The 72089-nt window shown below is 39.5% G+C and overlaps 3 protein-coding genes across 4 annotated transcripts; 2 read left to right on the forward strand and 1 right to left on the reverse strand.

Moving 5' to 3' along the window:
* The first annotated feature begins 643 nt into the window (after positions 1 to 643).
* Positions 644 to 50422, forward strand: LOC148789769 (uncharacterized). The gene is made up of 5 exons (XM_088892632.1): positions 644 to 798; positions 1398 to 2927; positions 49496 to 49594; positions 50122 to 50187; positions 50280 to 50422. Exons 2-5 carry the CDS (start codon positions 1553 to 1555, stop codon positions 50396 to 50398), a joined length of 1659 nt encoding a protein of 552 aa, XP_088748758.1. The 5' UTR covers positions 644 to 798; positions 1398 to 1552; the 3' UTR covers positions 50399 to 50422.
* Positions 50423 to 60357: 9935 nt separating this feature from the next.
* LOC104605440 (protein HEADING DATE REPRESSOR 1-like) lies at positions 60358 to 62509 on the forward strand. 2 transcript variants are annotated; one of them, XM_088892925.1, is made up of 4 exons: positions 60591 to 60729; positions 60980 to 61087; positions 61663 to 61985; positions 62074 to 62509. In XM_088892925.1, exons 2-4 carry the CDS (start codon positions 61066 to 61068, stop codon positions 62272 to 62274), a joined length of 546 nt encoding a protein of 181 aa, XP_088749051.1. In that variant the 5' UTR covers positions 60591 to 60729; positions 60980 to 61065; the 3' UTR covers positions 62275 to 62509. The 2 variants fall into 2 exon arrangements, with proteins under 2 accessions (XP_010268525.2, XP_088749051.1); XM_010270223.3 differs by lacking the exon at positions 60980 to 61087 and having other exon boundaries at positions 60358 to 60729.
* Positions 62510 to 62554: 45 nt separating this feature from the next.
* LOC104605439 (uncharacterized) lies at positions 62555 to 69036 on the reverse strand. The gene is made up of 6 exons (XM_010270222.3): positions 68617 to 69036; positions 67974 to 68255; positions 67700 to 67873; positions 67511 to 67617; positions 64813 to 65144; positions 62555 to 63496 (listed from the first exon to the last, which is right to left on the reverse strand). The coding sequence occupies exons 1-6, from the start codon at positions 68767 to 68769 to the stop codon at positions 62862 to 62864; spliced, it is 1683 nt and encodes a 560-aa protein (XP_010268524.1). The 5' UTR covers positions 68770 to 69036; the 3' UTR covers positions 62555 to 62861.
* Positions 69037 to 72089: the final 3053 nt, after the last annotated feature.

Raw genomic sequence — 72089 nt, forward strand, 5'->3', positions numbered from 1 at the left:
CCACCCGGCCCATGAACAGGTCTAGTGATAACTAATACAACTCAACTTCTAGATTTAAGGTTTTGCATTCTACATATTTGCATTTGTACTCCTTCCAAACTCAACCTAAAAGAAATTTATATATATTTTCAATTAATTTTATTTTTAAATTCATTATAAAACCCAATAAAAAATAACTATACAAAATTATACAAATTCTTTCAAACCAAATCAATTTACGCAAATCCGATCAAACCCTTCCTGAGCCCGAATCCAATCAGAATCGTATTGGATTAGGCCTGAATTTACCAACTTGAGCTTGACCTCGGGTTGGTCCACGCCTGAATCCGCTAATGGAGAAGATTAAGGGTTTTGACGATTCAAAGAACGATGCTGATTCTGATCCAGCGGTGTCGAAGCGTGGGACAGGTTCGTCTCGAGACTCTCGACGTTGAAAGACACGTCAGAACCAGGTTCCTTATACCTTAAGTCAGACGAATAGAGGGGTACAGTGGGAAAATGTGTAGCTATTTAATTTCTAAAGCAACGAAACTACCCTACAAAATGACACGGGTTTTAATTCCTATTGAGAAGTTTCCTCGCCAAAAAGTTCTTTTACTCTGACGTGGCAAATCGTCGTGGGCCAAACCGAAGCCTTTAAAAGCCTCATGCCTTGTGCTGAAGCGCCAAAACCCCTTTTCGTTCTCATTTTCTCTCTCTCTCAAGTTGAAGCCAATACGCTGAAGCGATTTCTGCTTTTTCGTGAAAGTTTCTTGATTTCGGTTTCTGTTTTGGAACTGTGTTTATCTTCTACGTAAGGTCATTGACGATTTTCTGGTGTCTGATTCTCTTCCATTTCCCGTTTATATGTTCTTTTTTCTGTCCTTGAGATAACTATAGTCTTGCCTTTTCTTCTTTTTTCTGTTAATGGATGGACTAGGTTCCCTTCTAACAACATCTTCACTTCTTGATTGCTGGTTACTTCTTTTTTTATGTTTGTATTGTGTTCTTTGTATTCTCTATAGGTAAGATTCTTTGAGGACTCGGGCGCAGCTACTTTTTCTTTTTCAATGATCAAGACCTATTTTTTGAATCTTTTTGCTTTTCAAAAACCTACTTACAAGAACTTTGTTAGGGGGAGAAATGCTTCAGTGGCCATCTTGTGTGTTATAACCAACATTTCCTAGATATTTGATCAATACTAACATACAGATATCTAGTGATGGCACAAATCCCAAAGCCTGAATTCTGTTAACTACCGGATTTTGATTAATGTTCCCCTTTCCCCTACTTCAGTACGCGACATAATCCATTTGGAAGTTTTACTCTTATGGTTTATAGTATTCTTATTTTAGTAACAATTTCTGAAGGTTGAACCAAGGGATTGACTAGTAGTTGGATCTTTACACCATGGTCAGGAGGAAATACTGCATATCAGGACTGTCACAGAAATAGCTTGAAGCTGACAAATGCATATAAGACTTGAGTTCTTTAATACCCACCCTACAGTTCAAGCCATTTTTGTATTTGTGTAGAGAGTTTGATTTCCAGACACTCATAAGTTGATTACTCTATGGATATCAATGATCCTAATCGGGAGAGAAACTCATCACCAGCTTCTTCTCCAGCCCATCATGTTGAAGGTTCCAGATTCCGTACACTGGAAACTGAAGCTGCAGAGAATTTGGGACCTTCTCAAATTCATCTCAGGATGACACCTGATAAGAGAAGTGCAGGCATCAGCCATGTGCCCATACTGTGCAGAAATCTCCAAGATAATCCAGATACTGCAAGAGACATGACAGGAGCATTTCTGTCACATGATCAAACCATTGCGGTAAACAGTGATAGTACTGTGTCTGGTACCACTCAATTCAATAGCTTTGAGAGCTCACTAGTTGACAGACTTCCTTTACACACCAGAGGTAACATTACTGGAGAATTACAATCTAGCAGTCAGGTCAGCCCAGCTGATGGTACTCAACTTAGCCTTTGTTCACCCCTCTTCAATGAATTTCATGGGCAACAGATTCATGGAAATTTTGTACACCATGGAATTAGTACATCAGATCATCGTGATTCAATGATTGGCAACAATATCATGACCAATGTAGTTCAGCCTGATATCCCTCATTCTTCAGAAAAGCTTGATGGCAGTTTTTTGAAACTTGGGTTAGGTGTTGATGCAACGGATGCTTTTCAATCTAGTTCTAATGTCCAAGGCGGAGGAATTAGTAATCATGATGGTGTGGATACTGGCACCCATACAAATATCTCCTCTGTACCACAAGCTAGTGAGGACCTTCCTAAGCTTAGCCACAACATGGGTGGTTGGACCTGGTCCAACAATGACAGCAATGTAATCAATTCCAGCAACAGTTCAAGTCCATTCAATATGTTGCAAACACCACAAGGTTACATGCAATATTTTCTTGGGATGCCAAATGACAATATCTTAGGTGTTGGACATAACAGTAATGCAAGATATGCAAACATTGATCCTTACAGTGGGTTCTATGGTTATTCTGGCATTGCTACAAGATCCTGTAGTAGCATACAAGTTGATGTTTCAAGAAATGAACAAGCCTGTCCATCTAGGGTGCTGCCTAGACCACCTAGTGTTATTTCAAGACCTTATGAATCTCCAATGCAACACGCCCACAGTTCTCTGAATAATTTCAATAAAGCCCCGGCTGAATCTTCCATGGTTTCTTCTGCTGTCATTGCTTCAAGACCTGCCAGTAGCACCCCGGCTGGGTTTATGGATAATAAACAAGGATGGCCATTCAGAGTAGTGCCAAGACCTACTACTTCAATCCAAAGACCCAGTGGATCAGATCCTATTCAACTGCACCAAGGTTATCATAACATTAACTTCCCTTTAGAGTCTTCCATGGTTACTCCTGCTGTTGGGACTGTAAAACACAAAGCCATCCATGATCAGTCAGGTGCGTGGTTGACAATCTAGCCTCATTTGTGTTTGACCATGTATTGCTATTAGTGAACATGGAATCCCCTGCTTCATATTATGTTTATTTTCACTCATCTATCTTATAATGATTAGGGCCTAACTTGGTATAATGGTAAAATATCGGGCTGAGAAACGTGAGAACGCAGGCTCAAGTTTGAGAGTGGCCACTTCGTGCCCCAAAAAAAAAAGAAAAAGAAAAAGAAGAAAAGCCTAAGGTTTGGACTGTATCCAGTCTACCCCTCCCAAGACCACAGATAGCTGGGACCAACATTGATTGATGGCCTTTTTCTTAATCTTCTAATGATTATTTTATCATCTTAAAATAATAGCTTCAGCAGTTCAAAATTCAAATTAAGGAATCCTGTTCCAGATTAGTGCTTGAAACTCAATTCGTAGGAGATTGTAGATACTGGCTACCGAGTTTGACATTTTTTTCTTCTTCACCACCTTTTTTATCTGTAAGCAGGTTTTTTCATTAGATATTAAAATGGCAAATTACAAAGGTGGGGCTAAAGATCTAGCCCCCATGAAAGATTGTTTTAATCCCGATTACAATTCTGCCCAGAACAACTGTTCCCTAGACACCACTTGCTTGGCCAGCGTGTCAGCCATCCCGTTTTATCTTTACTTGTTCTAAATGGCTTTTAGTACCAGGATGAAGTTATAAATGTACTTGTAGAAAGCCATTACCCAATGCTGGTCCTAGTAATCTGGGGTATTGGGAGGGATGGCCTATTAATCAATGTTCAGAAAACCGACTGGGCATAGAACTGGAGAAGGGAGAGGTTCACGGGTCAGAGGTTCAACTGGGGTCGAACCATGATGATGTGGCATATACATATATATATATACTACGGGTCATATAAATACTACATATAGTATATTTTATAACTTGTAATATATTAAATATGGTAGTTAGATGGCAGGTTCCTTAATTTGTAAAGCAAATGACTAGGGTCAAGTCTCTTAATTTACATTTTCTTTAAAATACATGTATAATAAAGTAATATGTATAATAAAGAGTCATTAATTAACACAAGTAAAGAGGTGGACTAATGGTAATTAAGCAATACATATAAATTAGAAGTCATGGGTTCAAATCTTACTAAACACATTTTAAAATTTCAATTGTTAAAGACCCCGGCGTTTTCACAAAACTGTGGTCGGCTCACCGGTTTTCTAGTTAAACTGTCTGGTCAGCTGTTTTTCACTAGTTTTGATAAAGTGCTGTTATTGGTGTATGACTGAACCGATTGTGAGCATCAGAAAACCAGCTCACTTACCACTTAGGTAGGAAATGGAGTCGCCACCCATCAAGCAAATGAAAGGGAGGTGATGGGACCTCCGGGATTTATATCAGAAAGCATTTTGGTTCATTAGTGACTCCAATAGCCTGAGGCACCTGCTAACCAGTCTGGGTAAGACTTGGATGGGAGAGTGAAGGGATTAGGCATCCTTCTCCCGGGTCCAATAGGTGGGGCCCACATGAGATACCAAACAAGCATAATCACAAATTCACAATTAACCGAGCAACATAAAAAAAAACCAATTTCAATCTTCCCTATCTACTTTTTTATTTTAATTTTGTTTTTTATTTTCATCACTTATTTTTATTTAATTTTATATATTTTTATTTTCTCTCCCCTTCATCAATTTTATTTCTTTTATATTTTTTTGTTGTTTTCTTATGCAACTTTATTATTATATTTTTTTATTTTCTAAATAATAAAAAAATCTTTTATTTTGAATTATTTATATTTTTCCTTTTTTTTTAGTTTTCCTCCTTTACTTATGTACATATTATTTTATTATTTTTTTGTTTTATTCATTTCTTTTTTTCTTTTTTTAATAGCTTATTCCCCTCTCCTTTACTTATGTACATATTATTTTGGAATCCGGTTAATCTGGAGCCTCAAAATGGAATCTTTGTGTGATCGAGGGTAAATGAAGGTGTTTTGGGATGGAATTTCATAGGTGGGTGTTTTGGTGTGTCTGGAGTCTAATGGCGTGGTTTGATCGGTTCAGATGTGTCAAAATCAAGGTAATCTGGGTTCTGAGTGTGTGAGCTAGCGAGAGGGGTTGAAATGGAATCCTTGTTGGATGAAGGGGTAAACGGGGGAATCTTGAATTGAAATTTTACGGGTAGGTGTTTTGGGAGATCTTGAGTATGATGGTTGCGCTGGATCTAGTGGTTGAGGTGTAAGTAGGGGTCGATTGGGGCCATCGGATAGGTATAGGGCAGGTTTAATGGTGGATTTGAGGGCTCTCAGAGTGAAATTTGAGTTTTTTGGGTTTTTGGGTGTTTCGGAGAGGTTGGAAGGGTCTGATCGGGTGTTTAGGGTGAATTGGAGGCTCAGATGGCGGATCGAGCAAAAATCGGGTGTTGACCCCGACCAAGATCCCGGTTATGGTTCAACTGGTCCAACCGGATGGTCCAGACCAGTTTTATAAACACTGCTATTTACAATTGTTCAATTCAGCCATTTTGTCACTTACTGAACACTTCTCTGTTTTTCAGTGTGCTTGGGGATTTTAGCATCATCTTATCAAACTAATTTAGATTCCATATAATAGCATAAACATGTTGGAGTAGATAGTCATGAGGGCTTGTTACTGGATGTTTGGTCTTATTGCAATGCACTGTCATTATCTATGACACTGTTCACCGACTATTAATTATCAGCAAACTAATATGCTAATAAACTGTGGTAGGAACAGTTGACAGATCATCATCATATTATTCTGTCTGAGCATTGTCAGCTGACCAAATCATAGTCTTTCTTTTCATTCTAATTATGTCTCAGAGAGAACAAAATTATCAGATATTCTTAAGAGGATACAGTAATGGTTTTATGCCCAATCTGAACATCAGACAAGCTGATAATCTGATAAAAAAAGTGAACCTCAGACAAACCTTCTCTTTTATCCTGTACTGAAGTTTCAATTGTGAAACAAAAGCATGAATTTGATAGAGTTAATATTGGGTCTATTGGCATCTGCTTATGAGGTTTGCTATGGCATAGCTGTTACTGATAAGATTGAGAAGACATAAATGCAAAACTAGTGATATTGGGGAATCCTTTAGTTTCTAAAGCTTTCAAGTAATCTCAATATTTGATGCTATTAAATATGGGAGTAGACATGCAGAAATAGCTTTTTTTTTTAAGGTAAAGGATTGTATTAAAAAGAACTCATGTATAATGAGGGTCTGTACAATGGGAATATACAGAAAGCTCAACAAAGGGAGGGTGTTAAAAAAGTTACCTTTTGTATTAAAAAGGTAATACAAAAGAAGGTCCAAGGTCCAACTCTCAAAAAAGGTACCTTTTGTATTAAAAAAGGGATTGTGTATTACCTTTTTTAATACAAAGGGATTGTATTAAAAAAGTTACCTTTTGTCAAAAAGAAGGTCCAACTCTCAAAAAAGAGATTAGTTGGATGTCCTTAAATAGATCATGTTAACCCAGCCAACAACAAAGTAAACCTATAAGATTATTTTTAACATCCTCAATGCTTGAAACTTTATGGTCAAAGATTTGACAATTTCTTTCCCTCCAAATTAACCGAATGATAGCAGCTGGGAGGGTGTTCCACAAAAGTTTGCCCTCCTGTTCAGATCCCTAGCTGCCCAGCCTTGCAATAGTTGGATAACAGATTCCAGTTCCACAAAAGGAATACCAAAGCAGGATAGTGTCCACAGTTGCTGAGAAAATCTGCAATGGAGGAAGAGTTGGTTTATGGATTCTGGAGCATCATTTCAAAGGGAGCAAGAGAGCTTGGCAGGGGAATTTGTCTTCTCAATAACCTCTCTAAAGTTAGGCATCTTCCATGAGCTGCAGTCCAACCCAGAAAAGCCATCTTTGAGGGGATGTGGGGAACCCAAATTTTATCTAAAGGGAAATCAGGAAACAATATCCTTGCTGTAGGGTGAGACAGCCGAAGAAAAAATTGACTGAGAACTCACCAGAAGAATCAAAGGACCAGATTCTTTCATCTTCCAAGAGGGGGTTAGGATTGAAGTTTTGAAGGTGGTTCAGCAAATCATTCATAGGGCCCACTTCCCAGCCATTTATATTCTTTCTAAAGGATGGGGCCCAAATAAACTTCTCATTAACCTGATCATAGAAATCTTCCACCACAGCATCTTTATCAATGGAAATATCAAAACGGGAAGGGAATCTTTTTCTCAAAGTGGGGTCTCCACACCAAACATGCTTCCAGAACTGGATCTGGTTTCCTCTGCCTGACCTGCAGCCTGCTTCCTTTCAAATAATCAGGGAGAATTTTGTGGATGTTGCTCTAGACTGTACACCCCAGAGGAGAAAGGCCAGGGCCAGCCAGAATCTGACCCAAGGGATGAGAGCCCATATTTTCCAGCTTTAACCCTTCTTCATAGACTTTCTCTTTCCTTATCCACTACCATTTACCAAGGAGAGATCTGTTGACTTGCCTAAGGTTTCTGATACTTAGACCACCTAATTTCCTAGGCTGGCAAGCAATGTTCCAGTTTACAGTTTACTGTTTACCAAGTGGAACTTGAAACTACTTCTCCACCCATCCCATAAGAAGGATATCATCTTCTTCTCCAGATGCTTGGTCACCCCAGCAGGTATTTAACAAGGAAAGGTAGTAAATAAAGAGGGAGGATAGAACACTTTTTAACATAGTAGGCTTTTCCCCTTTAGTTAAATATTTAGATTTCCATGTGGCAAGATTCCTGTTGAACCTCTCAAGGACTGTGTCCCAAATTCTTCTGGAATTGCTTTTTGCACCAAAGGGCAGGCCAAGATAGTGGTTGGTAACTTCCCAACTTTGCAGCCCAAGTTACCCACCAAATGTCCTGCTACATTACCTTCTCCAGATAGCATTATTTCACTTCTTGATAAATTCATTTTCAGACCTGAAGCAGCTTCAAACCACCTTAGAACATAATCCAAATAAGTTAGCTGCTCAAATGAGGCATCACAGAAAAAGGTGGTGTCGTCAGCAAATTGGACTAAAGGGATTTGCTCCAAATAAGTTACCTGAAGCATCCTGTATCATTATGCTAAGTGGATAAAGATGGCTATAAGCTTGCTCTTTGTGCAGTAGAAACAAAAGGAGCAGTAATGGGATCTTGAGTTGGACGAATCCCAGATTCATAGTAGTGAAACTAAAAATAAGCATAAAGAAAACTTAGGTATCAGAATTAGGCAACAAGGGAAAGTAGACTACAATCATTTTCATTTGTGAAATCAAGACCAGTGAATGCACCATTTAGAATAAGTGATGTGAAGAAGGCCGAAAAGAAAATGGGTCTAGTAGACTGGTAATTGAGTAAAGATGTTCTACTTCATTCTATATAAAAACATGCGACTTCTGATAGAGTTGAATGGAGAAAAGGATTTATTCTGTCACCCCATTTGGGTGATGTAAAGCAGGCAGAATGATGGTACTGTTTAGATCTCTAGGCTCAGAATGACCTTCTGAACATGGTTCTGGTACAATATGTCATCCAATTAAAACTTACAACCAATCAATCTACTACATGTAGTGCACTCAAAGCTTAAAACCATAGAATTGTACTTGCTTTATTCCTCACCTTAAGACATAGACAAAGGAAGACTATGGCTAATCAATACCCATTGGAAAGCATTGTATAACAAACACAGACACACATACATGTGTCTGTCATGTTTATGCTCTGTTTGATTGTTTTGAAGTTATGCAAGCCTTTATTTCTTCCTTTTTGCATCTTCTAGGAATGTATTTTGAGTTAATTGTTTTCTTTAACCCCAAAATTTACTCCAGGTGGAGGGGGGTCACCTTAAGATTTTATTATCAATATCAGAAAATCAACGATTACAGGGGAGGACATAGCTCGCCTTGCCCCAAGCCCAAGAACAATGCAAGAAGCTCTCAAAAAAGAAACAAAAGCCCAAGCCCAAAATCTATTTACAACGAATTCTAGAAAGCAATAAAGCATCATCAAAAAGTAAAAGCTGAATGTTCTGTGGCAGTGAACACTTGAAGGTTTTCTGAACTGTCACACGCCAGGTTAGCTAAACCATTTGCCACTGTATTCCCCTCTCTTAGAATATGAGTGTAGGGCACCTGAATGCCCTTGGATAGTTCTGTTATGTCATCTAATCATGGAAGTGTGGTCTATGGGGGAGATGACTCACCAGTTAGGACCTGGACCATCGTCAGGGAATCACTTTTCTACCACACATCTCAAGATTCCTAATGCCTTGGCATAGTATATAGCATCCCGGATCACTCTTCATTCTGCTACTATGTTCGTTGTACAGTCATAAAATGAAGAAAAAACAAGGACAAACTTACCATGGTCAGAGCAGAAGACACCTCCACCACCTGAGATACCTGGATTACCTCTGGAGGCTCCATCTACATTCACCTTTCACCAACCTGGACTTGGGAATTTCCAGAGCACCAGCCTAGTCCTTGGACAGCGAGGTTGCATAGGACGAACCCCTAAATCTGCCAGGGTCAAGTGGTCTACAAAACTGGGGTCCTGATTCGGCATTGACCAACAAGTTTCATGCACCCATTTCAGGACTTTAGCAATTATCAAACCTGCCGTTTTAGTGTGCTTGTCATACCTACACTTGCATCTCTCTTTCCATAACTCCCACATAATAAAGAGAGGGATCGATGCAAGTATTTCTTTCATTTGAGAATGACTGCCACTGCCCAATTCTAACCAGTACAGAAGTCTGTCTTTCTCCGACTGCGTGTGAATAAGGGGAACACTACACAAAGAGCTAAATTTTGTCCACACCTTAACTGCCATCTTACCAAAAACAAGCAAATGATTCGTAGTTCCAATTTTCTTGTTAGCACAATAAACACAAGCTGAAACTACTGGGATGCAAAGTCCTCTTATACTCTCATCAGTAGGAATATCCCCTTTCAAAAGCTTCCAAGCAAAGAACGAAATTTTTGGAGGAATTCTTTTATTCCAAACTAAAGAGTGCCAGAATAAAGGAGCCCCTCATGTAGAGATAGCTCTCCAAGCTGAGCGGCAAGAGAAGGAACCATTTGAAGTAAGCTGCCAAATTCTAGCATCCATACCATCTTTAATTACTCTTGGCAATAAACCCGATTGAAATATGAGGAAGTAGAGAAGAGAAGGAAACAAGAGAGAAGAGAAGAAGAAAGAAAGGAAGAAGAGAAGGTTTGGAGCAATGGAACAGTGCTGGCGGCACCGGCTTCTATTATATTATATAGGGCAGCAGAAATAAGAAGGGAAAAGACTCTTGTGCCCCTGCTGTAAGTGAGTACAATAACAGAAAATAAAAAAAAAGGCTTTAACTAGCCAAACCGACCCTAACACAAATAACTAAACTATTTCAACACTCCCCCTCAAGTCGGAGCATAGATGTCAATCGTGCCCAACTTGTCACACAAATCATTGTGCCGCACATGATGAAGACCTTTGGTGAAGATATCTGCAAGTTGTTCTTCTGAGTTGACATATGGAGTACACACTTCTCCATTTACAAGTTTATCTCTAATAAAATGCTTGTCCACTTCAATGTGTTTTGTCCTATCATGTAGGACTGGATTAGCAACAATATTGATGGCAGCTTTATTGTCACAGTAGAGTGACATAGGGTTGCTCGCTACAAAACCCAGTTCACCTAATAGATTTTTTATCCACATGATTTCAGCAACCCCATGAGACATCGCTCTATATTCTGCTTCAGCACTAGATCTAGCCACCACACTTTGTTTTTTACTTCTCCATGTGACCAGGTTTCCTCCTACAAAGGCACAATACCCATTGGTAGACTTTCGGTCATCAACTGCTCCTGCCCAATCAGCATCAATATATACTTCCACCTGTAGAGAACACTGATGTGGGCCCCACAGCAGTGGTCCCCACTGTGTTCGTAGGACAGCATGTGTAGTTATTTGTTTCAGTTATGGTAGTGTCAGTTTGGGTCAGTTTGTTAATTCAATTGTTATTTATTTCAGTTTTTATTTACTTTATTTATCATGTAAGTACTAAGGGCAGATCTGTCCTTTCCATTATGTACTGAACATAACCTATAAATAATAAGAGAGTGGCGGCGGCAGATCTGTCAGAATCTGTCCCTCCTTTCAACCTCTTGTGTTCTCTTGTTTCTCTTCTATTCCTTCTCCTTTCTCTCACTTTTCTTCTGTTTTGTAAACCTAAAACCTATTAGGATTCAAGACTGATTACAGTCTTGATCTTCTACTTGGTATCAGAGCCTATCTAGGGCTTCTCATGTGTGTCTAGTCCAGCCGACCACATGAGGACTAGCTAGGGCTGGAAGCTTATGAAGAAGTATTCGGCGGCTGAATCTTGGAGATTACCAGGAGAGGTTCTCAGTAGTTGAGGACTTGCCGCGGCTTGCAGAGAGTTGGTAATCAGGAAGAAACAGCGAAGGTTAGGGTTCAGGTAACCCTGGAAGGCAGTAAACCGAAATCCATAAGTAAGTCTTTTTTATTTAGTCTCAGAGACTGCAATCAGTCGAGATAGGTTGGACCTATCTAGAAGGAGAGGCCGAACTATTTTAAGTTTGTTTCTAGGGTTTGACTGTTGGGCTGAACCCCCCCCCTTCTCAGAGGTGATCAGTTTTAGGGTTTCATATTGACCCTACGACAAGTCCCACTTGTGCGGACTGCTTGGAGAGTGCAGCTGAGCACTTATTTCAGACCTATAGTTGAAACCCTAATTCTGCTCTCGCAGCAGTGGGCCCCACAGTAGTGATTTCAGAAAATAGCATCTCAGATTGACATGCTGCCTGGTATTGTGCATGCCGATTGATTTCAGATCAGATTTGAGTTGATTTCTTGCATATACTGTGATAGGCGATTGATTTCAGATCAGATTTGGGTTGGTTTTAGATCAGATTTCAGACCAGATCAGATTTTAGATCAGATTTGTGTTGGTTTCAAATCAGATTTCAGACCCGCTTGATTTTACTCTGTTTTCTGGTATAGTGGCTCTAACAGTTTGTAGCCACTGATTCTTGATCAAAGATGGAGTTTAAGGGTCAGGGAGAAAGTAGTTTTGGAAACAACAGTTATGGTAGTGTATCTGAAACCGGGTTTCAGATTACAACTATGAGATTTGATGGGTCAAATTACTTGGAGTGGGCTCAATCAGCTATGATGGCTATTGGAGGAAGGGGAAAACTGGGTTACCTCTTGGGAGATGTGAAAGAACCTTCCAAGGAGGACCCAACATACACCAAGCGGGTTCAAGAGAACTATTTGGTTATGGCATGGCTGTGTAATTCTATGCAGCCACATATCAGCCGAAATTACTTGTGGGCAAAGACAACCAAAGAGATATGGGATGTTGTGAAAGAAACCTATTCCCAACCCCTTAGTGTTGCCAGAGCCTATGAATTGAAGTGTGAGGTGAACAACCTTAAACAAGGAGAGAAGCCAGTTTCTGTGTACTTCTCTACCTTGAAATCCTTGTGGCATGAGATTGACCATTTAGAGACCCTTGAGTGGGAGAGTCCCAAAGATGCACTGACTCACAGAAAGCAAGTCGAGACGAATAGGGTATTTGAGTTTCTGGCTGGTTTGAATTCAGAATATGACATTGTGCGACGACAGATATTGACAAGAGATAGTGTGACCCTTTCTCAAGCATACTCCCTGGTGCATAGTGAAGAGACCAGGAGGAAAGTCATGATGCAGCCTCAGCCCCCTTTCCCAGCCCTGACAACTATTAAACCTAAGCTAGGGGGTGATCTAGAAAGGGACCGGAAGAAGGAAGATAAATGGGATCTGGTATGTGAACATTGCAAGAAACCCAAGCACACAAAAGATACTTGTTGGAAGCTACGTTCTCACTTGGTCCCAACAAAACTAAGAAATAAGAAGGGTAATGCTCATGTGGCTGTGAACACTGATTCAACATCCTCATCAGGCACATCCCTAGAGACTTTAGCCACTGTTCGGGCTGCCCTCATACAGTTGGAAAAGGAAGTTGGGAGTTCAGCTCAGCCATCTCAGTCACCATCAGCTCCTACCACATCTGCATTTGCACATTCAGGTACTCGAGCCTCAGCTTACCATGCTTCAGCTCCAGGTAATACTGACCACTACTGGGTAATAGATTCAGGTGCATCCGACCATATGACTAGCTTGCCATCATTGTTCACTTCTTATCACTTGTCCTCTGGCCGAGATAGAGTATCCATTGCTGATGGCTCTCTTGTTCCCATTTCGGGCAAGGGGGACCTCAAGCTATCGGATACTATCTCTTTATCTTCTGTCTTGCATGTTTCTAAGCTTGATACTAACTTGCTTTCAGTTAGTAGTATTACCAAACACATGAACTGTTCAGTAACCTTTTTCCTTGACCGATGTGTTTTTCAGGACTTGGAGACGAGGAAGGTGATTAGGACTGGCCATGAGACGAACGAGATCTATCTGCTTGGAGAGAGTTCTCGTCGGGAGGAGTCAGTGGATAAGAAGTCTTTTGTTTCCCAGTCTGTGAGTCCGGTTATGCTTTGGCATAATCGATTAGGTCATTTGTCTTTTAAGTCTTTGAAGAGTCAGTTTCCTGTTTTATTTGAGTCTGTTGAGTTATCAAAGTTGAGGTGTGAGAGTTGTGAGTTTGCCAAACATTGTAGAACCTCTTATTCTTTAAGTAATAAAAGGAGTAATTCCTCTTTTGATATTGTGCATACTGATGTTTGGGGGCCATATCATATCTCTTTTATGGGTGGGTACAGATATTTTCTACTGTTTGTTGATGACCATACCTGCTTTTCTTGGGTCTATCTTATGCATTATTGGGATGAGGTTCCTGCTCTAACCCAAAACTTCCATCAGATGATTCTCACTCAGTTTGGGGCTAAAATCCAAGTCCTTAGATCTGATAATGCAAAGGAATACTTTGCTCAGCCATTGACCTCCTACCTTCTTATTCATGGAGTTATTCACCAGAGCACTTTCCCTTATACACCACAGCAGAACGGTGTTGCCGAAAGGAAGAATAGGCATATCTTGGAGGTGGCTAGAAGCATTATGTTTACCTCCAATGTACCTATTCGCTTCTAGGGTGATGCTATCCTCACGGCAGTTTATCTCATTAATCGAGTTCTTTCCTGGGTTCTTGATATGAAAACCCCTTTTTCCCTTCTATACCCAGACGAGGAGTTGTTCATTGTTCCCCTTAAAACCTTTGGTTGTACCTATTTTGTTCAGTTTCTCGGGCCTCATCATTCCAAGTTTGAACCTAAGGCCTCCAAATGCATTTTCCTCGGTTATGCACAAACTCAAAAGGGTTATTGTTGCTATGATCCGGTTTTAGGGAAAATGTTTGTCTCCATGGATGTCACCTTCTTTGAGGAGACACCCTATTATCCTAGGGTTTCTCCTCAGGGGGAGAGTAGTGAGAGTGGGGCTATTTTGAGTTTCTTTCCTCAAGGGGAGAGCGGTGAGAGTGGAAGTGGGGTTGTTCCTTTACCTATTCCACTGGGTAATGAAGGCTGTAGTGGTGAGGGTGGTCAGAGGGAGCAGGAGTTGAGAGTCTATCACAGGCGATGTAGGCAGGTTGATCCTAGTCATCGGCAGTCCTGGCCAGCTCCAGTTCCTTCTGCGGCTCCAGATCCAGAGCCTACTGAGACACCTCCCACTGTTGCCACTTCCCCTTTTGTGGATGACCTTGATCTCCCTATTGCCATTCGCAAAGGGAAACGACATTGCACCACTTCTACAGCTCACAACATCTCACAGTTCTTATTCTATGATCGTCTATCTCCATCTTACCGGTCCTATCTCACTTCCATTGCCGATGTCCCTATTCCAAGAACAGTGCAAGAAGCCTTATCAGTTCTAGAATGGAAAGATGCAATGCAAGTTGAAATGGATGCCCTGTTGAAGAATAATACTTGGGCACTGGTTGACCCACCAAAAGGAAAGAAACCGGTGGGATGCAGATGGGTGTTCACTGTGAAGCATAATGCTGATGGCTCTATTGAAAGGTACAAAGCCCGGCTGGTCGCAAAGGGGTTCACTCAGACTTATGGTATAGACTACTTGGAGACCTTTGCCCCAGTAGCCAAGATGACCACCATCCGAGTTCTGTTATCCCTTGCAGCAAATCATTCTTGGCCCTTGTTCCAGATGGATGTTAAAAATGCCTTTATGAATGGAGACTTACAGGAAGAGGTCTACATGTAGTTGCCTCCTGGATTCTATGATACAGAGACAGGTAAGAAGGTTTGCCGACTGAACAAGGCATTGTATGGTTTGAAGCAGTCACCTAGAGCCTGGTTTTATAGGTTCAGATTAGCCCTTGGAAAGTTTGGTTATGTACAGTCCCAGTCAGATCATACACTATTCATCAAGAGGGTGGAGTCCTCTCTGACACTACTTGCAGTATATGTTGATGATATTGTGGTGACAGGAAATGACAGCCATGAGATTGAGTCCCTCAAATAGCTCCATCAAGAGTTTGAGGTGAAAGATCTTGGTGCACTACGGTACTTTTTGGGTATTGAGGTTGCTATATCCAAGCAGGGGATTTTTATCTCTCAGAGAAAATATGTTCTAGATCTGTTGGCGGAAACTGGAAAATTGGGTGTTAAGCCTGCTGATACACCCATTGGACAAAATCACAAGATTAGTGCAGAGGGCGGGGAGCCTCTTGAAGACAAAATTATGTTCCAATGGTTGGTTGGAAAGCTCCTATATCTCTGCCTCACTCGGCCAGATATCAGTTATGCAGTTAGTGTTGTTAGCCAGTACATGCACTCCCCTAGAACTTCTCATCTTCTTGCGGCAGAGAGAATATTAACATACTTGAAGAGATGCCCGGGTAGAGGTATACTGCTCAATAACAATAATCACATGAAGGTGGAGGTCTATACAGATGCCGATTGGGCTGGGAGTGTTGATGATAGAAGGTCTACCTCTGGATATTGTGCCCTTGTGGGAGGTAACCTTGTCTCTTGGAGGAAGTAAGAAGCAGAGTGTTGTTTCCCACTCCAGTGCTGAAGCGGAATACAGGTCAATGGCTAACGGAGTGGCTGAAATCTTATGGCTGAGGTCACTACTTGAAGAGTTGGGTATTGACTATGAAAAGCCCTTAATGCTGTATTGTGATAATCAGGCGGCTATTAATATAGCCCACAACCCAGTGCAGCATGACAGAACTAAACATATCGAAGTTGATCGACATTTTGTGCGAGAAAGGGTCACATCACAAGAAGTGTGTCTTCCGTATATCACATCTAATATGCAGCTCGCAGATATTCTCACCAAGGTTGTACCAAGGAAGAAGTTAGAGACAAACCTATCCAAGTTGGGAATGATAGATATCAACTCCCGACTTGAGGGGGAGTGTAGAGAACACTGATGTGGGCCCCACAGCAGTGGTCCCCACTGTGTTCGTAGGACAACATGTGTAGTTATTTGTTTCAGTTATAGTAGTGTCAATTTGTTAATTCAGTTGTTATTTACTTTATTTATCATGTAAGTACTAAGGGCAGATCTGTCCTTTCCATGATGTACTGAACATAACCTATAAATAATAAGAGAGTGGCAGCGGCAGATCTGTCAGAATCTGTCCCTCCTTTCAACCCCTTGTGTTCTTCTGTTTCTCTTCTATTCCTTCTCCTTTCTCTCACTTTTCTTCTGTTTTGTAAACCTAAAATCTATTAGGATTCAAGACTGATTACAGTCTTGATCTTCTACTTAAGTGTCCATGTTTCTGGAACAACAAACCAGCTCCAGGAAACTTCTTGAGGTATCTAAGGATCCTCTCTGTAGGTTCAAAGTGAGTTGTCCTAGGATTATGCATGAACTGACTAAGGACACCCACTGCATAAGCAATATCAGGCTTGGTCATAGACAAATACAAGTCTCCCTATGAGTCTCTGGAACTTATTCACATCTTTCAAAAACTCTCCCTGATTATCTCTCAACTGATGATTAGATTCAATTGGTGAATCAATTGGTTTTACCCCCAACTTGCCTGTATCTTCTAGTAGATCTAGTACATATTTCTGTTGGGAAATAAAGATGCCCTTGTGAGAGCGGGCAACTTCAATTCCAAGGAAATAATGTAAGGGGCCTAGATCTTTCACCTCAAATTGAGTAGCTAAGAATTTTTTTAGTCTTCGTATTTCAGCCTCCCAATCTCCTGTGATCACTATGTCATACACATGCACAATTAGAGCTGCAATTTTCCCTTCACCTTTTTTCACAAATAGAGTGTGATCTGACTGGCATTGTTTGAACCCCATCTGTTGAACTGCTAAGTGGAACTTACTAAACCAAGCCCAAGGTGATTGTTTCAACCCATATAAAGATTTTTTTAACATGCACACTTTTTGATCACTGCCTTTGGCACAAAAACCTGGATGTTGGGTCATGTACGCTTCCTCTTCCAAGTTACCATTCAAGAAAGCATTTTTTATGTCCAATTGGTGAAGTTCCCAATCAAGATTTGCTGCCACTGAAAGAAGAATCCTGATAGAGTTCATCTTGGCTACTGGAGCAAAAGTCTCTGCATAGTCCACCCCATATACCTATGTAAAACCTCTTGCTATCAGTCTAGCCTTGTACCTTTCAACAGTTCCATCAACCTTGTGTTTCATTATGAACACCCACTTGCAACCTATTGGTTCCTTCCCTTCAGGAAGATCCACTAACTCCCAAGTGCCATTTTTGTGTAATGCATCAATTTCTTCCTGCATTGCATCTCTCCACAAAAGAGAGGAATGCACGGAATGAAGGTGAAATGTGATCATAGGACACAAAATTAGAGATAGGATGGTTAGTGGTACAAGATCTAACACCCTTCCTCTTAGCAATAGGAACATCAAGATCATTGATGACAGGGGAATCAACATTGAGAGGAACAAGCATATCAATAGGAGCAAGTGTACCTGGTTGATGAGAAGGATCTGCCTCTGGCCAATTCGATGATGTTGGTTGCATAGTGTCAGGTTCCATGGCTCTTGAACTCTATTGGCTTTTATGGTGACGATGAAAGACACAAAATGGAGGAGGATCGGGTAAAGGAGGTAGTTGATTTTGAGCCGCCTGTTTCTCCTCAACCCTACTCTCCCCTTGAGGAGAAACCGAGAAGAAAGGTTGATTCTCAAAGAAGGATACATCAATGGAGACATAGTATTTGTGAGAGGTAGGATCATAGCAACGATACCCCTTTTGAGATAAAGGGTAACCAAGGAAAACACAAGGAATAACCCGAGGATCAAGCTTACCTCAAGTAGGGGACAAGTTATGGACAAAGCAACGACACCCAAAAACACACATCGAAATGGTGGACAACAGAGCTGTAGGAAACAAAAGCTGATGTGGGGCCTTATACTCTAGTAACCGAGATGGCATACAGTTGATGATGTATGTAGTACACAAAACTGCATCCATCCAAAAATGTTTTGGCACATTCATATGAATTAATAAACCACGAGCTACTTCGAGAAGGTGATGGTTCTTTTGTTCAACAATACCGTTTTGTTGGGGTGTCCTAGCACAAGAGCTTCGTTGAAGTGACCCACTCGAAGCAAAAAATTTTGTGAGATCACTATGGAAGTATTCCTTCGCATTGTCCGACTGGAAGATATGGATTTCAGTTTGGAACTGAGTGAACACCATGCGTTGAAAGTCTTTCACAATTTTTGGCACTTCATCTCTAGATCACATAGGGTAAACCCAAGTGTATCTAGAGTAATCATCAATCAAGGTAATGAAGTACTTATATCCAACCTCAGTAGGTAGAGTAACAGGGCCCCAAACATCAGAATAAACAATATGAAATGGAAATTCAGATATTTTATTTCTCAAAGGAAAAGAACTTCTACAATGTTTACTCAATTGACATGTCTGACACTGTAACTGACTCACTGACAAGGACTCAAACAACTTTGGGAACATAACTTTTAATGACTCAAAAGAAAGATGACCAAGACGATTGTGCCATAAATAGGCTTGACTCTCACTAGACAAACTCATGGACTCTGTAGCCACAAGACTAGCTTTATTCTCCAACATGTAGAGATCATCCACCATGCTTCCTCTACCAATCGTCTTCCCTGAGGCCAAATCCTGAAACACACATGAAGACGGAAAGAAAGTGATTGAACAGTTCAAGGAGTGAGTTAAACTACTAATGGACAACAAATTTATAGGTAATTTCGGAACATGCAATACATTAGAAAGGGTAAGGTCGAGTGGGAGAGGTATGGTACCTTGGCCAACTATGGTAGAGAAAGAACCATCAGCTAGTCTCACTTTATCTTTCCTAGAGAGAAGGTTATATGTCTGAAATAAATTTGACTTACCGATCATGTGGTTTGAGGATCCGAAGTCAATAACCTAAGGAGAATCAGTGGTATGAGATGACACATGGAAGGCAGTGGCAGCATTACCCGATGTAGACGCAAAAGAGGTAGAGGGTGTAGGACCAGAATCCATCTGGTGGAGAGTCCTACCATACAATTCCAAATGGCCACGAAAGGAGTTGATAATTTCTCCCTTAGGGTCAGAACTATGATGCCTCTCCTGAGTTACCAATGGACTAGTCTTTGGAGATGCCATATTAGCTAAGTTATACTTTTTCTGATTCTGTTGACTTGGTTTCTTGCCCTGATCAGGTGTTGACTTCTTACCCAAATCCTGTGCCCATTTAGGTTTTCCATGGAGATCCCAACACGTATCTCTGGTGTGTCTTGTCTTCTGGCAGTGAGTTTACCAAAGTCTACTCTTATCATCTGTTCTCTTCTGAGAGTCACCTTTCTTAAAAGCACTTCCGACATTTGTATATGAATTTCCCCAGACAGCTAGGGCAACTGACTCTCCCTCTACACAATTCATCACACTTCTACTCTGTTCTGATTGCACTAAAGTATACACCTCCTGAACTGATGGCAAGTCTTTACTACCTGAGGTCTACACCCTGATGGACTCATATGAAGGATTCAGCCCTAGGAGGAAGGCAAAGACCCGTTGCTGAGATACAAGTGACTTATACGCCTTTGCATCTTCATCACACTTCCAATTCACATTCTGGTAGTGATCAAGTTCTTTCCATATCGATGTCAAATCAGAATAGTACATCGAGAGACTCCTCTCTCCCTGTTTGCAAGTAGAGGATTCAGCTTGCAGTTGGTATATCTTGGCGTAGTGTCTCTGCTCCAAATAGGTGGACTTTGCTTGTTCCCATATCTCACAAGCAGTTTCAATCCACATAAAAGTCTTCATTTCCTATGGCAGCATGGAAACCAGGAGCCATGGCATCACCATACTATTCTCTTGGTTCCACGTATCATATTCAGCACTTCCGTTCTTCGGTTCCTTCACTCTCCCATTGATGTATCCTATTTTGCCCCTAGTAGTGATGTAAAGTTTTATTCCCCTAGACCACTCAAGGTAGTTCAGACCATCAAAGGGAATAACAACCATGTGGAAATTCATATCCATTCCCCCACTCACTCCATTGTGGCTCCCTGAAATCTCTGAAGTAGCAGAATTCTCAGACGACATGGTAAACACAAAGTTTTTTTTTTATCTAAACTCTCAACTTAGGATCCCTCCTTATATCGACAAAAGCTCCACACACAACAATTCAGTTCTAGACTTAATCTGAGCACAAAAAACAGCACCAATTTCCAAAGAAGAACTATGACGAGACTGATTTTCAGATCTGCATGAAGAACAGTCCCAGCCTACTGGTTTTCTAGTAAGTTCCACCACAACATTAATCAATAAGAGAGATCCTAACACACATGAAATCAGACTAACAAGCAGAGAAAACAGGTCATCGTTGACCTACAGTCACCTTTTCACAGGTATAGGATCACACGATCCAACAAATAAAAGAGGTATAACCCTCACAAAAGTCTGCCGACATTCATTGGTTTGGATTCATTTGTTCTCCACTTGGTACATGACCAAGGAAATAAATAAAAGAAGAAAGAAAACTTTAGGGTTGTACCAGTTGCAGATCCGATTTGATCAGCCTAGATTCAATCCTCTGTTCCGCCCAGATTCAGCAACTTGAAGAGAAAACTTGGTCGCCCAGATTCAACAGCCTTGCTTTAATACCATCTTGGCAATAAATCTGATTGAAATATGAGGAAGTAGAGAAGAGAAGGGAAGAAGAGAGAAGAGAAGAAAGAAAGGAAGAAGAGAAGGTTTGGAGCAATGGAACAGTGCTGGCGGCGCCAGCTTCTATTATATTATATAGGGCAGCAGAAATAAGAAGGGAAAAGACTCCTGTGTCCCTGCTGTAAGTGAGTACAATAACAGAAAATAAAAAAAAAGGCTTTGACTAACCAAACAGACCCTAACACAAATAACTAAATTATTTCAACAATAACAATTGGGAGATAAGCCAAATGAGACATAATGTGTGGAGGAAGAATATGGTCAATTCAGTCCCAATGCCAAGTGCATGAGTGACCAAAATGAACAGAATATGGTCAATTCAGTCTCAATGCCAACCCTTGAACAATTGCAGGCAATTTGCTCTTGAGATCAGTTTGCTTAGTACTTCATCCACCAAAGTGAACAGAAAAGGAGAGAGAGGGTCACCTTGTCTAATCCCCTAAAACCCTCAAAGAAATCATACATTGTCCCATTAATAATAATTGAGTAGTGAGTAGACTGCATGCAACCCTTCATCCATTTAGACTACAACTCTCCAAATCCACACCTCCTCATAATATCAATTAAGAAGTTCCAATCCACCAAGTCATAGGCTTTAAGGCTTTTTCCAAATCCAATTTGACAGCCACTCCCCTTCTCTTTAATCTTTTTTGAGCCTCCACACATTCATTAGCAATAAGAATTTGGTCAATGATTTGCCTATCCTGCACAAAGGCCTCTTGAGATTGTGAAATCAATGGGGGGATCACTTTCTTAATCCTCAAAGACAACACATAACCTTATAAATGTTCGTGACTAGACTGATAGGTTAATACATGCAAAGAATTGAGGAAGGATACTATGGATAGCTTTTCAAGGAGTTGCCATGGTAGCTTGATGAGACGCACTGGCATCCTAGCCATTCTCCACAATCCCATGAATACTATCACCTCATGCCAAAGTCTACCTCTCTCTAGTGGCCACCTCTATAACCACTTACCCAACAAGGCCAAATTCTTAATTTCTTTGCCTCTCTTCCCCCAACTCCTAGAGGAAGTCTCTCGTTAGCTTCTCTAATTTCTTTGCCTCTCTAGTTGGGATCCTAAAGTTAAAGAGGAAGTAAACTAGTAGGTTTGCTAGTGTGGTCCTAATCAAGGTAACTCTATCTCCCAATTCTTGTTTACTTCCTAATAGGTGTACTCTTTGTAAAGCTGATGGGTAAAATGGTTACCACCTTATGGTTTATTGTAAGGTCACTAAAACTATATTGGAGTGAGCTCTTTCCCTCTTTGGGTGTTCTTGGAATCCTCCCGAGAGTGTCCAAAGTCTGTTCTCTCCTACGTTTTTCAAATGGCCTAAGAAGAGAGGGAAGATTATGTGGAGGAGCATTAGGGCTATGTTGGTCCCTATGAGAAGAAAGAAACTCTCGAATTTTCTCAAACAAGGAAAGAACCCTAGAAAACCTATTAGACATAATACTTTTAAGGGCGGTCCATTGGCTAAAATCTTTGGAGCTGTTCTCAGACTTTTCTGTGGCCGACTTATTAAGAAATTGGAAAGAGATAGCTACCTCTGCTTTGTGTAAGAGGACTCTTAGCCCCTCCTGGTCCCCTCCTCCCTCTGGATTTATAAAACTCAATTTCAATGGCAGTAGTCTGAGGAATCTAGGGCCTTCTAGGATTGGGGGAGTATTCAGGATTGAGGAAGGGATTGTTATTGCTTTGTTCTCTGGCCCCATTGGGGAAGGAGACTCTCTTAGGGCTGAGATCCTTGCAGCTCTGGAAGGAATTCAAGGAGTAAGGGAACTAAATATCAGACGATTGGTCTTGGAAGGTGACTTGAAGGTGGTGATTAGCTGGCTGAAGGATGGTGACAGTGACTTGTGGAGCTATAACAATGAAAAGAAAAAATTCAGTTGGTTGGGTAGGGACATTGAGATACAATATAGCTGGGTGAAGAGGACTGCTAATTCATTTGCAGATGAGCTAACCAAGTAGGGGTGAATAGGGAGGCTATCTTTTGGGCTAATTTGTAACTTTTTGTCATTGTTTTCTATTGATGGGGAGTTAAGACATTTTACCTCCCCTATTGTATCTAAAGCTTCATAAATCTTCACATCATTAATCAAGTTTTTGTTATTGATAAAAAAAAATCCTATTCCAAGTTTCTCTTCCATTTTCAAATTTCTCCAACACTGGTGTCCAACAATAATGTTGGATTGAAGTCTTTGTATGTATGAGTATTCGGCTGATAAGAGTTCTTATTAGCCTATACTTAAGTTTAAGTTGTCTTGTACTGGGCCTTTGTTAATGGGCCTAATCCTGTTTAATGTTTTAAGTTGTTTGGGTGTCCCATCACTAATCAGGGGCATTCTAGTAACTTCCTGTATCATTGTACTACACCATAATATAAATAATAGTACTGTCGACTGAGCAAAAGAGTCTCTTCTTCTTCTTCTTCTCTTTTTTGCTACTTCGGCTACAGTAATTTAGCTTTCATGGTATCAGAGCATTAGCTTCTTCCTGGTTTCAGCCGGCACACACTCTCTTCTCTTGCTGTCTTTTCATCTTCTCTCTTCCTTTTCTGGGTTGCTGTAGTGAAGACCTAGGGGTGTAAGAGAGTAAAGCAAGTTCAAACCTAGGGTTTCTCTTGGTTGTAGGACTCAAGGGAAGTAAAACCCAGAAGTAGATGTCGTACTAGGTTATTTCCAGCAAATAGTAGCTATTTGGCTACTAAGAGAGGTCTGTGTAGGACAGACCTAGTTGAGGACTGATTTCAGCAGTCCTAGCACTAGCCGAAAGGGGCTTAGCTACTTCTACAGTTGCAGCTTCGGTGCTCCAGCAAGACTCGCACAGACTTAGCTTCTTCTACAGAGCCCACTGTTCACTTGCTACTGTTGCAGCCTCGAACTGTTCACTCGCTACTGTACCCGAACTGTTGCAGTTTTTTGGTTCAGCCCAAGTGAAGTCTATCTAGTGTTCTACCAGCACTGTGAACACTTCTACCAGCATAGCAATGTGGCAAACAGCTCCAAGTTCAGGGTGGTTATCAGTCCGAAACCCCTCACCACTGCTGTGAGATTACCTAGGGAGCTGCCAGCTCCAGATTGTTTAGCACTGTGAACCCTAGTTGAGGACTGATGTCAGCAGTCCTAGTATTGGCCGCAAGGAAGGGCACTCTCTTTACAGTTGCAGTACTCAAAGTTCAAGTGGAGTCTGCATAGCACAATAGTTGAGAACCCTTAGCTTCAGGTCGGTTACCAGCCCAGAACTCCTTGCTTGCTGTTGTAACTGAATTGTTTCAGAACTGTGACAGTCTCGGCAAGTCTGAAACTGTGTCGAGTGCTGTCAGAACCTGCTGTGATCATTTCAGCTAATCAGATCTGCTCCAGAACTGGTTCAGAACCTTCAGAACTGCTTCGGCTAGTCTTAATCAGTGTCACCTACACAGTGGCTGTAGTCAAGATGTCTTCAATACCCAGAGATGTTTCTTCTAGAGATAACAGGCCTGCGGCAAGTGGGAATTTTGTTGCCAGCAACAATGATGACAACTCACAAAATACACCAACAGTGTCTTCTTCTCCTATGGGACAGGTTGCTGATTCCTCTGGAACTGGTACATTGGGCTTCACTGCTAGTGAGGTTGAGGTCCTTAGCAGGGCATTAGCCCGTCTAAGAAATAATTCTTTTGCTTCTACATCTCTTGCTAGATCAGGTACAGCCTCTGCCTTCAGTGCCACTGGCTCTATTGACTCTACTTCTTGGGTTATTGATTCCGGTGCTACTGACCATATGACACATATGTCTTCCCTATTCTCTTCATTGAAAGAATGGTAGGATCCATCTAATGGACGCCATAAAGGTTGCGGAATGGGTGGGGCGAATTTCAAAAATTTCCTACCTTCTCCCAACTGGGAATCATATTCCCTGAATTTAGAATACAATATTCAAGGATCTACTTGAACCCTAATCAAACCAGATCTGTACCAAAAGATAAATGGGAGGATTATACCTGATCCGGAGAAGCAGTATCTCCCAAAGTTGGTGTTCACGCCCAAAGAATGCTCCAAGATCTGTCCCTGCTGAAGATGACACAGCTGTGGATGGAACAGAACCAGCAGGGTGCGTCCTACACACTGGATCCTTCACAAGAATCCCCTGGGTGTACTAAACACTGAATTCTTTCAGTCTTTCTTGCAAGACTGATGTCAAGAACTGGTTTCTTGACTTTCTTTTCTGCAAAGATCAAATCTTGCAACAATGCAGATGGCGGCGGCAGGAGGAGATTTCCAGAAACGAAAAAGCTGAATTGTTTTCTTTTCTGGAGAGAATGAGATCTAATCTCAATTCGCAGGAACCTTTCTTGCTTACCAGAACCTCTTGGATCGAAATCTGATTTCCCTGTATTGGTTCATTCGAAAAATCTCCTCTCTTTTCTTCTTGATTAAGAAATCTCCTAATTAGGAGTTATCCCAATCCAAATCAGTATTTGGATAGGGGATAATCTTAATCCCTTTCCCAGATAGAGTCAGCTTACTCCTGATCTTATCAGGAGGTTACCAGATTCAAATCTGATTTGAATTTGGTCTCTAAGAGTGGATAAGGCTAAGAGCCCAATCCTTTTTGCTAACTTCAATCTCAAATTCGCCCCATTGATGGGTGATCATATCAGCCCACTTCGAAATGGGCTTTTGGCCCATTAAGTATTCAGTGTTTAATTAGTTTCCAATCTGCTGCCCAGTTGGGCTTCTTTGTATGGCGTGGGACCCAAGCATTGATTTACACACCAGCCACATGGGTTCGGCCCAGCATTTAATACAAGGCCCAGCCGAATTCACTGAAAATCTCAATGAACCCCTTGAGTCCATCGTATGAACCCTATGGGCCCAACACTTACATTAAGTGGTCCCTGGGCCAAGCCATCTTATAAAAACCCAGGGACTGTGGGCAGGTGCAAGATTAGCCCATCAGGTATTATCCTAAATGGTCTTACACTTAACCTCTCAGCCCTTAATGATCAAGCACTGCCCGACAAGAGAGGACCTCTCCCTCGGCTGCAAGGAACAGTGCCGCACTCTCCTCTCACATGGATCCCGGGAATTAAAACCATTTGCAAACATTTTGAAACCGTACATATATATGTAAATATATTAATTTTGCAAAAACAAAATTCCAACGATTGAAATCAACTGCCGGCAGTTTGGTTTCCATCAGAGAGAGTGCATTCCCGATCATTACCCTTTGTCCGACAAAGTGGCTGATTCTGTCACTATGACCACCCACTCAGATGAATTCTCAAACTGCCCCAACATACCCAGGTTTTGATCCCCACTAAGGATCTCACTGATTGGCATATCAAAGGCAGCCTGATCCAGCACCTAGTGAAGTGTCATAATCGAGTCTAGGGGTCAGGTGTAACTTTCCAGTTTTGCCCATCTATCTCCAAGGTCCAGGGCAAGACTGGAAATCTGGTCCGGTTCAAGGATTCAAGTAATCCCATGCTGTATGTGCCTCGGGTCTTACCCTGATGGCTGAGACAGGCCATCCCAACACTTGGTGGCACACCAGTATCAGCCTTGGCAGGATAAATCTCCCCAGACTTATCCAACGGCTGTGAACATTTAAAACTAACATGAGTCTCTACAAATGTCCAGTTTTAGGGTTTTATACAGAATTAAACCAAACAACATGAATCAAACATGCACTTTATTTATTTCCACTAAATAACAAAAGTACATCAAAATGATTGAAGCTAAGGGCATACAAAACTGTCTAACAGCTCCCACTTGCACTTAGGTCCAATCTGGTACAAGCCGGAGTCCCATACTTTCCACGTGTTTCTCAAACACCTTCTGTGTCAGTGGCTTAGTCAATGGGTCTGCCACATTATCCGCTGATTCTACCTTTTGAATTAGGACGTCCCCTCTACCAACGATCTCCCGCAGTACATGGTACTTCCTCTCGATGTGCTTTGACTTCGAGTGGGCCCGAGGCTCTTTAGCCTGGGCGATCGCTCCATTGTTGTCACACAACAACGGGATGGGTGATGTGCTGGATGGAATCGCTCCCAATTCGTGTATGAATTTCTTCATCCACACGGCTTCCTTGGCAGCTTCACTTGCGGCAATGTACTCGGCCTCGGTTGTGGAGTCTGCAGTGGACCCCTGTTTGCTGCTTTTCCAGCAAACAGCACACGATCCTATCGTGAAAACATACCCAGATGTAGACTTTCTATCATCTGGATCCGACTGGAAATCGGCATCGGTATACCCTAGAACTTGCAGTGAACTACCATCGAATACCAGACAAAACTCTTTCGTCCTTCGAAGGTATTTGAGTATGTTTTTCACAGCAGTCCAATGCTCCTGTCCTGGGTTTGCCTGGAATCTGCTTACCACACTTACCGCCTGAGCTATGTCCGGGCGAGTGCACAACATGGCATACATGATGCTCCCCACAGCTGAGGCATAGGGAACGTCTCTCATGCTCTCAATCTCCTCAGAAGTCTTGGGAGACATCTTCTTGGAGAGAGTGACTCCGTGCCTGAAAGGAACGTTTCCTTTCTTGGAGTTTTCCATGCTGTATCTTTTGACAATTTTGTCAATGTAAGCAGCCTGGGATAATCCAATTATCCCCTTCGATCTATCTCTATAGAGTCGAAGACCCAGTATGTATGAAGCTTCTCCAAGATCTTTCATGGAGAACTGCTGTGATAGCCATACCTTGACCGAAGTCAACATTCCTACATCATTCCCAATGAGTAGGATATCGTCCACATACAAGACTAAAAAGGTGATCTTATCCCCACTGGATTTCCTGTAAACACAGGGCTCATCCGGATTCTGCTCAAAGTCAAACGTTTTGACTGCAGAATCAAAACGGATGTTCCAACTCCTAGAAGCCTGCTTAAGTCCATATATGGATCTATTAAGTTTACATACCATGTGTTCCTGACCAGCAGCAATGAAGCCTTGCGGCTGCTGCATGTAGATATCTTCACTAAGATCTCCATTCAGGAACGCTGTTTTGACATCCATTTGCCAAATCTCGTAATCATGGTACGCTGCTACAGCTAGCAGGATCCTAATGGATTTAAGCATGGCCACCGGTGAAAAGGTTTCCTCATAGTCGATGCCTTCTTTCTGAGTATACCCTTTCGCCACCAAACGAGCTTTAAAGGTCTCAATCCTGCCATCGGGGCCCTTCTTCTTCTTGTAGATCCATTTGCAACCAATTGCTTTTACCCCGGAGGGCGGATCCACTAGAGTCCAGACTCCATTGGTCTCCATTGAGTCCATCTCGGCTCTCATGGCCTCCACCCACTTCTGGGAGTCTATGTCTAACATAGCTTCCGCGTAAGACACGGGATCCTCTTCACTAGTCAAGGCTTCCACCAGGTAACTATCCTGGTCATAACCATATCGGACTGTTGGTCTGGATACCCGGGTGGACCTTCTAGGTTGGTCATTACCTGGAACTTGTGGGTCATCTCCCACTGCTCCTGAGCTCTCCTCATCAAGAACTATTTCCTGACGATGGGTGTCCAGGATGTAATCGGATTCTAAGAATCGGGCGTTTCGACTGCAGAACACTTTCTGCTCACTTGGGTCATAGAATAGATAACCCACCGAATCCTTTGGGTAGCCTATAAACAGGCAACGGCTGGTTTTAGATTCCAACTTGTCCGCACTTGTTCTTTTAACGTGTGCAGGACAACCCCAAATCTTCAAGTGTCTCACACTTGGCTTCCTTCCGGTCCAAAGCTCATATGGAGTTTTCGGAACTGATTTGGTTGGAACCCTATTCAGCACGTAGATAGCAGTCTCTAATGCGTATCCCCAAAAGGATGTGGGTAATTCTGAGCGTACGAGAAGTGACCGGACCATGTCCAACAAGGTCCTATTTCTCCTCTCTGAAACACCGTTGAGTTGAGGTGTAGCAGGAGGAGCTAGTTGTGACACTATCCCATTGGCCTTTAAGTACTCCCTGAATTCGTCAGAGAGATACTCGCCACCTCGATCTGATCGAAGGGCCTTAATTTCTCTCCCTAACTGTTTCTCGACTTCCTGTCTGAACTCTTTGAACTTTTCAAATGATTCAGACTTATGTCTCATTAGGTACACGTAACCATATCGTGAAAAATCATCTGTAAAGGTGATGAAGTACACGTGTTGATTCCGTGTCCTAACACTCAGGGGACCACATACATCAGTATGTATTAGGTCAAGTGTGCCTGCACATCTTTCAGGCTTACCGTCAAATGGCCGCTTAGTCATCTTACCTTGGAGGCAAGGTTCACAAGTGGGAAGATTTTCTACGGTTAGAAAATCCAAAGGACCATCCTTTACCAGTCTTGTGATTCGGTCGACACCGATGTGGCCAAGTCGGTAATGCCAGAGGCACGTGAGATTTACTGTATCACGAGTCCTTTTCTTGGGATTTTCGACCGACGTAGTTTCGGTTAAGTTAGTTTCCAAAGAAGGATGCAGAACATAGAGACCGTTCTCTAGCTCCCCGCATGCGATGAATTTATTATTCCGTTTAACAGTAATCATATTACTAAAGTAAACAGTATATCCATCAGCACACAATTTTGAAACAGAAATTAAATTCCTTCTCAAGTTCTGTACATAAAGACAATCTTTAAGTACAAGGACTCCTTCTTTAAAAACCAATTCTACGGTTCCTATTGCCGCAGCTGCAACACTTGCAGTTGTTCCCAAGAACAGTGTCACTTCACCTTCACTCAGCCTTCTGCTAACTTTGAACCCCTGCAGTGAGTTACACGCATGAGTTGAAGCCCCGGAGTCAACACACCAGGACACAGAAGTAACTAACATATTAGTTTCTATGACACAAGTTTCGATATTACCTTTCTTAGATTCCAGGTAGGTAGGACAGTTCCTCTTCCAGTGGCCGGTCTGCTTGCAGAAGTGACAGACATCAGATGCCTTGTTCTTCTTCTGCTTCTTGGGTTTGGTAGTCTTCTTCTGGGGCTTCTTTGCCTTTCTCTTTCTCTTGCCCGATTTGTTAGCTTCAGCAAGCATAACCACAGGCTCATCCTTCTTGAGTAAATCCTCGGCCCTCTGCAACATATTGCTGAGTTCCTGGACGCTGACATTCAGCTTATTCATATTGTAGTTCATAGTGAACGCATTGAAGGAAGAGGGCAAAGAATTTAGGATGGCATCCACTTGCGTGCCAAGATCTAGCCCGGATCCAAGAGCTTCAAGTTCGTTGATGTATCCCATCATCCGAAGACAATGGTCATGAACTTTCTGCCCTTTGGTCATCTGCGCGGTCATGAACAATTTCAGGACCTTCTGTCGAGTAGAACGGTTCTGCTCCTCATACATTGTCCTTAGACTGTCCAATATGTCCTTGGCAAGTTCGATCTGATCGAACTGCCTCTGTATTGAGTTGTCTAATGAGGCAATGACAAAGCAGCGGGCTAGGGAGTTCTTATCCTCCCAATCTTGGTAGTCCCTCCTACGGGCCTCAGAAGCCCTATCACCCGGACGTTCCGGGGCAGGACTTTTCACTACCTTGTCTAACTTTTCAGAAGTTAGGACCAGCATAAGATTTCTGTACCAGTCGGCATAGTTTGGGCCCTTAAGCTTGTTATCGTCTAGAAGCTTTGCAAATTGACCGTTTGCCATTTTCTGATAAAACAGCAAAATCATTAGTCCACAACCTTAGTTTGATTCATGTTTACCTACATAGATATGGCTTTTAATCTATGTTCCATTCCCATTTGTTCATCTCTGAGATTTCCCTCCTATCTCAGTGACGGAGACGACGAAATGTCTCTGGAAATGTGGGAAATCACATGGGGTGCGTGAAGCCAACTGTTTCAGCTGCATAACCCCACCACCTTTCTGTGACGGATCATCTCCACTCATCAAATGAGTTTCCCTTTGGCCTCTGTCAGACAAGGTTCAGAGCCGTTTTCAGGTAAACCCTTCTGTCAGTGAGTGCACACCCATCATATTCAGGTTACGCCAAGGTACCGTGAGAGAGTTCCCATTTTCTGGTGAAGCCCCTCCCACATCGGTCTATGACGCCCTTATCATCTTATGAAACACTCTAACAGATCCAACAGCAAATGGATAGCCCAATTTTATGGTGCGTTTCCTCATTACTGATGGACCCATCATTGTGCTAATGACGGAAGGCCTTTAGAGAGTCCATCATATGGATCTCCCTATCACTTGCATTCATATTTGCTGGAGGGAACAAAATTACGGCCTAGTTCTAATTTAGGTCAAACCAAAGTGGCTCCCACTGACTTTCATAAAGTCAGATTTCTGGTGGGCCTTCATCGGCTAGGGGTTCCGTACGCATCCCTTTTCAGGGTTGTGGGGCCCACCAGGCAAAGAGGGGGTCATCCAATGACCTTCAGGGACACCATGGCAATGATGTGCATTCAGCCATGGTGTGCGCAAGAGCCACTAACGAGTCATCACGGGCCAAGTACTTATGGCCCATGGTCGCAGCACATCAAACATCCAAACATCACATGTAAAGGAGGAATTGATCCAATCAATTAATTGCTGTAAAGCCCATTCAACGGCCCATTTAAAAACCAAGTCATTAACGATTAATGTCCACTAGGTGTATGGGCTGAATCGCAGATAGCAGTTCAGCCCATACAGCTTATCTCACAATAATGGGCTTTTGCAGTTTTAACCCTTTAAAACTGGGCTTTACAGGTGGGCCGAATTAATCCCTGTAATTGAACATCAGATTTGGAACAAAAGTGTGAGACAATTGGACTGAGAACAGCCCCTTTCGAAACCCAGATTTGGTCCAAATAGTTTTGGTCCAATCTAGTCCGAAATGGTCCAAAACTGATTTTCAATTCAAGAATTAATTATTGAATGATCTAAAATTAATAGTTTTGATTTCTAGCAAACACAAAACAATTATGGACTGTTCGCACCACCTGCAAAACAGAGGTTAATCACAAGGGTTGCAGTTTCATAAACTGCAAATCGCAGAAAACGATTTCTCCATCTGCAAATCTCCAGCGCCGCCATCTTCTTCCATCTTCTTTAATCAAGAAAAATAACAGAAATCCTATTTCTATTAATTACATTCTTGATCAAATCCTATACATTCAGTCTAAAAATAAAAAAAATTATTTACAGACCGAATTGAATGAAATAAATAAATAGAAAAGAAAAAGGGTGCGCAGACCATCTGCGCTAAAACTGCACTGCGATCTCCAGGTTTGAACAGTCCATTAAATCAAAATAAATAAAGAACAATTCCAAATAAATTTTGGATTTAATAGAAATTAATTTCAGATCAATCGCCCTTAACAAGAAACAGTTTCTTGAAAAAAAGAAAACAATCTGCGCAAATCTTGAAAGAACACCTTCTATCCATCTGCGCAGGGTCAGATCTGATTTTCTTTTGGTTCAAGATTCGAACCTGTGGCTCTGATACCACTGAAAGAATGGTAGGATCCATCTAATGGACGCCATAAAGGTTGCGGAATGGGTGGGGCGAATTTCAAAAATTTCCTACCTTCTCCCAACTGGGAATCATATTCCCTGAATTTAGAATACAATATTCAAGGATCTACTTGAACCCTAATCAAACCAGATCTGTACCAAAAGATAAATGGGAGGATTATACCTGATCCGGAGAAGCAGTATCTCCCAAAGTTGGTGTTCACGCCCAAAGAATGCTCCAAGATCTGTCCCTGCTGAAGATGACACAGCTGTGGATGGAACAGAACCAGCAGGGTGCGTCCTACACACTGGATCCTTCACAAGAATCCCCTGGGTGTACTAAACACTGAATTCTTTCAGTCTTTCTTGCAAGACTGATGTCAAGAACTGGTTTCTTGACTTTCTTTTCTGCAAAGATCAAATCTTGCAACAATGCAGATGGCGGCGGCAGGAGGAGATTTTCAGAAACGAAAAAGCTGAATTGTTTTCTTTTCTGGAGAGAATGAGATCTAATCTCAATTCGCAGGAACCTTTCTTGCTTACCAGAACCTCTTGGATCGAAATCTGATTTCCCTGTATTGGTTCATTCGAAAAATCTCCTCTCTTTTCTTCTTGATTAAGAAATCTCCTAATTAGGAGTTATCCCAATCCAAATCAGTATTTGGATAGGGGATAATCTTAATCCCTTTCCCAGATAGAGTCAGCTTACTCCTGATCTTATCAGGAGGTTACCAGATTCAAATCTGATTTGAATTTGGTCTCTAAGAGTGGATAAGGCTAAGAGCCCAATCCTTTTTGCTAACTTCAATCTCAAATTCGCCCCATTGATGGGTGATCATATCAGCCCACTTCGAAATGGGCTTTTGGCCCATTAAGTATTCAGTGTTTAATTAGTTTCCAATCTGCTGCCCAGTTGGGCTTCTTTGTATGGCGTGGGACCCAAGCATTGATCTACACACCAGCCACATGGGTTCGGCCCAGCCTTTAATACAAGGCCCAGCCGAATTCACTGAAAATCTCAATGAACCCCTTGAGTCCATCGTATGAACCCTATGGGCCCAACACTTACATTAAGTGGTCCCTGGGCCAAGCCATCTTATAAAAACCCAGGGACTGTGGGCAGGTGCAAGATTAGCCCATCAGGTATTATCCTAAATGGTCTTACACTTAACCTCTCAGCCCTTAATGATCAAGCACTGCCCGACAAGAGAGGACCTCTCCCTCGGCTGCAAGGAACAGTGCCGCACTCTCCTCTCACATGGATCCCGGGAATTAAAACCATTTGCAAACATTTTGAAACCGTACATATATATGTAAATATATTAATTTTGCAAAAACAAAATTCCAACGATTGAAATCAACTGCCGGCAGTTTGGTTTCCATCAGAGAGAGTGCATTCCCGATCATTACCCTTTGTCCGACAAAGTGGCTGATTCTGTCACTATGACCACCCACTCAGATGAATTCTCAAACTGCCCCAACATACCCAGGTTTTGATCCCCACTAAGGATCTCACTGGTTGGCATATCAAAGGCAGCCTGATCCAGCACCTAGTGAAGTGTCATAATCGAGTCTAGGGGTCAGGTGTAACTTTCCAGTTTTGCCCATCTATCTCCAAGGTCCAGGGCAAGACTGGAAATCTGGTCCGGTTCAAGGATTCAAGTAATCCCATGCTGTATGTGCCTCGGGTCTTACCCTGATGGCTGAGACAGGCCATCCCAACACTTGGTGGCACACCAGTATCAGCCTTGGCAGGATAAATCTCCCCAGACTTATCCAACGGCTGTGAACATTTAAAACTAACATGAGTCTCTACAAATGTCCAGTTTTAGGGTTTTATACAGAATTAAACCAAACAACATGAATCAAACATGCACTTTATTTATTTCCACTAAATAACAAAAGTACATCAAAATGATTGAAGCTAAGGGCATACAAAACTGTCTAACATTCATATCATTTGTTGTCTGGTCAGGATAAGATGAGAGTTGCTGACGGGTCTTTCTCCACTATCTCTGGAAAGGGAATTGTTGACCTAAGCAAGGACCTCTCTCTTAAATCAGTTTTACATGTTCCCAGTCTTACCTCAAATCTCTTGTCTGTTTCAAAACTTACCAAAAATTTGAACTGTAGTATAACCTTTTTTCCTACTCATTGTGTCTTCCAGGATAGATTGACAAGGAGAACGATTGGGTGCGGTCATGAGTATGGAAGCCTCTACTACCTTGATGCAGACATCGGCTCAGCCTTACAAGCATCTGCTGCTAGTAATCCGGAAAGTATGGAGTCAATAGCTAAGCTGCATCTTTGGCATGCTAGGCTAGGTCATGTGTCTTTCTCCTCATTAGAAATGTTGTTTCCCGAGTTGTTTAAGGGCATTCCAAGTCAGAGTCTAACCTGTGAAGTATGTCAAATGTCAAAACAATGTAGAACTGTGTATCCAATTTCCAGCAATGAAATTTGTGCTCCTTTTGATTTGGTTCATTCTGATGTTTGGGGCCCTTCACCTATTGTTTCCTTTGATGGTTTCCGGTACTTTATCAGTTTTATTGACCACTACTCTCGTTGTACATGGATCTACCTGTTAAAAGGACGGGATGAAGTACCACAGATAACCATGGCATTTTGCAAGATGATTGAAACACAGTTTAATAAGAAGATTAAGCAATTCAGGTCAGACAATGCTGCTGAATACTTTGAAAAATCCTTGAACTTATTCATAGAAGATGCTGGCATACTACATCAGTCATCCTGTGCTTATACTCCTCAGCAGAATGGGGTTGCTGAGCGCAAGAATAGACATCTATTGGAGACAGCTCGAGCCTTACTATTCCAACACAAAGTCCCCAAGCAATACTGGTCTCAAGCTGTACTTTCTGCATCATATCTGATAAACCGGATGCCATCTAAGGTGTTGGGTATGAAAACCCCTTTCTCTGTTTTGTGCCCCACTCTTCCAGACTTTCCCCTTCCTCCTCGGGTCTTTGGTTGTATATGTTTCATACATGTGAAGGATCCAAAGAAGACTAAGCTGGATCCTAAGGCTACAAAGGGAATATTCTTGGGGTACTCTCCTACACAAAAGAGTTACAAGTGTTATGACCCTGTCTCCAAGAGAAAGTATGTCACCAGAGATGTGGTGTTCTTTGAGTCTCAACCCTATTTTCAGTCTTCTCAGAATCCTCTCCAGGGGGAGACTAGTGGGATGGAAGAGGATTCTCATTCTCCCTCCTTTTTTGTTCCCCTATCTGCCTCGGGTCTTCCATCCTCTCCTCCTACTCCTAGTTGTGACATTCCGGGTCAACCCATTGAGGCTCCCACTATGCCAGTTACCTCTCCTGATGCTGCAGATGTTCTTGAAGGCTCCAGTAGGCAACAAAAAGAGATACTTACATACAACAGAAGAAAAAGGGATCCTCAACCTCATGACAGCAACCAGTTGGACTCGGATCAATCTGTCTTTACAATCCAAGGTAATTTCAACTCTCATACTTCTGATTTGGATCTTCCTATTGCTCTCCGTAAGCCTATCCGCTCTTGCACCACCCGACACCCCATTGCTGATTTTGTTTCTTACTCACATTTATCTCCTGCCTATCACTCCTTTGTGTCTGCTTTTTCCTCTATGTGTGTTCCTTCTAGGTACTCAGAGGCTGTGTCTGATCCAAGGTGGAAAGAAGCTATGAATGAAGAGATGAAAGCCCTAATGAAAGCAAGAACTTGGGAATTAGTGGATCTGCCAGAGGGGAAGACCATTGTTGGGTGCAAGTGGGTGTTTACTGTAAAGCACCGGGAGGACGGGTCCATTGAAAGGTACAAGGCCAGACTTGTGGCGAAGGGGTTTACTCAGAAAGAAGGGATTGACTACAAAGAAACCTTTGCCCCGGTAGCAAAGCTCAACACAATTCGGGTTCTATTGTCACTAGCAGCAAATTTTTCATGGGAACTTCATCAACTGGATGTGAAGAATGCCTTCTTAAATGGTGACCTTCATGAAGAGGTATTTATATGGGTTGAAGCAATCTCCCCGTGCATGGTTTGAGAGGCTCTGTGGGGCCATGAAGAAAGTGGGGTACACTCAGAGTGGTGCAGACCATACCTTGTTCATAAGGAGATAGGATAGCAAACTTATTGCACTCATTGTTTATGTGGATGATATGGTAATTACCGGGAATGACTTGGAAGAGATAAAAAAGATTGAAGGAGTTTCTAGCTTCTGAATTTGAGATCAAAGACTTGGGTCATTTGAGATATTTTCTTGGGATTGAAGTTGCCAGGTCAAGAGAGGGAATCTACATATGTCAGCGGAAGTATGTTCTTGACCTCCTAGAGGAAACAAGCATGATGGGGTGCAAGCCAGCAGATACTCCAATGGAACAGAACCATGGCCTGCAGGAATCAGTAGGGGAGGACTACTGTGATAAAGAGAGATGCCAAAAATTGGTAGGGAAGCCGATATACTTATCCCTCACTCGGCCAGATATTGCTTATGCTGTGCATGTTGTCAGTCAATTTATGCACTCTCCAAAGATTCCTCATATGAAAGCAGTTGAAAGGATTCTCAAGTACTTGAAGACTTGCCCAGGGAAGGGAATTCTCTTCAAGGAAAACAATAGAATTGAAATTGAAGCCTACACTGATGCAGATTGGGCTGGGTCTGTTGGAGACAGGAAGTCAACCTCGGGTTACTGTACATTTGTGGGAGGAAACCTAGTCACATGGCGCAGTAAGAAGCAGAATGTAGTGGCTAGATCAAGTGCAGAAGCAGAGTATCGAGCAATGGCCCACGGGGTTGTTGAACTCTTATGGCTTAGAACTCTTCTTAATGAATTTGGCATTAAGGCTGAAGGTCCTCTCAAGCTGTATTGTGACAATAAAGCTGCCATCAACATTGCCAACAATCCCGTGCAGCATGACAGGACAAAACATATTGAGATTGATCGGCACTTTGTTAGAGAAAGAATTGTCTCGGGTGAACTCTGTGTGCCTTATACTCCATCTGAGATGCAAATTGCGGATGTACTGACTAAAGGGCTGGCAGCAGCAAAGTTTAGGGACATGCTTGGCAAGCTAAACATGATTGATATCCATGCTTAGCTTGAGGGGGAGTGTTGGATTGAAGTCTTTGTTTGTATGAGTATTCGGCTGATAAGAGTTCTTATTAGCCTATACTTAAGTTTAAGTTGTCCTATACTGGGCCTTTGTTAATGGGCCTAATCCTGTTTAATGTTTTAAGTTGTCTAGGTGTCCCATCACTAATCAGGGGCATTCTAGTAACTTCCTGTATCATTGTACTACACCATAATATAAATAATAGTACTGTTGACTGAGCAAAAGAGTTCGACATTCCAGCATCTCTTCTTCTTCTTCTTCTCTTTTCTGCTACTTCGGCTACAGTAATTTAGCTTCCAAATAACTTGCCTCGGGGTTTCCACCTAATGGGATACCCAAGTAGGACAGAGGCCAAGAGAAAATGGGACAATCTAAACAACCTACAATAGAACCAATGGTCTGGTCACCCAAGTTAATGCCCACCACACAATTCTTATCCAAATTTATTTTTAGGTTTGAGATGCATTCAAAATATTCTAGTAGAGCTTTGAGGTTCCTCACCTTACCTAAGTCATTTCCTTCACAAAAATTTATAATATCATTAGCAAATTGGAGATAAGAAACTAGAATAGCATTCCTACCTATTCTCTAGCCACTTATTACCTCATCCCTATAAGCTTTTGAGATAAACTTGCTAAACACATCAGCTACAAGTGTGAATTGGACCGGTGAGAGGGGATCACCCTATCTAAGGCCTCGAAAAAATTGAGAAAAAGTCTTTTACCATTCCATTAACTAACATAGAGTAACAACAAGAACTTATACAACCAAACTCCCAGTTACACCATCTCTTTCCAAAACCACAATTCTTGAGCACTTCTAGTAGAAAATGCCAATCCACCAAATTATAAGTCTATTTGTTTTGGAATGGTAGAATACTGATGTGTTTCATTCTATTGCCAATCGGCATATTTATATAGTAAGCTGCTGCAATAAATAGAAAGAAGAAAAAAATAGAAAGAAAAGAAAATAGAAAGTAGAAAAATAGAAAGAAAAGAAAATAGAAAGTACAATAATAGAAAGAAAGAAATAGAAAGAAAAACTTTCTAAATCAATCCTTCCACAAACCTAGGAATATATACAATTCTATTTTTACACAACTACCAAATATAGATCTGCACCGGTAACCCCACGTTTTTCAACACTCCCCCTCAAGCTGGTGAATAGAGATCCTCCATTCCCAGCTTGGCTTAATTCTTCGAAAGTCTGTACTATTGAGCCCTTTAGCAAGTACATCGGCCAGTTGTCCTTTTGTAGACACATAGGGAGTGCAAATCAACTTGCTGTCCAGTTTCTCTTTTATAAAGTGTCGGTCAATTTTGATGTGCTTCGTCCTGTCATGTTGAACAGGGTTGTGAGCAATATTGATGGCTGACTTGTTATCACAATATAGTTTCATAGGCTCTTCTCGTGGAATCTTCATGTCTTCTAAAATTATCTTCAACCAGAGTAATTCACACACTCCTTGTGCCATAGCCCTGAATTCTGCCTCTGCACTTGATCGAGCCACTACATTTTGCTTCTTACTCCTCCAAGTGACTAAGTTTCCTCCCAAGAAGGTACAGTAACTGGAAGTGGACCGTCTATCTGCTGGAGATCCTGCATAATCGGCATCTGTATATGCTTCAAGAGCCAGCCCCCCATTTCTTCTGAATAAAATTCCTTTTCCTGGATTGGCTTTCAAATAGTGCAGAATTCGATGAGCAGCCTACAGATGAACTTCTTTAGGATTATGCATAAACTGACTTATTACACTTACAACGTATGCAATATCTGGCCGTGTATGTGCAAGATAAATGAGTTTTCCAACTAGTCTTTGGAACATCTCCTTGTCTACACTTGCATTCTCGCTGGCTTCTCCAAGTTTATGATTGGGATCTATAGGCGTGGAAGCTGGTTTACATGCCATATTTCCTGTTTCTCTCAAAAGATCAACAACATACTTTTGTTGAGAGATAAAGATGCCTTGTTTAGAATGTGCTACTTCAATTCCGAGAAAATACTTTAGTCTCCCCAAGTCTTTTATCTCAAATTCTCTGGAAAGGCAGTTTTTCAATGCTTCATTCTCCTTTTTATCATTCCCAGTAACGATTATATCGTCCACATAGACTAATAGTGCAGTAACTTCCCCTGAGGCTGTGTGTTTGATAAACAATGTGTGGTCACCTTGACTTTGCTTGTAACCTGTATTAAGCATTACCTTTGTAAACCTTCCAAACCATGCTCTCGGAGATTGTTTGAGGCCGTATAGTGCTTTCTTCAACCTACAAACTTTGTTCCCCTTAATGCCTTCTCCAAAACCCGGTGGAATGTCCATGTATATCTCCTCTTCTAGATCACCATGGAGAAATGCATTCTTTACATCAAACTGTTGCAAATCCCAATTATAGTTAGTAGCCAAAGACAGCAACACCCTTACTGTATTCATTTTAGCTACTGGGGCAAAATTTTCCTGATAATCTACCCCATAAGTCTATGTATATCACTTGGCTACCAGTCGTGCTTTGTACCTTTCTAACGACCCATCAGATTTGTACTTAATTGTGAACACCCATTTACAACCTACAGTCTTCTTATTTCTTGGTAGATCCACAACTTCCCATGTGTTGTATTTTCTAGTGCCTCCATTTCCACTCTCATGGCTTTTCTCCACTCCTTATTAGAAAGTGCCTCGGCTAGAGTATTAGGAATTGGAATGGTGTTAAGGCTGGCTAGAAAACTTTTATGGGATTTAGAGAATCTTTGGAACGACACAGATTTGGCTAAAGGGTACAATGGGCGTTTGGTACATTCTCTGGTTCCTTTTCTCAGTGCAATAGGTAGGTCATACTCAGACTGTGAAGGTGCAGGTTCAGGTTCTGCATATCCCTCAGTTCCAGGATTAGGAGTTGAATCTTGGACTTGCACAAGTTGAGGATTTGGATTTCTTCTCCTAGAGTAAACCTGCATATATCTCACATCATCATGCACATCATTGGTGGGGTTAACAGTGCCTGAATTTGGTTCAATGGTCGGGTTGTTTGACTCTTGTTGAGACTCGGGAATGTGGGGCTCAGAGGATTGTGAATCAGAGGGATGTGATTCTTGACGGTTGGATGACTGTGAGGAGGGTAATACATCTAAGGAGAGTAGATCCGAGGCCTTATCTTCCATTAATGAGGCTCCCCCTGAAGATAAGGTTGAGTGAAAAAGGATTGTCCCTCCTCAAATGTGACATCGATGGAGGTGTAGAATTTTCTGGTGGTTGGATGGTAACATTTATAACCTTTCTGAGTTGGGGAATATCCCAAGAAGACACACCTGATTGCTCGTGGATCCAATTTTCCCTTATTATGGACATGAACAAAGGCAGTGCAGCCAAAAATTCTTGGTGTGAGATTATTTGAGGTTCGAATATTAGGGTAGAATTGAGAAAGGACTTGTATTGGTCTTCGGTTGTCAAGAACTTTAGATGGTGGTCTATTTATGGTGTATGCAGTAGTAAGGACAACTTCCCCCCAATATTGTTTTGGCACCCGGTTTTGAAAGAGAAAGGCTCGGGTGGTTTGCAAAAGATGGCCATTTTTCCTCTCAGCTATCCCATTCTGTTGGGGAGTGTTAACACAGGAGGATTCATGCACAATGCCTTCTTTTTGAAAAAATGGGGACAAATTCTGATTAAAATAATCTGTAGCATTATCAGATCGAAACCTTTTAATTCTCACACCAAACTGAGTTTGGACCATGTTATGAAAGTTGGGAAGAATGGTACCCACATCAGATTTAGATTTAAGAAGAAAGATCCATGTGACCCTAGAGCAATCGTCAATAAAGGTGACAAACCATCTAGAACCAGTAATGTTGGGAATTTTAGAAGGGCCCTGTATATCCGAATGAATCAAATAAAAAGGAGTTGAAGATCTTTTATTGCTGATTGGGAAAAAAACCCTTTTGTGCTTAGCAAGTTCACAAACATCACAATGAAAGGTTTCAACATCAATTCCTTTAAACAAGGAATGAAGCATTGTTTTTAAAACAGGAAATGAAGGATGACCGAAATGGAATTGATGACGCCAAAATAAATCTTTATTGGAGGTAGATAAGAATGACTCGTGTGTGACATGCATAACAGTGTGCGATGGTTTGCTGGTTGCTTCAAGGTAGTAGAGTCCATCCCTTTCCTTAGCAAGTCCAATCTTCTTCCCCGAAACCTAGTCCTGAAATACACAGTAAGAAGGAAAGAACACAACATTGCAGTTCAGATCCTGGGTGAGTTCATGTATAGAGATAAGGCTAGTGGATAACTTAGGAACATGAAGCACATTTTTAAGCAATAGGGATGGAGTAATTTGAATATTCCCAATCCCTGCCACTGTGGTGAAAAAACCATCAGCAACAGAAATTTTTCTATTACTAGGACAGGGTGTATAGGTGAGAAAATGTAGTGAAGAGGGTGTCATGTGGTCAGTAGCTCCAGAATCAAGAATCGATGGAAAAACACTAGCCGAGGCATGTAATCCTAGAGATAAAGACTCACTTGAGAGAGCAAGAGAGGTAGAACCACTTCCTGGTTTCAAGGATTTCAGGAAGCTCCTTAGCCTTTCAATTTCTTCATCATTAAATGGTCCCTGACTTGAGTGTTCTTGTTGCAGTGTTGTGGAGACATTATGGTCCTGTTGAACTCCTTTTGAAACTCCTCGATTTCCCCATTCCTTGCTGGATGTTGGAGGTTTCCCATGAAGTTTCCAGCACCGATCTTTTGTGTGTTTGGGCTTCTTGCAATAGGTGCACCAAAGGTTATCGTTAGAATCACGGGTAGTTGTGTCATGAGCCAAGTTGTGATTGTTCTCACCCTTTGAACCACTGTAACTTCCTCCCCTTGCCACCATGGCTGAGCCTTCGGGATCTTTAGGCTCAAGCATGGTTCCACGACGGTTTTCCTTAGCTCTGACAAGGGCTATGACTTCATTCAATGGAGGCACTTCTTCTTTGCCAATAATTTGTATTCGGACCTGATCAAATTCAGCATTCAGTCCGACCAAAAAATCATACACCCTATCTCTTTCAATAAAATTCTTTAAGATCACAGCATCATCAGGGCACTTTGTCTCAAGAACCCAATAATGATCAAGCTCATGCCATAAATTTTGCAGCAGATTTGCATACTCTGTAACACTTCTGCTCCATTGTTTGGCTGCCACTGTCTTCACTTTGACCTCATAGACACGAGCAGCGTCATGGGCTTTGGAATAGGTTTGTCGGACAGCATCCCAAATAGCCTTTGCAGAGGGAAGAAACATACAAGTATCACTAATCTCGGGTGTCATTGAACTCCACAACCATGACATAATCATGGAGTCCTCTTCGTCCCAAGCATCAAAATTTGGCTCGCCCAACTTTGGTCCTGTTCAAAGAAGGTGAGTAATTTTTCCTTTTCCCTTCAAATAGGTACGCACTAGTTGTGACCACTTCAAGTAGTTCTGGCCATTCAGTCTATATGTTGTCTGAATATTCTGCAAATCATCAGTGTGAGGATGAGAATTTGTTGCACTCATGTCAGACATTGTTAATGGAGGAAAAATAAGGCCAGAAAGAAAGGAGAATAAAGGAGGGAAGAACTGGCCGGAATAAAGGAGAATAAAGGAACACTTCTAGTTACAGATCAACACTGAAGGCCAGAAGAGAAAGACACAAAAAACTGGCAATGAAGGCCGAAAAAAAATCTCAAGGTTGACAAACCTAGAGCTCTGATACCATGTTTTGGAATGGTAGAATACTGATGTGTTTCATTCTATTGCCAATCGGCATATTTATACAGTAAGCTGCTGCAATAAATAGAAAGAAGAAAAAAAATAGAAAGTAGAAAAATAGAAAGAAAAGAAAATAGAAAGTACAAGAATAGAAAGAAAAACTTTCTAAATCAATCCTTCCACAAACCTAGGAATATATACAATTCTATTTTTACACAACTACCAAATATAGATTTGCACCAGTAATCCCACGTTTTCCAACACTATTCTAAATCTATCTTGCACACAAACCCTTTTCGACCAGATCTTCTCATATCCTCTACACACTCATTAGCTAATCTGGTACTTATTTGTCTTCCTTGCACAAAAGCCCCTTGAGTTTATTGATAAAAAAAGCCCTTTGAGTTTGGTTAATAATCGAGGAGAGTAGCACTATAGTCCTCAAAGACAAAACCTTAGCAAAGATTTTATAGATACTAGTCACCAAGTTGATAGGCCTAAAATCCTTTGGGTGTCTAGTCTCTACCTTCTTAGGGACTAAGGCTAAAAAAAGTGGCATTTACTCCTGGGCTGACTTTGTGTAGTGTTGTAAACTCACTAAAAACCTCAGGCAAGTCTTCTTTAACCGCATCCTAGCAATCATGATAAAAAGCCATCGTAAACGCATCCGGACCCAAGGCCTTTGATCAATCCATTGAGAACATTGCTTGTCTTATCTCCTCAAAATCCCTTCCTAACCAATTGGCATTTTCCTTATTTAGATTTGGCTAGACTAAGCCTTCCATGCTCAACCTAGTATTTGAAGGTCTTGTAAGTATAGATTTAAAATGATCCACAAAAGCCCTAGGTATCTCATCCTATGTGGTAAGCTCTTCCCATTGACTTCTAACTTGGCCACAGAATTCTTTCTCCTTCTCTCATTTGCCAAAGCATGAAAGTATTTTGTATTACCATCCCCTTCTCTGATCCATTTATTTCTTGATTTTTGCCTTCAAGAAATTTCCTCCCTTAAAGGACTTCTTGCAATTCCTTTTTAAGTTTCCACCTCAACTCTCTCTCTTGTTCATTCAAAGCACTTTGAGACTTTTAAATATAAAGTCTCAATCTAGGACAATAAACCAACTTTTTGTTCCTCCGATCTCCCAAACCAGTCTCTATTTCATTCTTTCAAATTAGACTTTAGTTTCTTTCTTTCTTTATTTTTTTTTTGTGAAATTACCCCCAAATATCACCCCCTCAATTCTTCACTCCACCAATCCTTAACCTTGTTTAGGAAATTCAGATGTGTTAATCACATATTTTCAAATCTAAAAGGTCAAGGTCCTATATAGTTAAAGGTTCTGAGCCTAATTTGATTAGGCAATGGTAGAAGTAACTCTAGGCAAGTCTCTAGCTATCAAGTCCCTCTAGTGGTTCTCTCAACCTTCATTGAACAAAAACCTATCCAACTTCGAGCAAAGGGGATTTTCTTGGAAATTAGACCAAGTAAAATTGGCTTGCAACAAAGGGATCTTGTTACAAGTATTAATTAGTTGTGACTGAGTGTTGTCCATTGTTGGTTTCATTACAAAACCAAATTACATTAAAATCTCCACCCAAGCACCAGGGGCTATCCTAGAGATCTTGTATGTTATATAGTTCTTCCCACATCTCATTTCTCTCTCTGTAATTGTTTGGCCCATATGTGTTTATTAGCACCTAAGTGAAACTATCCTCCACATTTTTTAATTTTATTGACATAGAGAACCGACCTATCAACTCCTCCACTAATTCCACCACATCTTCCCTCCAAATTATAATCGAACCTCCCAAGGATCCTTAAGAAGGAGCCAAAGTCCAACTCTTTCCTCTTGCTTTCCACACACTTCTAACCCACCTCCTATCTGACTGCCAATTTAGTTTCTTGTATCACCACTATATCAAGATGTTCTCTTCTAAGTAAATCCTTATTACCCTCTCTTTCTTGCACTACCCAAACCCCTCACATTCCAACTTACGATTTTCATTTGGGAGCACTCATGGCAAAAAACCCTTCATCCCCCTCAAGGAACCACTCCTTATTTAGGACCCTTTTCTCCCCTCTGCCACTAAATTTAATGTTGCCCTCAATATTTGAAATCAATCCCTTTACCTCAAACTTCTTTAAGTTTTTTTTTTCTTTTCCTTTTTCATTCCACTTATCTAGTCAAAGTTGTAGGTTCAACCTCAATCCCATTGCTTTGGACAAGCTTAAAGACTTATTTTTTGATGGGGTTCTGGGCTTCTTTTGGCTTATCCTTTCTACACCCTCACCAACCTCTTTGTCCCGAGCTTTTAGATCCTCAATAGATTCTTCCTTCTGCTTGTACTCCTCCAATACGTCACAAATTTGATTCCAAATTCTTTCCAACTCCCCTTGTTTTCCTTCTTTAATCACACTACCCCTCCCTTCTTCATAACCTATAACAAGCATAAAACGTGTATCAGTAGCAAAAATTGAATTTACAGGGTTACGCGAGTACACAGGAATCAAGAGGTGAACTATAAGGGTTGGGAGCCCCACATTGGAAATCCCAAGCAAGACCCTTCCATTTGCTTGTTGTTGTGAAGGAGTTGTACGAGAAGAGGACACTTATGATAATTGAGCTTTGGAAATGACCTTAGGTGGCTTTCCCCTTACTGGTGTTGCGAAGCAATCCTCCCTGGTGATTTCCTGCCCTTGTATGCTAATATCCTAGGGAAGACGAGATACCAGGATAGGATCCCTTGCCAGTGGAGGGGATCCCTATACACCATCCAATGAATGTCATTCGGTGACAGTTTGACATCAGCAAGTCATCCTATAGGAGAAGATTAGTAGAAAAGAGTGCCCAAGAGCCTCTACCTACTTTGATACCAAAATGTCAATCTAGGGTTTGTAGAGAGAGAGAGGAAGGATAGAGTTCTTTCGAATGAGATTGGCGTTACTGTTCACACCCTTAAACTTGATATTTATATTTTGAAGAAAAAATTACAAGAAAGCCCTTACTTGGGTCCCCAAATACAAAATGATAAGGAAAAAAACCAAAAAAAAAAACCCTTGCCCAAGCATTCTCAACAGTTTTTTTTTTTTTTTTTTTCACTAGCATCTTCAGAACCAAGGTTTTAAAAATCTACGTGGAAAAGGAACTGCTTTGGCCATTGGTTTTCAGATCAGTAGTTCAACTATCTGGTCCAAATGGATCTTCCGTGACGTTTTGGAAAATAAAAATAAAAATGACAAAAAACCATTCATCGGTTCGAATGGTTTAGTGGTTCAACCATCTGGGTTGGTAGTTTGTTGACCAAGTATTTTTTTTTTTGTAAATTTTGGGCCAAGTATAAAACGGAACCAAACAGTTGACCGGTTTTCAGGTAGAACAGTTCACTGCTCTGGTCAACAGCAGTTTTAAAACCATGTTAGGGACAAGAGGTTTTAAACTAAGATTAAAGCAGAATATAGGCAATGTAAAATTAATAGTAATAGGAGTGGAAATCAAGGTAATATTAGGACTAAAACCAAAAGATATCTTAATTTGACCTCTTTTAGTTACCTTGGTTAGGCATAAATAGGGAGATATTAGGAGAATTTTCCCCATAGAATTAGGGGATTACAGGTAAAATGGAGAGGTTCACTGTAACTCCAATGCACAATAGAATACCACTTAGGCTAAAAGGAAGATTTTGTAAAATGTGTATAAAGCTAGAAATGTTGTACAAAGGGTATTGGGTAATCAAGAAATAACATGTCTAAAATGAGTTTAGAAGAAACAAGAATGTTGAAATGGATGGGTGGAAAACTTCAAAGGATAGGACAATAAATGAACATATTCATAGGAACCTAGGAGTAGCCCTAATAGGTAACAAAATGAGAAAAAGTACACTATCTGACACACTGGCTGTACACTATCTTCTTGGACCATCACTTAACAGTGGTACATCTATCTGACACACTGGCTGTAATTTACTACATATTAGAAAGTAGTCTATTATGTGATTATGGCACTCATATCGTGGATAGTTGCAGTTGGGCCCACCTCACTGGCAGAGAAGAGAGCAGTTACTCAAGCTATTTCTAGGAATCCTCTACTACCACCAGGTAAGAGGAAAACAAAACCAGTTTTGCAACTTGCAAGACCTGCCTGACCTGGATGATCTCTGTCCTGAGACCTGACAGCAAAACCAGATGAAGAACAAATCAGGTCCAGGACTTCTTTTTCTTTTTTTTCTTCAAGAAAAGGTTAGATAATACATTATTTATATTTATTCATGTCTTAAATATGTCTAATATATAATTTTATGCTTATTTTAAGATAATTTTCACTTTATATATAAAAGATAATTGGGCAAACTGTTCACAGTCTAGCCAGTTGGACCATTTGATGAGAACCAATTCCTTGCAGCTAGTTCCCAGATTTTGGGACAAAACCACCAATCAAATTTCCATTGTCCATCTACCCTATCTGCAAACAATATAAAATTTCCAGATAAAAGTTCATGAATTGTCTGATTTTGTGTTTACTTGACTTTTGCAAATTATTGAATATACTGGAAGGTTCTAGGTCCTGACATGCTTTCTTTGTGTCTTTCAAATGGCTTGTTGTAACTACTTGTAGCGCCTGCTCAAGCTCAAGAAAGTCAGCCTGCTCAGTCCACTAATAATCTTCTTGGAAAAGCTGTTAGTTGTATTATATAACATACCCTCACTTTTGCTCACTTCCAAATATGAATGTGGATTCCATTAAGAAATTAATTTACTCATGTATTGCCTTCTTGCAGTCAAACCAATCCCAGTACCAGATATTCATAGGAACCTGGGAGTAGCCCTAATAGGTAACAAAATGAGAAAAAGTACACTAAAATGGTTTGATCACAAATAGAGGAGACTATCTACAGAACCAATGAGAGGTGATCTATTCCAATTTGAAGGATTTAGAAAAGCCAAGGGCAGACCACAGGACAGGGGTTGAAATAGTGAGAAATGATTTGAGGGCCCATACTGTAACAATGGATACAACATTGAACAGAGTCAAATGGCGGAAGAAGACTCGTGTAGCCAACCCCATATAGTTGGGACAAGGTGTAGGTTGGTTGAGTTGAGGGGAAAAAACCTAGATCAAACGTTTTCTAAAAGCTAAAGCATGATATCAAAATTTTCTGTGGGACGAAAGCACCCATAACCTTGTACTAATTCTTGGGAAATGAAGTGTTACATTTCCATTTTCCCTCTTTCAGAAAAATCCATCATACCATTTTGTTATGTTCTTTAGTCTTGCATTTTGTTATGAAATATTCATTCTATTGGAAATTGTAATTTTATAGCTATTTTTTTGTAAATAATTATGATAGCTTTAAAATAATTAATAAATCTGAATTATTAGCAGCATTGTGCAGCTTGCAATTGGGAAAACCATTGGGTTTCAAGCATGTAATAATAGAAGGGTATTCAAAGCTTGTGATGGGATGGAGAAAAGATAATTGTCAAGTGGCCATTGCAGTACCAACATGTTATGAGGAAAATAAAACACTTAGCGAGGGAAATTGAAGCAAGTTTTTCATGGGTACCTAGATCTAACAACAACCTGGCAGATGCTCTAGCCAAGAAAGGGCTGAAAAGGAGTCAATTGTTTTGGGCACAAATGTAATGTAATCATCAGCATTTTGGGTAGTAGGCTAAGCCTACAATCTCTTTGGGATGCATGGCATATATTGTACATAAATCATTCTTTTGATGATTTCCTTCTGTTATCAATCTAAAAAACTTAAAAAATAATAATTATTAATTTGACATTGGAAATTTTCATATAAAATTATAGTAAAAGGGGTAACAAGTCATAGAATCTGGCTCTGTTTTCCATCTATTGGTGATTTTTGAAAGAAACAAACAACAGAACTTTTGAGAACAAAATCCATGTGTGAATCAGGTGTTGATTGGTCATAGTGAAAGAACTATTGTTGAGTGAGTTTCCATCCTCAAGGATTTTGATGGCCTTCAATTTTCAAATTTCTGTAATAGCTTGTTCCAAGGCTTTTACCCCTCTTTTTTTTGGATTTGGCTTAAATTCCTTTAATTAGCAGAAAGTGGTTAAATGCCATGTTTCATTATAAGGGTGACTCTGCTAACTTATTTTGCAGGTCAATCATTAAAATTTACTGATAGCGGTATTGTTCAATATGACAAAGGTCTTCATGGTCCAGCTGATAAGAGGAGGCGGGTTCAACCACCTAATGATGGTATCTTTCACGTTTCTTACCAAGACTAGATGTTTTAAAACGTGTTATGTCTTCCAAAAACTTAGCTGTATTGTTACTAATTCCCATGTTTTAATAAAAGATGAAAGATAATTCTGATTTTCACTATATCAGGTTAGGTGATTTTGTGCCTCACATCCAAAAAGAAATTTGATTAGGAAGGGCTTAAAGGAGCAGTGATTTATCCAAGATGGAAAAAATTATACAACTTATATGGAATGTTCTTGCTTGTATGGCTGTCACTATAGCTCACTGGTCATGGATTCACTCAAAGTTAGATTCCACAATAAAATGGACTCAATTGATCAATACATATATGATATATTACCAATCATAATAAATGCATAGATGGGAGGGAGTTCAATATTTATAATTACAGGATTTCCATACACTATTCATGACTATTCTAATTTAGTTGGTTAAATTTACCATAACCATGAGAGTACTTGAACTCTTAGTTCCACTATGGTTTTGTCAGTCTAAAAATGATTTTTATGACTCTTTCCCAGATCAAACTCAAGGAAGACAGATTGTTCGGTCTGCTAATAATCTTCTTGGACCAGCACTTAACAGTGGTACATCTATCTGACACACTGGCTGTAACTTACTACATATTAGAAAATAGTCTATTATGTGATTATGGCACTCATATCGTGGATAGTTGCAGTTAGGCCCACCTCACTGGCAGAGAAGAGAGCAGTTACTCAAGCTATTTCTAGGAATCCTCCACTACCACCAGGTAAGAGGAAAGCAAAACCAGTTTTGCAACTTGCAAGACCTGCCTGACCTGGATGATCTCTGTCCTGAGACCTGACAGCAAAACCAGATGAAGAACAAGTCAGGTCCAGGATTTCTTTTTCTTTTTCTTTTTTTTTTCAAGAAAAGGTTAGATATTACAGTGTTTATATTTATTCTTGTCTTAAATATGTCTAATATATAAGTTATGCTTATTTTAAGATAATTTTCACTTTATATATAAAAGATAGCTGGGCTGACTGTTCACAGTCTATCCAGTTGGACCATTTGATGAGAACCAATTCCTTGCAGCTATTTCCCCGATTTTGGGACAAAACCACCAATCAAATTTCCATTGTCCATCTACCCTATCTGCAAAACATATAAAATTTCCAGATAAAGTTCATGAATTGTCTGATTTTGTGTTTACTTACTTGACTGTTGCAAATTATTGAATCTACTGGAAGGTTCTAGGTCCTGACATGCTTTCTTTGTCTTTCAAATGGCTTGTTGTAACTACTTGTAGCGCCTGCTCAAGCTCAAGAAAGTCAGCCTGCTCAGTCCACTAATAATCTTCTTGGAAAAGTTGTTAGTTGTATTATATAACATACCCTCACTTTTGCTCACTTCCAAATATGAATGTAGATTCCATTCAGAAATGAAATTACTCATGTATTGCCTTCTTGCAGTCAAACCAACCCAACACCAGATATAAGTGAGCTTCTTCGAACTACCAATATTCCTTGAGGACGGCGAGGTAGGAAGGGCGATAGCCAACCAACAGGAACTACTTCCCAGATTACAAGTAAAAGGATCACTCCTCAATCTTGCACTGCTCCATCCTTGTCTGTAAGGCAGACTGATCCCGTCCACCATATCAAGTGGAAAGGTATCTCTCCATCATCTCCTTTTTCAGGTTTCTAGCATGTTAAGATTTTAAAAACTGCTCACATACAGGAATAGATTTCTGGATTTAAAGCCTAAACTTCCTTTTCTTGTGTCTTATGGATTTTCTTCTTCCATGTGGTACACATGGTCACCAATTTGGACAATCCAAAATTGCCTCATCCCTTGGTGAGGGAAGCCAAGGATTTACGCTGTTTTTTATTTACCTGATTAACTGCCAAGTCTAACAGTTTGGATGTTTATCCAAACAAAGGCTTATATAAGGTTATTTGTGTTTGTCATAACATTGGTAATTTTCCCTCTGCGGGTTCCAGCTATGGTCTTGAAAGTGCTTGAGTGATTATGGACACAGCCTTCTAGCTAATCTGGGTTTGTCAAAACAGCATAAAATTTGTTATCGTTCAGCTTGTGAAATTCTATGGTATTTGAAGGATCTGGATTGATGACATAAATGCATCCAAAATATATGGTACAAAAGGATGAGAATTTCTAAAATGGGGTAGTTTTGGGTTTTGATGGAAGAGCAAGGATTAAAATATCAATACACACCGATGCTTAATATCGGTATGGCCAATACTCCATTTTAATTTTTTCTTTATAATAATTAGAGGGTCCTAGAAAAAGTCTTAGATCCTTTAAACTTCTAAAAATGTGTGTATCGGTGTAACCAATCGTATCTGGACACACCAATATTGATACGATACACCCGATCATATCTATACTTCAGTCCTTGTGTAAAAGGAATACTTGCATGTACAATTTGTCTTTTGGGAATGTTGAATGAAAGCATTTAATAAAGAACTTATGGGATGTTGTATAGTTGTCAAGGCGGGTGCCTAGGCGACAAGGCACCCTTGGAGGCTCACCTCGCCCAGTCACCAAGTAGTTTTGTGTACTATGTTATAAAATACTTTTATATGTATTTTTTTTACATTATAATTATAAAATAGGCACTGTTAAACTAGAATACTCATTTTATGTGTTTATGTACTAATTTCTTTTTATTATTTTCTTATTTGTTAGGGTTTAATCAACACAAACATTGCTAACTGCTGTATTGAACCCATGGTTCAAAGTATCGATACACCTGTGTATCGACAGGGGTGTATCAGTACTAATAACAATACTCCTCCTATTTTTTTTATTTCTTTGGTTTTCAATTTCATTTTAATATATATATATATATTATTTTAAAAAATTGGGTTCTTGAAAACACCTGTAGACGTGTATTTGGGCGCTAAAGATACAATACAATACACCCGATATGGGGCGTGTCATATCAAAGTTTTGATCCTTGATTGAATCCTCAAAGATTCCAGAACCTGAACCAATAAGCAAGGGAAAAACTTAAAATTTTGTCTAATCAACACATTTTCTTCTTACAGATCTTCTTCTTCCACATTTTCTTTTCTTCTTTTCCTATAAGAAAAGAAGTAGTGTTGGAATTTTCTTTCCATTGTTCCTTTTCTAATCAACACATTTTCTTCTTACAAATCTTCTTCCACCTTTTCTTTTCTTCTTTTCCTATAACAAAAGTAGGGGTTCAGCCCCTATATTTTTTTAATTTTCTTTCCTTTGTTCCTTTTCTTCTCATAAAGTGTTGATTTTCTAAACGTAAAACATGAAATTTATACTTTTCTTATGAAAATTAGGGATAATTATTAAGGAAAGATCATAGTTGTCAAGGTGACGCCTATGCGACAAGGTGCCCATGGAGGCTCGCCTCGCCCAATCGCCTAGCAGTTTTGTGCACTGGGTTATAAAATACTTTTATATTTTTAATTTTTTGACATTATAATTATAAAATAGACATTATTAAATTAGAATATTCATTTTATGTGTTTATATATTAATTTCTTTTTATTATTTTCTTATTTGTTAGAGTTTAATCAATGCAAGCATTGCTAACTACTGTATTGAATCCATGGTTCAAAGTATCGATACACCTTTGTGTATCCAGAGGTGTATTAGTACTTGTAACAATACTCCCCCTATTTTTTTATTTCTTTGCTTTTCAATTTCATTTTTAAATATATATATATATATTATTTAAAAAAATGGGTCCCCGAAAACACCTATAAACAGGTGTATCGAGACCCCAAAGATACAATACATACACCGAATACAAGGCGTATCATATCAAAATTTTGATCCTTGATTTAACGCTCAAAAATTTCAAAACCTAAACCAATAAGCAAGGGAAGAACTTAAAATTTTGTCTAATCAACACATTTTCTTCTTCCACATCTTCTTCTTCCACCTTTTCTTTCCTTCTCTCCTATAACAAAAATAGGGATTCTGCCCCTATATTTTATGAATTTTCTTTCCTTTGTTCTTTTTCTTCTCATAAAATGTTGATTTTCTAGACTTAAACATGAAATTTATACTTATCTTATGAAAATTATGAATAATTATTAAGGAAAGATGGTTATGGAATCTAGGGAACTACCCTATGGTTTTACTTACAAAAAATCCATCGCCTAGGCGACAAGGCACCCCCCTATTGCCTAGCCTCGCCTTGGCACCTTGAAAACTATGGGAAAGATGGTTATGGAACCTAGGCAACTACCCTAGGATATATGAGTTTACTTAAAAAAAAAATCCATCGCCTAGGCGACTAGGCGACAAGGTGCCCCCCTGTCGCCTAGCCTCGCCTTGGTGCCTTAAAAACTATGGGCTGTTGTCAAACCAGATGTTGAATGTTGCTGCTTAAGCCTGGTTAGATACTTGAGCCAGGACGTTCCATCAATTGACCGAAATGAGGTTCTGGGGCGACTGTCGCAGATGACTGGAAGTGTCTAGCTTAATCCGTTCCACATAAATGCTATACTATTATGATTATGTGATTTTGTTATTGTTTGAATAATTGATTGTGATGATAGTTGGGACAGGGATGATGATGAATTGATTGTGGTAATAAACTTTTCACAGGTTTCATGGAAGAATCCCCTTAACCAAAGAAAGAGAAATGTGGTTTATGCAAAATGAATATCGAACTTGTACCAATAGGTTCTCAGTCCCAAGCTTCCAGTCATCAAAAACCTGCAGTTTTGCCATGAAGGCATACTTTTCATGCTGACTGTTTAGAGCTCATCACCACCAAGGAGCAGTCAAAAGACCCTTCATGCATTTCTTGTGCCCTTGGCGATGTCCCAAGCCCTCCCAAATGACTGCCCACTCATTCACTTATTTTGTTTCTCTTATGAAAATTTTGTTCTGTAGTTTGTTGGCAGCAGCTGAATAGTGGTGGAAAGGATATACCAACAAATGTAGATAGGTGATATATTGAAATTGAGTCTGATAACAGTGTGTACATAATCTGTAAATCCTTATACCAGGAGTCTCTTGATTAATTGGGAATAGATTCAGCTTACAGAGAGAGCAAATTTATACAAAACTTTTTTATCAGCATAGAAATGATCAGTGAGACCACACAAGTGTAATTGTTATACTATGAATTTTTTTCTGAATATGTAATTTGTTTCTGAATGATTCTAGATATCCAATGCAAGCAGTCTTTTGTCAATGTCGAGTATTAAATAAATATGTAACTAATTAAGAAAATTGTTGAGCCAAGACAATTCTACCTTTCAAGGGGCGCACAGATGCTGCTGAGCAATGGTTGTCTCTTTAGCTTATTGTAAGTATATCCTTGTGGAATATGAAATTCTGTTTCTCGTAATTGTGTGGAATTTTGATGGTAATACAGTTACAATAGTCTACACATAAAGCCAAGTTGGCAAAGAACCGTGTTTGTGACACCATTTCCTCTCAGGCCCTCAACCCTGGCTGAAATATTGGGTTCTTTGCTTGGATTAGGGTCTTTTTTGGGGGGGAGGGGGATTGTAGATTAGTACGATGTACTTTGGGCCTAGTTTTACTTTAGTCTCCAAACTTTAAAACATGTTAATCCAGTATCTAAACTTCCAAAACGTGCTAGTTTAGTACCCATCATTAATCAGCTGCCAGTTGTGTATCACATGACATCATGTTTGACTTAAAATTTTTGAAAATGTCAAAATTACCTTTCAAGGAAATGGTATGAGTTGAGAAATAGAGATCAGAGAAAGAGAGAAAGAGAAGAAGAGAGATGGTTCAAACAAGGTTCAAAGTATAGACATGTATCAACCTGTATCGGCTGATACATATCATTCCAGGACCCCTCTGATATGCCCCTATAGTGGGTGTATCGGGTGTCTGACCGGTTCGGGGGGGTGGAAGAGTCCTAAACTGGCCCCCGTGAACCAGTTTCGGGAAAAAAACAAGGTATCAATTCGCCCAATACACCCCTACCGGCATATCAAGTGTATCGATATTTTGAGCCTTGGGTTCAAACTTCTTAGGAGAAGGGCATTTGGATGGTTGATAAAGAAAATTAGATGAGACTTGAAGGACATTTGTCTTTTCACATGCCACTTAATGGCTGATTAACGGTAGGTATTAAGTTGGCACATTTTAGAAGTTTAGGTACTGGGTTGGCAACGTCTTAAAGTTCGGAGAACAAAGTGAGACTAGGCCTAATGTATATGGTACTAATATCCAAATTTCTCTTTTTTTCTAGTAGAAACCTTGGATTAGGGTCGACACATTATGCATGAAGGTTGTTGATTTGTGATGGTTACTCTTATTTAGTGTATTATTGACCCTGAAAACTAATGTATCATACCGATTCTTTGATCCTTGGGTGATGTAATTTTGTATGGATACTTTAAACCTTCCATTGGATTAGCATTTTCCAGCAACTTTAACTCAACTGTCAACCAAACTTTTTTTTCTGGTCTGGTTGGAAAGGGTTGACCCAACTCGAGCTTGGGCCATGGGCTGTGTCGGACCAAATTTGAAACAAAAATAGGCCAGAGTTTACACCCAAATCATTTGCACTGTCATGGTTTTGCATAAGTGCAAATTTATTTGCATTGCAACCAAACACAGAACGTTCAAAATGATTGGTAAAATACATTCTATCTCCAACTCCCAGGTTTACAGCTGCTTTGAGAGCTCTCAAAATGATGGTTTGCTTTACTAGCGATAAGGAACCGGTGATGACAAGGATGTTGAGATGATTTCTTGCGCTTTGAATTCCATCTGAACCAACTGAACCTCAGAACAGAATCCACTGAACCAAAGCGTTTACAGAACTAGAAGGGGTGGTTATATTATCAAATCCCGACCTTGTTCAGTTGTTTCGAGTTTGGACATGAGGAGTAGTGGATGGCATCCAATCCAACCAAGACCAGGGCTTTTGTTTCTAACACTTTTATCGTCTTCTCCTCTAGTAAGATTCCTAAATTTTTCTGCCGTTTGAACTGTGACGGCCTATGTCAGGTAACAAGCTCACTAGAGATGCATCAATTTTGATGAGGAAGAATTTGTCATGGAACTAACTTGACTTTGACGTGTCCGATGTCAGATTTCCCAAAAACCTGACGTTTTGGAATTTGCTATATAACAGGATTCGAGGAGCATTTTGGAACAGATCTGCAAAGTGCAATGGCTAAAACTGGGTTATAATCAAGGGTTATTTATTAGAATATCCTCTATAGTTTTACAGATTTACTTAAACCCTATAATTTGCATTTATTAAAACACCTTTTATAGTTAATAATGTAGGGATGACAATTTTCTCCATAAAATCAGGGCCCTGCCCTATTCCGAATGGGGTGGGTTTTCTCCCACCTTAAATAGGGATGGTGCACGAAAGGGGAGAATATTCTTGCCCCAAACTGGGGACGGAGCAAGGATGAGATTTGCATTTAATTCATGGGTTTAGTATTAATTTCTAAAATACTTATAAGTTACCCCTAAATTTTTAAAACCTTAAGATCCCATAATTTCATTTTTTATAATATTCCCAAATTATCATAATCCAATTCCTAAGATACCTCAAATTCCCATATCAATAAGATGTATTTTTAGGTAATTGCTAAAATACTTTTAATAAGATGTATTTACTTAATCAACCTTTCATTAAAAACTATTCATTTTTTCCATATGAAAAGCGCAATATGATCACTTAAACTGAGTGGAAAATGTTTTAAGGAATAGACACATGGTTATGAGTATGGATCTATGATTGTTTATTCCAAAAGAATCTTTAATACTTTTTTTATAGAAAATAAAAGGTCAAATTTCTAAGGCTTAGTAAATTAATGAACTCTATCATTAATGTTTATATATTATATTAAAGTATTCCCAGGTTTTCTAACAATTGTGGTAAATGCTAACAAAAATGATGAAATATCAATTTTACCCTTCCATCAAATTATGTTTCAAATAAATATCCGCTGCAATATACGAAAAAGGAGAAACTCCATTACCTGCAACGGTTAGCATGGCAACTTTGCAACCAATATTATGACGATGAAGAAGAAATTTTTTTGGTAAAAGATGGTGAAGAAGGAAAAGATAAAATGATCATTTTGTCCATGTAAAAATTATGAAACACTTGGAAAGAGAAAAAAAACACACCAAACAAGGTGACAGCTGCAAATCCCGATAAGATCTCCGATTACTGGTGCAAATTCCAACAAGATCTCCGGTTACCGCTTCAAATCCCGGCAAAAAAATCTCTGAGCGCACTGAAACATCACGTCTTTGCAAAACCTCGATAACCCAGAAATCCAGAAATCTCAATTATGGTGACGATGAAGAGAAACCCAAAAATATCAATTATGGTGGAATTCTGATAAAAGGGCATCGGCTTTGTTCTTCTAAACTCTAAAGCAAAGAAATTTATGAGCTTCTAGAATTTGTAAAGGGACTAAGTAGGGAGGTTGAAGAAATTGGGGGATTCACTAGGGTTTTCGAGGACAATGAGGAAGGATCACAAAGGGGAGTGAAGGATCTTAATAGGTTAGAAATGGTGATCTAATCCACCCAAAATCATTGTTCATCTCTTCAACTTTGTGATGCGAATAGGGGCGGCGGCTACAAGTTCTCTCTCCGACCCCCTCTCTCTCTTCCTCTTCTCTCCTTTCCCTTCTTTTTCTTCTTCTTCTTCTTCCTTTCAGTTCCGTCATCTCCGTTCTCCTTCCCCTTCTTTTTCTTCTCAGTTTTTGTCATCTCCGTTCGGATGACATTGTGGGCATTCTTGAAACATTTGAATTACTGTCTTCTAATCAAGGTCGTTGAAGTTAAAGAGAAGACTGCTGGTGGCTTGCAACTGACAGAGGCAACAGAAGAGAAATATTCCATTGGCATGAGTGGAATTCTGACTTCCGAGGACCACTATAGATAATTAGATAATCACGTTCCTCATTAGGGACTTCGGCTGCGGTGAAGATCTTCCCGAAAAAATTCACAACCCTTATCAACCTAGATTGAAGTATTGACTCGGAAATTTGAAGGCATATCACTCTCTTATTTTTTGATTGTAGGGACGCCATTGACACAACAAGATCGTCTATCTTATTTTCTGATTCCACGAGGATCATCTCCGTCCCACTTAGCAAATTCAAATCGCAGCAGAGACTGAAGCCCCTCCATCAATCGAACTTAGGCCAGAATCTCACAGGTAAATTCTGTTTTCATCGCCCCCTCTTCCGTGGCATTGGTGCCCTTGAATCTTCTCTAAACCAACTCTGTTTTTCCTCCACCTCCTTCAAAATCTCTCCGAGACATTGTTGCTGACACCATCTCCAAACCCATTTCCATGCCTTTTTTGCTGGAAAACCCCAATCTAAAGCCATTGTCCCCTTGGCGCCGGCGACAGTTGAAGTGTTTCTTTCCTGTGGGTTTTGATTGGTCAAAACTCTTTCGTCTCAGCATTTGTTTCATGACCCCGCTGAGCTTCTGACCGATTAATTGTTTACGCCACCCACATCCTCAGTGTCGTTAAACCCTATTACAAGAGCAAATTCACATTTGAAGCTTCTACAGAGAGGCGTGCTTTTCTAGTTGTAGTCTTCGAAGAGCGAGTAAGAAACAAGAATCCTAGAGAGAATATATAGAGAGAGAGAGAGATTTGTGACATTAACGTGGAAGATATCAGACATGATCCAAGTTTAGGCAGAGTTTGGAAGGAGTGTAAAATCTTATATTTTGTATTATTTTATATGTATTTATGCTGTATATATTTGTATTTACACTGTTTCCAAACTCGTCCCGTCTAAAGTATATTTTTTATTATAAAAGAGTATTTTTAGAATTTTTGAAAAATATATCAATTACGTGATGTCTTATGGAATGTGACAGGAAGATTATAAATAATTGTTAAAAAATTTAAGAATACTTTAAAATAATATATAAACAATAAAAGTAGAGTTAGTCAATTTATTAAACCTTAAGGATATTTTAGAAAGTGCCCAAAATAAAATTGATGGAATAGAGAAAAAAAGTGGTTGTCCATAGGGGCAAAAATAATATTTTTGTTATAATTTTTTTATTAAATTTTTATTCGAATAAATGTTAAGATTAAAACTATAATTTTTCAATTTCATTAATGGAAGGTGGATTCCTTGAATGTTTTAGAAAAACCTATAGGATAGGTTTTAGTAAGATTTTAGTTGTTGATAAATGATGAAATTAAATTTCTCAATCAACACGAGCGATAGACGTGCGTAGAATTTATATCCGGACTCGGGTCGCTTATTGTTCAATGAAGTTGTTGCAACGGAAAAAAGAGTCGGCTCCGTATCATCTCTAAGTCCAACGGTCCAATCATGTTCATTTGTTTGGGGGGTCAATGAACATAATGGAGGGTGTTATGCGTCATTTTCCACCTCCGTATCCGGTTACAACTTACAACCCAACTATACATCGCAGAATTCAACTTGACCAAATGAACATGATCCCATAAGATGTATAGATATGCGTTATTTGACTATAATACCCTTGTAGCCACGCGTGTCCAGCACGAAGCGTAACGTACGAAATTCATGATGTATTGTTATCCATCCCACGTGGCAAGATTGGTGGTTCAGATCGAAGTTCAGGCTAAGAGTAAATAAGCACGTGTTTTTTTCATTATGAACGGTTGGGATGAAGGCACGTCATTCTCAAATTGTCGTTCAGCAGAAGGAAGGGGAGAGTGGGACCCGCTGAGGGGTAGACAGAGAGACAATACTCATCATCGCTCAAATCAGATATTTTATATTTTTTTCAGCACCAAAAGCCAACGCCCGTTAGCTTGTCAAGTCGCGTGTCCGGAACTCGGGAAAGAAATCTAATCTTCTTCCTCTCTTTTTTTCTCTCTCTGCCTCTGCATAATAAATAACGACCATCGAAGCCGGGAAGAAGGAAATAGAAGGAAAGGAGAGGAAGATTGCCAGAGTGAGAGAGAGACTCTCTCTCTACGGGGCTCTGTTTGTTATAAATGTGAACTGTGGAGTTTCTTTCGAATTTGGAGCTGGAGTAGATACCCCTTTTTTTTCAGATGGAAGCACCGAATTCGGATAGGGAAAAGAGTGACGGGTCATTGGATGGATTCTCTCCAATTACTCCTACGCGGATTTTCTGGAATTCTAGGAAAAGATCCGGTAATTTTAAATCCCCCTTCTAATTTTTCTTCTCTCTCTCTCTCTCTGTTTGTGAAAATTTGCATGATTTAGAGATACCCATATGTCCATTTGTTGGGATTGATCAGAGTTCATTTTGGAACTGTGATGGGTTTCTGGCTGAACTTTAGAGTTTAGTCTGAGAGATGAGACCAAGATCTGTTGAGCTTTAGTTCTGTATATTTTTTGCGTTTGTAGCCAATTAGAAAATTGTCCGGTTGTTTGGTGACAGTTTTACTTGGAAAAGCCAGAGTAGATTGAAGTTTCTTGTGCAGAACTCCAAAATTGTCCGTTTGTTTGGTGACAATTTTACTTAGAATGCTGGTTGCTTCAACCCATGGTGCGTAATACGAAAGGCTTCAAAACACTCGTCCTTCGTTTTACAGTGTTTGTCTTTTCATAAATAGACGTTGACGTCGTGAGTTCGTTTGCACTGGTGCAAAAGTATGGAACTACAAATGATTAAATGCAATTTCTGATTTACTTTTGTTTCAACTTTCAACTTTCCACTTTCCACTTTCCACTTTTGCTTTATGTTGCTTGTATTTTGTAAATTTGCCTACAAAAACCGGATGCAAAGTAAATTAAAAGCCATAGCAAAAGTGGACCAAAATTTGCACTCATGCATTTGTAGTTTGTACTAATGCAAACAAACAGAGCCATTGCTCTTAAAACTTTCTTTCTTCTCTCCAAGAGAAAAACATGGGATGACTGGGATCTGATGCTCAAATTTTATCTTCTTTAAGATACCCAGAAGCAGAAGCTCCTCTATTAAACTCACAACCACCATTGACACAACGGTTTCTGAATTTTGATTTGTCCTGTTTGCTTTTCCAGTAGACTAGAGACCATTGGTTCTAAGTCTTTACTTCACAAAAGAAATCTAACATGATGGCAGTTGCCATTTGCCAACAGAAAGTAGTAGGAGTCTAGATAAGGCAACAGAAGAAGCACCCAACAAAGCTGAGGAGCCTCCAAAGACCACTGATGCCCCAGTTCAGGACTCGCCTACAGCCACTGTAGTTCTTTCAAAGCGTCGAAAGGCTCTCTTCGAACCACTGGAGCCAACAATGAATATAAATGGCCGTCGACCCTCTGCTGAGATGTTACTCCCTCCACCTGATTTTGATTCCACGACCTATCCTCGAGGCTGGTTGATTGGGAAGAAAAGGAAGCTCGTAAATGTGGATGTGGTCGAGATCATGCGCAGGATTGCAGTTCAGGAAATGAACAGAAAGGTGGGTAGCTTATCATCCTTTATGAATGGACAGGAATGGAAAATGGGTAATTTTTTTAAGTGATTCTTGGCCTGGTTATGAAATACAGGATAGGGAGATTGATGGGTTGAATGAGCAATTGGAAGAGGATGCACGATGCCTTGAGCATTTGCAACTTCAGCTGCTGCAAGAACGGAGCAAACGGGCAGATGTGGATAGAGAGAATAACATGCTGAAGAACCAAATCTCCATGCTGATGAACATGTTGCAGGAGAGTGAAGCTGTTGATGAAGGGACAGAGGATTCTTAATAAATATCTATTAGTTAATTTGTTGTATCCCCAACCCAACCCATAATAGTTGGGATGAGGCTTTAGATGAGATAGAGATTAATTTGTTGTATGCTGTTAAATTCATATGTGCATAAATTGGCGTGTATGTGGCTGTAATTCATTCTGTGAATACTTCATCTTGCTGTTAGTATGTGTTTCTACATAAATTTGAACAAGAACAGTTAATGAAATTATTATTTGGATTATTTGATTATTTATATGAATTCTATGGTGCTGCTCCCCATCAGACGATTCATGACATGGTAAACCACAAAAAGAAATTTTCAGTTAAAGTTCTAAGGGCAGATACACAATTGTTACAATGGGAAGTTGAGAACCCTGATTTATTATTATACATGAACATGCAGAAACAAACTAAAATGGAACTACTAGTCTACTGCTAACAACTAGCTCCCTAGAGAAATCAGGATTCATCATCAAAATAAATCTCCGAATCCTAGAACTATGATGGGCTACATGCATATTTCCATTTCCGGGAGAGAAAATGAAGCCTCCAATACATCTTTTACATAACGAAGTATGGTCCACGGTGGGATTAAAGATCGCTATCTAGCTTGATTTTCTCCATCCTCTGAGATATGGAACAAGAACTGTGGCAGAGATGCGATGCGGGGTAGATTAAGCAGCAGATCACCAACCGAGTCCTTCCTTGATATAGATGGTTGCTGCTTGCATCCAGAGACATCATTGGACTCACCCTTGGTCGCTGGAGTATCATCACCGAGAACCTTGTTCTCGCAGGTCGAGTCAGGGACTGAAATAGGTTGACCATCTTTGCCATCATCAGGCCCATCTAAGTCATCATTACCTTGATTGTTCTGAGCAAACGCAGGATCCTTCTGTAGCAGACAGCAAAAAGAATCGACTCTAGATATGAGGGATTGAGAATTGACTCTTGACATTAGGGATTGATCATCAGAACCTGATGCAAGCTGAGAATCACCAAGTAGGCATTGTGCAATCTCCTCGAGCACATCCCTGTTTTGCAATTCTTCATCAGAGAAAAGTGAATTTCCAGATGTCATCTGTTCAGATAAGCAATTGCCGATGTGGTTCACCAGGTCAGTCATTGACATTGACGGATGTATTCCAGGCACTTTGATCTGATCCCACTGGATTATCTCCCTTGATTCTTCAGCCTGACCGCTGCTGTTTTCTTCAATTGCATGGGCATCCATCACTAGAATAAGACAAGTTACAGACGAAGTAAGACGCAAAGTATTTTTTTCTTTCTTTGATTGGTAAGACACCGTGAAGTATTGACGTCTGCAACCCAATAAATACATCCGGCCCCCAACAAGGGAAAGGAAAGGGGAAGGGGGACCATCACAACATAAATTTTGATGGATACACCCCTCTATACACTTTTAGATCTAAAGCTACACATGTCAATTAGGTTATGCTCTATGACATCATCAGCTTAGGCTCCATATGAACAGATTTTTCTTGGAGGTTTGAAGATTATAATAGAAAGCCCCAAATAATACGGGAAAGAAATTGGATGATTGGTCTATCCCATCTATAATTAAACCCTGCAGTCGAAATGGCTTCAAGAAGATTGGATGATGGTTTTTTTCAATTTAAAAATCCGGTCGTGTGTCAACAACAGACAGACTTTAAAACACCTTGGAAATGGCTTCAGGAAGGTGAGCCTTCACTATGAACTCATTTGGATACAACGTGTTTAAAATGCATTAAAAAGTCAACGTTTCAAAACAGCAATAACAATAACATTAATAACAATGACAATGATAACTGAAGCGCAAAAACAGAAAGTGATAATAAGAAGATTGATAACATGATGATGTTCGGAACTTGGCATGGGTATTCATGGTAACAGAACTGAGCAAACAATTAACAAAATGTAACAATATAAGTTTAACTTCAATGTTATAATGTCAAGATCTACTATAAATTGAAGCATGAAAGAGAACTAGTTATCTATTTACTCACATGGATCCAAAATAGATAAGATTTAAACTCAATGTTCCCAGAAGAAAGGGAAAAAATTAAAGAGATGAATTGATGTTGCCCACAAAATCCACAGAAATAAAACACATGGATTAAACAAATGTATTATGTACATACACATGCATGTATGCATGTATTTACATGTAATAGATTGATGAACCAAATACTACCAAACTTCCTGAAACAATAAACTCTTGCCATTACCAGTATCTCATAAAAAAATCGAGTTCTGTGAAAGATAACTAGTCCCATCTTCATTAGTTAAACTACACATATTCCCTCTACCAGTCACCAGAGATAATGATATATATATTAGGGAGGACAAGGAAAAGTGAGAATGAGAATACACTACTTTAATATATGTATGTGTGTGTTATTTTGGTAGAAGAATGATACTTTCCAGGAAGATGGAAATTGAGTCACAAAATAAGCCCCATATAGATGAAATGCTTAAAGGTTTACAGAATATCAAGCTCCATATTTCCAAATTCCAACGACTTATATATAAAAGATACATGAATGTACCTGAGCTGGGGGAAGGTGTTTCCCTGGATAAATGCTCTGGTGTTCTTCTAACAGTATCAAGTAGTTCACTCTTCACAGAAGATTGAACAGCAGATGGAGATGGTGTGTCCCGGAGAGCAGAGAACCGGGTTGCATAATCACTGTTCAAAGCATCAAAACCATGGCATTTGTTTTCATGTCGATCCTCAAAAACAGAACCTCTTGTTTCAAAAAATGGAGAATCTAATACTATCTCCGGTTGTTGACTCAGCAAGTTTAATCGGAGATCACACTGGATAAGCTTTTCAAAATGCTTATTTAACAACCCCTGTGGCACCTGCAGAAAATGTCGCCTGCAACCACAAAATTAAATAACATTCAAAAGCTGTAATTGCAAATGAAAAAACCCCAGGACCCAGCTTAACATCACTTGTCTGTATAACATTTATAACATCAATGCTTCCCAATGATAAGGTACTGAAATATTGTGAAAGAATGAGGGAAAGCTCAATGACTATAGACCACTTGGACCAAAGTAATGGATAGACCTAGAAAAATTTCACTTACGTTCATAATCAAATATTCTATTCAAATGGATTACAGGTGCTCATTGTTGTGAGATGAATTAGAGAGACAAAGAGAGGGGAAAGGATAAACTGATAGAGACGAAGGAAAAAATATTCAACAATGGAATTTACTTAACCACTCCAATAAAGAAAGAGAAAGAAATTGCCCCCACTTCCAACCCAGCTACCCTGAGAAAATCAGAAAAGAATAAGTAAAGAGAGAAAAACTAAATTACTACAAGAAACAATATGCTCCATAGGAAATTGCGATCCTGTTCCCGCCAAAATGTACAGGCCTCCACCATTATATGAACTCAACTTGTCCCAGAGGCCTGCTTTATCAAAGGACACTATTGCAGTTAAAGAAGTAAAAAAAAAGAGAATCAACAAATGAGTTAATATATCAGAGGTAACTAATCAACTACCAACTTTTTATATGCATGTTTGGTACACGAGTACAAAAGCCTTTGTAATATGCCTTCCCCTTCTCTAGAGCACAGTTCAAGAGCTTATCTTTTTAACAAAAATTGCAATACAAATTGTGAAGAAAGTGAAAGGGAATCACACACTCAGAGGGGGAAGAAAATACATCCCTTCTTTTCTCATGATTAATTATAACTTATCTTACGATTTCTTCTAGGTTCAAAATGGACACTTTAGGTCAACCTTACCACCAACCAATGCTCACTCCTAAGGACATAATAGATAGCACAGCCCGGCCCAAGGTACTAATTCCTCAATTCAAGAAAAACCTAGTTTGAGTAAGGTTAGGACTTTATAAATGCCCATTTAGGAGGGCTTTCACATTGCTGTTTTAGCATTGCAAAGTAGGGTCCACCCAGCAAGACCACAAACAATGTTTTGTGAGAAATATGGAAAGCCCAAATTGACTACTTTTCAACCACTTACATAGCTCTTCATTGAAGCTTCTTTTAAATGGCTTAAAGCAGCTTAGCTAAAGCAGCTCAACCAAAGCTTAAGCCCTCTGGCCCCTCCAAAGTGGGCCTATGTTTGGTGGTCTGTGTTGAGCTACAGAAGTACAGAGTCACAGTCAAAAAATGACTTAAATAATGAAAAATAAGGTTCCTAGGCCCCCACCCTCAAACAGGCCATATAAATCTTGGTTTTCATTTCACCATCATCCTAAATACAGACTATACAGTCCCACGTATTGCTAACATTTCTAAACTTTTTTAATTAAGCAGACTCAAACCCAAGGAATAAATAAGACAGAGACAACCAGGCCAACCAATGCTTTTAGATGCATTCATGTCAAGACTCAAGAATGGGATGGTTCTGCACGAAATGAAGTTTGGCAATTGAATTTCAATGTATGTGCCTTAGGCAACCCAGGACCATCCAGGGTGGGTGAGCAAGAGAATTTAGAAATCAAAATGGTATTTCTATCATTACCATAATGGTGACATCTTAGATAAAAGAATCAATGTAGGGAGACTTTTCCATTCAAAAGTTTCTTTATGTGCACAAGGTCAAATTAAGGAAAAATGCTTCTCAAAATGCTGAGGCCCTTCATTGGACAGATCCAACAGATGCAAAGGAGCCAAAGCAACATGACTCTTCCAAATAATCAGTTATAGGGTCAACAAATCAAGAGTTAGAACTAAAATGCTTGTTTGATCTCCTTACTTAACTTCAATAAACTCCTTAAAATTTTCTTCTGCTCCATCAGTTTAACAACCCCTAAATGCTGTTCCCAATAGGTATCCAGCACATGACCCTTTGTCTATTTTTCCTCCAATTTTCATCTAATTTCATCTTTGTATGGCCACTTCTCATCTGACTTCAAAATTCTCTTCAAGCCCTCCAATTAAAAAATTAGCACTCCAATACAATGCATGTTCCCCTACAACTGAAGATAACATCATATCCTTCTTAAAATGTAAAAAAAAAAAAAAACAAACAAACAAGGAGAAGGGTAACCACAACTATAAAATACAAAAAGGAGATGCTAAAGCAGTTGTTAGCAAAGAAAGCCCATCTTGGAAACCACACTCCTATAATATGAAGAAAAAGTAGCCAAAGAGCTTACAGTTAAAGCTTCTTCAATTGAATAATGGATGGTAAAGAGCACACTGTAATATGCTGAATGATCTAGTAAGCAAAAGGAGTAAGAAAATTTCATTCTATTGTACCTGTGTAGGCTTGCCTGTCCACCAGTGAAGTCTGAAGTTGCCTGCCACAAGGTGTGCTTCCTTGGCTGTGGATTAGTCTCCTTAAAGAAAAGAGGCTGCCTGGCGAGCTAAAATATTCAAACAAATGACAGTGTCAAAATAAAATAAAGCGAACATCAAAAAACAATAACAACAAGTGCATAAAATTACCAATATATCTAAAGTTCCAGGTCCATTGTCAGGGCAATTTGCCTTCAGAGCCATGATATCTGACCATTGGATTTCTATTTTACTCTTGAGACCTCCTTCAAGAACCTCCCATACAAGTTTGTGCTTGGCAAAGTAACACTTTGCCACTAAATCGCCTTCATATCTCGAAACACACTGCGACATAATAGAATTTCAATGAATTTCATGTTGTGCACAAACCCCAAAAGGTTGCATCTATTTGAACTATTAGTAGACCAACGTTACTGGAAAATACCTCCCAAGTCCCAATTCTCAGAAGTGACGCTGGAAAGTTGGAAGCCTTCAGCTTATCAGTGGCACCTGAAGCTGGGCCCTTAGAGTCCATCTTTTTATCCAATTCAAGATGTTCACTTGGTCCATCTCCTAATGTATGAGCATTTCCCTGAGAGAGCTTCATTTGAATCAAATCCAAAAGCGACGGACTCTTCTTCAGCCGTAACCCCAATGGGCTTGGCTCATCAAGTGGATTATATTGTGATGGAGGGATTGGACACGCGCTGCTTCCCGAGCTCCATTGCTGCAACAGCCGACAAACAACGCAAAGATGGGGTTAAGGGTCAATTATATAAAGATTTAATCCCAAAATGACCAGTAAAGCCAAACAGTCACAAATCAGATCAGAACAAATAACGACGTCGGTTCATTAGAAACTAAAATAGCTTTCACTGAATGCAACTGCATAAAGTAGTTACACATATAATCCACACTACCAATCTAAAGAAAGAAACATCAGCATTAAATGCCAAATAGTTAACAAAGAGCAGAAAGGGGAAACAGTAAGCTTTGCCCTCAAAAATGGATCAGAAAGCTGAATCTCGAGATAAACAGAAACCCCAAAACAGAGCCAAGTAGCCAACAGAAAGAAAAGATAATCAAACCTGCTGGTTAGGCGGGGGGATCTTAGGCTTCTTCTCGAGCGGACCGTGTTCTTCGTCTAAAGTGTCTTGAATTTCCAACTTCACCGGCAACTTATTCCGACATGACGCCTCAGATTCCGGTCGGATATCACCGGAATTCATTGGCTGAACCATCAAACTCCCAACCACACAGAACACAAAACCAAAGAGATCGAAACAAAGGTCTTTCCAAACCCTAAAATAGGACAAAAACACTGCAGTCCCAACGTCTCAACTTCAATTTCCCTGGCAAATCTGATTCGATTCCTCCAACGACGAAACCCTGATAAAATTGCCTCGAAACCCCAACCCTATCCAAAAATCCTACTCTACTCGCCGTTTCTGGTGAAGGATCGGAGAACGGAGATTCTGAAGACCCTACGAAGTCTTCTCTCTCTCTCTACACAGACGGAATCAGAAATCTTTAACGGAGTCAGTGGACAACCTTGACGGCAAGCACGTGACATTACACGTGCCGAAGGACGACTCGTCGCACGTGCAGGTATGACGAACAAGACGGGAATTCCGAAGTGTACAGATTCCGAGAACTTGGACGAATATTGGCGTCCTGAAATTACTAAACCATCCTCCAGCTCAAAACTCAAAGCACCACTCTACATCTGATCGAGGGCAATTAAGTCATTTAAAGTATTCTTCAAATTGGTGGATGGAAAAGGAAAAGAAATCATCAAACCAAGTTTGTCGGCATTTCCATTTGAGGACTTCCGGCACGTGCGTACGGACACGTATGGCAAATCTGGATATATGTGGGACCCAGTTCGTGAACCATCTGAACGTTTTTGTCGTGACTCGTTTCCTTTTTCTTGGAGCCAACCGATCATAGGTTGCTGTTGACACGTGGCGTTAAACCGAGCGGTTGGTTGTCGGAATTTGACGTAAGCTGTCTGACACGTAAGACTTAGAACTGGGAATCCAAATTGCCTTTTGGATAAAGTTGGAGAAATATGCTTTTATTAGACTAATAATTAATTAAGTACGTGTGTTGCATGTATGGTTTTCAAAATCGGACCGAATCGGACGGTTGGACCGGAAAAACGGGACCGGTCAGGTGATCGGTTCCATTTTACCCAAAAACCATTAATTTGCCCTAAAACGTTGGTTTGGTCTGTAAACCGCTGACCTGGGTGATCGAACCGTTTAATGGTTTTGACTGTTTCTTTTTATTTTTTTATTTTTTTATTTTTTGTCAAAATAGGTCGTTCATTCAATTCGAATGGTCGGACCATTCAACTCGGGAACTGAACCCTTGATCGGTTCATTGTTCGATTTGGTTTTAAAAACCTTGATTGCATATAATGAATAGATATATTAAGATAAAAAATGAAAATTTATAAAAAGTAATAATATTATTAAAAATAAATTTAAATGTTTGTAGTAAATATGCATGTGCATTGTACATGAAAATTTTAAAGTACAATAACAATTGGCTGAACTAACTTACAATTTCAACAAAATTCTATACTTTTTCATTTTTTGTGTTCTATCTTTTTCTTAATATTTATTATTTAATTACGACATCATGGATTTCTTTGAAAAGTTAGATAATTGACCCACCATCCAAATAAGAAAGTAGTTTTGCTTTCAGATCAATTCTAAATTATATATTTCATCTACATTATATAAATAATTTTGACTTATCACACTTAATTTTTGTTTCACATAATTAATATATATTTTTTATTACTTGTACTTTTCTATTTTTTAAAGATTTACTATTTAACTATCATATCATCAATTAATCCATTTGACCCAAACCAGCCAAAAAGGAAAAATAGTTTGATTTCTAGATTAATATTAAATTTTGTACCATCATTAATAAATTTTTTTCTTATATAATACTTACTATTGTTCAAAATGAATGCATAATATTAGAGATGTACCCAATACTTTTTATTTTTTATAAATATATAAAATTAGATATGTGTCCAATTTTTTTCTATTTTCTATTTTTGTGAATCTTTGTATTTTTATTTTTTAAATTTTTATTATTTGACCATGATGTCATTTCATTTCTAGGTTGATTTTTTAAATTTGCAATTCCATTTTCATCATTAATAAAAATACTTCTTACATTTCACATTTATTTTTGTTTAATATAATGAATATACAATATTTTAGATATACCCATTTTTTTTGCATGATATATTTTATTTGTTTTAATTTTTTTATTATTTAATTATGACATTATTTATCAACCCATTTGACCCAAAATGGTTGAATTTCTTACCTTGCACCAAGAGGGAAGAAAATTGTTTTGCTTTCAAATTAATTGTTAAAATATTTTTTTATACTATTAAAATTAATGTTGTAGATTTAATTAGTAGAATTTAATGATGAGAAAAATATATCTTAAATATAGGATTTAATGAGAGAATATACCTTAGATTTGAGATTTAATGAGATAGAATAGGAAAATAGTTTCATTTCCAATTGGTTTTAAATTTTACATTCATTTTTCATCGTTAAGAAAAACATTTCTTATTTATCCTATTTATTATTGTTTATATGACGAATAAATGATGTCAAAAATGTTCCCAATTTTTTTAATTATACATTATTTGTGTTTTATCTATTTTTTAATTTTATTATTTAGTTGTGACAACATGAATTTTTATTTTAACAATTAATTTTATTTAATATGATGAATATAGAACATTAGAAATGTTCTCAAATATTTTTAATAAAATTTATACTTTTTATTTTTTTTTGTTCTATCATTTTTTAATATTTATTATTCAATTATGACATCATGAGTTTCTTTGAAGAATTGATCCAATGATAGACCCATCATCTAAATAAGAAAATATCTTTGTTTTCATATTAGTTTTAAATTATATATTTCATCTACATTATATAAATAATTTTTACTTATCACACTTAATTTGTGTTTGACATAATTATTTTATTCTTTTGATTACTTGTACTTTTTAATTTTTTTAAATATTTATTATTTAATTATCATGTCGTCGATTAATCCATTTGACCCAAACACTAACCCACCACCCAAAAAGAAAAATAGTTTGCTTTCTAGGTTGACATTAAATTTTGTATTACATTTCCATAATTGACAAAATTATTTCTTATGTATAATACTTATTTTTGTTCAATATAATGAATGTATAATATTAGAGATAGACCCAATATTTTATTTTTATAAATATATAACATTAGATATGTATCAAAAATTTTCTCTATTTTTTTTATTTTTGTGATTCTTTGCATTTTCTACTTTTACAAATTTTATTATTTGAGTATGTCATAATTTTGTTTTTATGTTGATTTTAAATTAGGAATTTCATTTTCATCATTAATAAAAATACTTCTTATGTTTCATACTTATTTTTGTTTAGTATAATGGATATATAATATTAGAGATATGTTCAATTCTTTTTTTTGTATTATATATTTTATTTATTTTAATTTCTTATTATTTA

This window comes from Nelumbo nucifera, chromosome 8 (genome assembly GCF_055504915.1).
Source record: "Nelumbo nucifera cultivar China Antique chromosome 8, China Antique-T2T, whole genome shotgun sequence".
Lineage (NCBI taxonomy): Eukaryota > Viridiplantae > Streptophyta > Magnoliopsida > Proteales > Nelumbonaceae > Nelumbo > Nelumbo nucifera.

Coding starts and splice junctions, on each gene's coding strand:
- LOC148789769 (XM_088892632.1), top strand. CDS start 1,553: ATGGATATCAATGATCCTAATCGGGAGAGAAACTCATCACCAGCTTCT. Junction 49,595..50,121: donor GGTTCAACCACCTAATGATG/GTATCTTTCACG, acceptor ACTCTTTCCCAG/ATCAAACTCAAGGAAGACAG. Junction 50,188..50,279: donor TGGACCAGCACTTAACAGTG/GTACATCTATCT, acceptor GGATAGTTGCAG/TTAGGCCCACCTCACTGGCA.
- LOC104605440 (XM_010270223.3), top strand. CDS start 60,627: ATGGAAGCACCGAATTCGGATAGGGAAAAGAGTGACGGGTCATTGGAT. Junction 60,730..61,662: donor GAATTCTAGGAAAAGATCCG/GTAATTTTAAAT, acceptor ATTTGCCAACAG/AAAGTAGTAGGAGTCTAGAT. Junction 61,986..62,073: donor TTCAGGAAATGAACAGAAAG/GTGGGTAGCTTA, acceptor TATGAAATACAG/GATAGGGAGATTGATGGGTT.
- LOC104605439 (XM_010270222.3), bottom strand. CDS start 68,769: ATGGTTCAGCCAATGAATTCCGGTGATATCCGACCGGAATCTGAGGCG. Junction 68,256..68,616: donor TCCCCCCGCCTAACCAGCAG/GTTTGATTATCT, acceptor CGGCTGTTGCAG/CAATGGAGCTCGGGAAGCAG. Junction 65,145..67,510: donor GGACAGGCAAGCCTACACAG/GTACAATAGAAT, acceptor TTGTGGTTGCAG/GCGACATTTTCTGCAGGTGC.